The 72,089-nt window shown below is 49.0% G+C and overlaps 1 protein-coding gene across 1 annotated transcript; it reads left to right on the forward strand.

The window, feature by feature from the left end:
- Positions 1 to 23,600: 23,600 nt before the first annotated feature.
- LOC141173645 (uncharacterized) lies at positions 23,601 to 48,073 on the forward strand. Its single transcript, XM_073657946.1, has 2 exons — positions 23,601 to 24,123; positions 42,999 to 48,073. The coding sequence occupies exon 2, from the start codon at positions 46,643 to 46,645 to the stop codon at positions 48,071 to 48,073; it is 1,431 nt and encodes a 476-aa protein (XP_073514047.1). The 5' UTR covers positions 23,601 to 24,123; positions 42,999 to 46,642.
- Positions 48,074 to 72,089: the final 24,016 nt, after the last annotated feature.

Genomic DNA, 72,089 nt, shown 5'->3' on the forward strand with positions numbered 1-72,089 from the left:
TTGTAATATGCTGTACTGCATGGCTCTTGTAAGGGGCATTGCAAGTTGCTCCATCCTAATTTTTGGCAGCTTTTGCTTGGAAAGCATAAGCAAATACTATGGGACACCCACTCCCCAATAATGGGACTTATGTTTGTAATATGCTGTACTTCATGGCTCTTGTAAGGGCAATTGCAAGTTGCTCCGTCCTAATTTTTGGCAGCTTTTGCTGGGAAAGCATAAGAAAATACTATGGGACACCCACTCCCCAATAATGGGACTTATGTTTGTAATATGCTGTACTGCATGGCTCTTGTAAGGGGCATTGCAAGTTGCTCCGTCCTAATTTTTGGCAACTTTTGCTTGGAAAGCATAAGCAAATACCATGGGACACCCACTCCCCAATAATGGGACTTATGTTTGTAATATGCTGTACTGCATGTGACGCGCCCCCTGGGCCGTGTGTACACGTGTGTGGGATACCCGGTGCTGGGTCTCTGGGGTCTGTAGTCTCCGTGGCGGTGACCCGGTCCCGTGGCTCAGGCTGGTCAAACCAGTGGCAGTCTTTCTTAGGTTTTGAGGTTAATTGTCCGACTGCGCCTCCCCGTCAGGGAGTACCACCGCTGCGAGGCAGACCGCTGAGGCTGGTGTTGTGTGCGCAGCATAGAATGGGATTACTCCCCTCGGGAGGAGTATAGCCTCAGGGCAGTGAGTGTGGATGATGGGGGTGATGGTGCACGAGCGCAGCAGGAATGACTCAGAGTCTTTGCAGTGCAGTTCAGGGTCTTTACTGATGATTATAAGGTAGAGCCTCCCGGGAGTACTGGCTAGCATAAGAGGCTTGGTCAGTCTGTGAGCAAGCAGGAGTTCCCCTGGCCAGGTGGAGTTGTAGGCCTCCCCATCTGTCTGCACTCTTCCTGGCTACCTTGCTGTAAGCGGGTAGAAGTAGCCCACGTCCCTGAGTGTACCGTGTAGTGCTCACCCGTATGGCTGGTGACTTGGGGCCTTCTGTTAGCCTCCGCTCCACGACGGCGGTGCTGGTCCCTTGCTTGTGACTGAGCCTCCGGGCTTCTATGGCCAGAGGATCTGAAATCCCCTGCCGGCTGGTTTCTGCTGCTGGATATATAAGTCCTCACAGCTTCGGACTCCTGTGTCCGGTTCCTATTGTCTTCTGCCAGGGCGAGCTCTGCTCAGCTTCCAGCCCCTGGTCTTTAGCTCCTAGCTCCTACAGAGCTCCTTGCTGTTACTTTCCCTTGCTCTCACTCTGACTCTGACTGTTCTCTGACTCACTCAACCCCGCCCCAGATCCAGTTTATAAGGGCAGAATTCTCCCCTCCCAGGATTGGGGCAGGAGGATGTTGCATGTTTAAGGGATCCTGACCAGGAAACCTCCCACTTGCTCTCCGACGTAATATCTCTATTAGTGTGGTGACCAGACCCCTGGGGTGCCACACATGGCTCTTGTAAGGGGCATTGCAGTTCCTCATAATTTTTGGAAAGCCTTCCATTCACTGCTTAGGCCAACAGTGCACGGGAGACCCAGTTGCTATAAATGGAAAAAAAGGTTTAGTTAGCGCCCTCTGACCTCCATGTCATTTCCAAGGGGCATTGGAGTGGCTCGAAATTTTTGGTAGGCATTGCACTCACTGTATGCCCTATAACTGTGTAGCCGAACCGCTCCTTTTGTTACAGAAACATATCCTACAAGACATATCTGGTTGACTGGCCTGATATTGATGTGAATGGTCCCTGTTCCTCCTGCTCTTTCTCCTTTGCCACTACCTCATCCATCATTTATCACCTGAAGCTTTGTTTTAACGGGAGTCATAGAACTTGGATAGTAGCAGGTAAACATCCAGCAATCCTCGGAGGAGGTAGGATATGCGCCAAAACGCTGACCACCTCAGGCCTAGCCGCTACTACATACATGCGCTTGCATTACAACAAAACAAAGCAGATGCTAACTTCTATCATCCTCATCATGCTCCTCACCTTGGCACTCTCAACTCCCCTGAAGGAGAAGCCAGGGCCCACCGGAGGAGTCTGATAGTCCGGTGGGCTCGGCCAATGCTGCCCTAAAGCAGGCCAGGCTAAGAAAAGTGTGGGAAAGGTTACCGGGACAAATAGGGGTGGCTGGGGACCGAGTATGGACACCCGGCCACCCCCTGGAGGCTGGGGAGCAAGCGGGGACACCCGGCCACCAGGCGGCTGGGGACTGAGTATGGATACCAGGCCGCCGACACAGCCATGGCGTGGTGGCCAGATTCCGCCTCCACATGCCTAAAAGGCCCAATTTAAAGTGCAAGCAAGCAAGCAGTATGGTATTGCAGCCTGGGGGTGGGTGGGTGGCAGGCAGCATACTTGAGCTTGTATTGCAAGGAATGGGGGAGGTACAATTGAACACTGCCCTGGGACTAGAACTTGCATGGGGATAGTTGCAAGTCTGCATCTTCTGATGCGGTAAGGATCACTTATGATGGGCACACTTTTAGACAGTAACCTGGGAGTCAGAGATGCTTCCAGGGATCTTCCCCATGCTGTTCCCTTGTCTTTTCAGCACTTTATGCATGTGTCACACAGCACATGGCCAGATAAGGTTGTAAAATGTTAAAATGACATTTCACGGTGAATGCATTTGTCATAGTTGAAAGCAATACAAAAGTGCAAAAACGCATAAAAAATGCTACTTGTGAACATAGCCGAAGGTGTGGAGGAGTATTTTTGTTTTTGGTTATTTATTTTAACTTATACACAAGTCTTTTCCCTGGAAAGGATGTTCCTTAACTAGTGTTGAGCATTCCGATACTGAAATATCGGGTATCGGCCGATATTCGCGGTATCGGAATACCGATACTTAATTCCGATACTTTTACAATATCGAATACCGGAATCGGAAGTTCCCATAATGCCTGCGCTCTGCAGTGTCTCTGAAGTATGACAAGCTGGATGGCAGCGCTCAGCTGAGATCCAGCCTGTCATCAGAATGCCATCCCAGCGTGGGAGAATTCTCCTGATCGTTTAAAAGCCGGCGGGTGGTAAAAAGCCGCCGGCTTTTAAACAATCACACAGCCCCATACTGCTTCCCCGCAGCCTCCCACCCCGATCCTCCGCTCCCCTCGCCACCTCCCATCCCGATCGTAAGTTAGGACCGGGCGGGGAGCGCAGCACCAAGGAGTGGGGAGCGAAGGACCCGGTCGGGGGAAGCCGTCAGTGAAGAGACTTCACCGCCGGCTTTCCCGTTCTGTGCTGCGCTTTCCCGCCGGTTATTTCAAATGAACAGCTGAGGTATCAGGTGATGCTGATCAGCTGTTCATTTGAAGTAGCTGCGGTGCCCTCAGAGGGTTCACGTGAGTTCATGCTTGACTGCATTGCATGAACTCACATGAACTTTCCCACGGCCGCACAGGTCAGCCTCACCTCCCAAACGATCAGCCCGTCATGATTGGTGTGTGTGGGTGTCTGTGCGTGTGTCTGCGAGTGTGTGCGGGGTGTCTGTGCGATGTCTGCGGGTGTGTGCGGTGTCTGTGCGATGTGTGTGGGTGTGTGCGGGTGTGCGCGGTGTCTGTGCGATGTCTGCGGTGTCTGTGCGATGTCTGCGAGTGTGTGCGGTGTCTGTGCGATGTCTGCGGGTGTGTGCGGTGTTTGTGCGATGTCTGCGAGTGTGTGCGGTGTCTGTGCGATGTCTGCGAGTGTGTGCGTGCAGGCAGACATAGGCCGATGTGACACTACTACTCCCATCGTCCTATGTCTGTCCCCCGTCCACTCGTGCCAGCAGGATCAGCTCGATGGGAGCAGTAGTTCCCATCAGCCTGATCCTGCTATTTAAATTGCCCTACTGTGTCCCCAATAAATTTTAAATACATGTCATTGGTGGCCAGTGGTTGCCTACAATAAATTAGTTCATACATTACCTGTCCCCGCCGATCGCCACCTAAAATAAAGTAAAAAATAAAAAACTACACCTATACTCACCTAGACACCTAATTCCCCGAAGCCATCGATCTCCTGTAATAAAATATAAAATAATAAACCACAACCTTATCCTTACCCCTCCGTAGTAGTCCACGAGTGTCCCACGAAGATCTCCAGTTTAGAGCAGCCACATAGAATGTGACCGCTCTGAACCGCTGCCGCCGCTAGAATGATGGGGCCCTAAAGCAGCCCCGTCATTGCATAAGCGGGTTCGCCGGAGTTCAGGCAGCGCTGCTCCGGTTAGCTCCTTTACGGCCCTGCTGTATCGTGAGAAATTCCCACGGTACAGCAGTGCCGTAAAGGAGGTCTCCGGAGCTGCGCTGCATGAATGCACTCCGGTGACCTCAGTCAGTGGCTCCCGCTGCCGGGAGCGGACGTGTTCCCGGCAGTGTGAGCTTACAGCAGCCATGCACAGCTGTCACCATCCATCTCCAGATGTGACAGCTGTGCATGGGAGATCAGCGCAGGAATGTGGACAGGTAACTATTTTTTTTAGTAAACTAAGAACTAAATAAAATTGTGTGTTTTATTTCAAATAAATTATTTTTTTCTGGGTGTAGTGTGTTTTTTCTTTTTAACACTTTGTAGGTTAGTAATGGGGGTGTCTTATAGACGCCCATCATTACTAACCTGGGCTTCATGGCAGCTGGCGCTGACATGAACCCCAACCCTATTACCCCCTGCCACCGCACCAGGGCAGCGTGGAAGAGCGAGGCTAAGTGCCAGAATTGGCGCATCCTATGGATGCGCCATTTTTGGGGCGGCTGACGGCTGGTGTTTCTAGCCTGGGAGGGGGCCAATATTCATGGCACCCTTCCTGGGCTATTAATATCAGCCCCCAGCTGTCTGCCTAGCCTTCGCTAGCTATTAAATAGGGGGTACCCCACGTCATTATTTGGTGGGGAGTCCCCCATTTTAATAGCTAGTAAAGGCTAGGTATTCAGCTGGGGGCTGATATTAGTAGTCTGGGAAGCTCCGTGGGTATTACCCACTTCCCAGGCTTCAAACATCTGCCCCAGCCGTCTGCTTAACCTCCGCTAGAGCCTAAAATTATGGGGGATCCCACGCCAATTTTTTTTAAAATAAATCCTTTATTTTAACACTAAATGACATTTGAGGAGTTAATAAAGAATGCAGTCCCTAAATTATTATTTATTTTTTAATTAATTTTTCCCAAAAATTTTGACGTGGGCTTTGCCATATTTTTGTATGCCAGCCAGGTACAGCATCCAGCTTCTATGAACGTGCCATTTTCCGGGGTGGCTGCGGACTGCAATTTGCACCGGGGGGGGGGGGGGGGGCAGAAAGCTTGGGCCTCCCTGCGCTGCAGATTCCATCCCCCAGCTGCCTAGTTGTACCTGGCTGGACACACATATAGGGAGAAGCCCCACGTTTTTTTTTTTTAATTATTTCATGAAATTCATGAAATAGTAAAGAAAAAAAGGGCTTCCCTATAATGTTGTGTCCGGCCAGGTACAAATAGGCAGCTGGTGGTTGGGGGCAGCCCGTTCCTGCCTGCTGTACCTGGCTGGACTCAAATATAGTGCAAAGCCCCACATCAATTTTTTTTAAATTATTTCAGGAAATTCATGAAATAATTAAAAAAAAATTGATGTGGGGCTTCGCCCTATATTTGTGTCCAGCCAGGTACAGCAGGCAGGAACGGGCTGCGCCCAACCACCAGCTGCCTATTTGTACCTGGCCGGACACAACAATATCGGGAAGCCCTTTTTTTTTTTAATTATTTCATGAAATAATTAAAAAAAAATTTACGTGGGGCTTCGCACTATATTTGTGTCCAGCCAGGTACAGCAGGCAGGAACGGGCTGCCCCCAACCACCAGCTGCCTATTTGTACCTGGTTGGACACAACAATATAGGGAATCCCTTTTTTTCTTAATTATTTCATGAATTTCATGAAATAATTTAAAAAAAAAATACGTGGGGCTTCGCCCTATTTTTGTGTCCTGCCAGGTACAACTAGGCAGCTGGGGGCTGGAATCCGCAGCGCAGGGAGACCCAAGCTTTCTGCCCCCCCCCCCCCCCCCCCGCTGCAAATTGCAGTCCGCAGCCACCCCAGAAAATGGCGCGTTCATAGAAGTGCCATCTTCTGGCGCTGTACCCAACTCATCCAGGGCCCTGGTGCGGTGGCTCACTGGGTAATAAAGGGGTTAAGGCCAGCTTGGCATTATCAGCTGGCCCTAAGCCTGAAATTCATGGGGTCAAGCCAATATTAGACATGACCACCATGAATTTCTAGTAAAGTATTTAAAAAAAACACAACACCCAGAAAAAAGTCCTTTAATTGAAATAAACACACAATTCTTTATTGTTCTAAATTAAACTATACTTACCATCACGCCCATTCCAGCTGAAGCCAACGATCTCCTGCAATAAAAGAAAAATAATAAAGCAACCTCATCCTTACCTTTCCATGGTTCCCACGACAGCTTCAGCTCTGCTACATCGAGATGACAGGCTGGACCGCAGCAGAACGCTGCCATCCAGCCTGTCATCCCGCGGACACTGAGAAGCGCAGGCATGCTTGCGCTCCTCAGTGTCTCTCTGTGACGGCATAAAGATGAGCCGAGGTCATGTCCAATGAACTCAGCTCACCTCATGCACGTCACTGACAGCGTGGGAAAATTCTCACGCTGAAGCGCTGAGTGCAGGAGAATTTTCCCACGCTGTCAGCGATGTGCATGAGGTGAGCTGAGTTCATTGGACATGAACTCGGCTCATCTGGATGCCGTCACAGCCAGACACTGAGGAGCGCAAGCATGCCTGCGCTTCTCAGTGTCTGCGGGATGACAGGCTGGATGGCAGCTTTCTGCTGTGGTCCAGCCTGTCGTCTCGATGTAGCAGAGCTGAAGCTGTCCTGGGAACCATGGAAAGGTAAGGATGATGTTGCTTTATTATTTTTCTTTTATTGCAGGAGATCGTTGGCTTCAGCTGGAATGGGCGTGATGGTAAGTATGGTTTAATTTAGAACAATAAAGAATTGTGTGTTTATTTCAATTAAAGGACTTTATTCTGGGTGTTTGTGGGTTTTTTTTTAACTTTGACTATGGGGTTAGTAATGGGGGTGTCTTATAGACGCCTCTCCATTACTATCCTGGGCTTGATGTCAGCTGGCATTATAAGCTGACATCAACCCCAGCCCTATTACCCCCTGCCACCACTACAGGGCAGTGGGAAGAGTGAGGCTAAGTGCCAGAATTGGCGCATCCTATGGATGCGCCATTTCTGGGGCGGCTGACGGCTGGTGTTTCTAGCCTGGGAGGGGGCCAATATTCATGGCACCCTTCCTGGGCTATTAATATCAGCCCCCAGCTGTCTGCCTAGCCTTTGCTAGCTATTAAATTAGGGGGGACCCCATGTCATTTTTTTGAGGGGGTCCCCCATTTTAATAGCTAGTAAAGGCTAGGTATTCAGCTGGGGGCTCATATTAGTAGCCTGGGAAGCTCCGTGGGTATTACCCCCTTCCCAGGCTTCAAACATCTGCCCCAGCCGTCTGCTTAACCTCCGCTAGAGACTAAAATTAAGGGGAACCCCACGCCAATTTTTTTTAAAATAAATCTTTTATTTTAACACTAAATGACAAGTACAGTAATCGACACTGTCACTGTACTTCATATATATGTGACTGACATGTTTCTATCTATCTAATCTATGTATGATTCTCTATTCCTTCTATTCTAAATTGTCGGGTACAGATGCTGAATTGCCGGCCGGCTTTTTTAAAGAGACGGTGCATGAAAACACTATTATTTTTTTTAATAAATCCTTTACACTAAATGACAAGTACAGTAAGCAACACTGTCACTGTACTTCATATATATGTGACTGACATGTTTCTATCTATCTAATCTATGTGTGAAGCTCTATTCTGTCTGTTATAAATTGTCGGGTACCGGTGTATGCCGCTGATGAATTGCCGGCTTTTCGTGTAATACATTCTACATTATTCTTAGTTGTTTTACTTCATGTAGAATTAACCTACAAGGAAAGAAAGGGTTTATTTTCATTCCGATATTTGTGTCCCATTGACTTGCATTGGTTTCCGGTATTGGAATAGGCGATATCCAATACTTTTTGGGTATCGGTCCGATCCAATCCGATACGATATTTCCTGATATCGGAAGGTATCGCTCAACACTATCCTTAACATATTTCACAGGAAAGCAGTTTCAGTTTCGTTTTTGAACGTTTTATTGTGAGCCTGTAAAAGTGGCTTAATACCTCTGACCACGTTGTTGACAGCAGTGACCTGGGGGTCAGAAATGCTTCCTGGGGCGATCCCCATGCTGTCCCCATGTCATTTGAGCACTGTCACTATCGTTTTGGGCACTTGTTAGGCTTTTAAAAGACTGCCGGGGGTGCCAACGCAAAAATGCTCGAGTCTCCCATAGACTAACATTGGGCTCGTTGCTCGGGTCGAGCACCCGAGTATCACGGCGAGCTCGGCCCGAGCTTTGAGCACCCGAGCATTTTAGTGCTCGCTCAACACTAATTACAACCTGTGTGTAAATGTTTGTGTAATCCGATCTGTGTGTAACGCATCAGCACTACATAGTCTAAGTTGGTGAAGTGAGAAAAATGTAGGCATAAATTTAATTTATGCGATCAAATAATTAATAATTTTCATGTGCATATGTATTCACCCCTTTTGCGATGAAGCCCCTAAAAATTTCTGGTGCAAGCAATTCCCTTCATAAGGCCCCAATATCAGTATTTGGTCACTATTCGGTCAGTATTTTTTCTCAGGTGTAGGAGCCAAAACCAGGAGTGGGTGATAAATGCAGAATTGGTGACTTGTTTATATTATACCTTTTCTCTGATTGTTCCTCACCTGGTTTTGACTCCCACTCCTGAGAAAAAATACTGACCGAATACTGATAGTGGGGCCGTGGCCTAAGTCACATGCTTAGTGACAGGACGTCCACCTGTGTGCAATCTAAGTGCCACATCTCTGTCAGTATATCCACTTTACCGTTTCTGAAAGGCTACAGAGGCTGCAACACCATTACGCAAGAGGCACCACTAACCAAACACCATGAAGACCAAGGAGATCTCCAAACAAGTCAGGGACAAAGTTGTCAGGGTTGGGTCATAATAAAATATCCCAATCTCTGATGATCCCCGGAGTACCATCAAATCTATTATGATCAAAAGGAAAGAACATGGTACCACAACAAACCTGCCAAGATAGGGCTACCCACCAAAACTTACAGCCCAGGCAAGGAGGGCATTAATCAGAGAGGCAACACAGAGAGGCAAGGTTAATATGAAGGAGCTGCAGAGTTCCCACAATAAGCCATACACTCCATTGAGGTGGCCTTTATGGAAGAGTGGGCAGAAAAAAGCCTTTACTTACACATAAAAATTGTAAGTCTCCTTTTGATTTTGAAATAAGACATGTGGAAGACTCCCCAAATGTATAGAGGAAGGTGATGTAGCCAGATGAGACCAAAATTGAACTTTTTGGCCACCAAGGTAAACACTATGTTTGGCACCAAACGAACACAGCTCATCACCCCAAGAACACCATCCCCACAGTGAAATATGGTGGTGGTGGCAGCATCATGCTGTGGGGATCTTTTTCAGCAGCAGAGACAAGGAAAATGGTCCAAGTCAAGGGGAAGATGGATGGTGCAAAATTCAGGTATATTCTTGAGCAAAATCTATTTCAGTTGGTCAGTGATTTGAGACTGGGAAGCAGATTCACCTTCCAACAAGACAATGACCCAAAGCATACTGCTAAAGCAACACTCGAGTGGTTTCAGGGAAAATGTGTAAATGTTTTGTAGTGGCCAAGTCAAAGCCCAGATCTTTGGGGATTTGTTAACTCTTCCTAAGTGCCGTGAGATTTCCTCTTTTTTCTGGAGCCTTCCAAGACATTATGGGAGAGATGGCAGGTATGAAATATTAGATCCCGTCACTGACTTCTATAGGTCATACAGATTGGAGATAGCAGTGTGCATACTTTGCCTGATCTGTTATATGGGTATGACTGGTTTTGGACCCTATTGGGCCAGTATTCTTCCTCTTTTCTGCAGTGCCGTATGACAATTTATTTGGAGTTGATCCAAACATTGATCCAGTGTAAAAAACAATTTTACTTTTCTATTGCAGGTGTAGCAAAGCCAGGTAAGACTGAGTTAAATCTTAGCACTGGAGGTCTTGATTAGATGCACCTGACTAGCTTTGAAAAAGAACCAGGACCTGTGTTCACTATGTGTTTTAGTTTGATGGATGTTGAGCAGAGTGGCGTGTGCTGCTGGTGAGTGACCAACCAAATGTGAGCTGTAGATGAGAGAGATGTGCCCGAGTCTCTCTCTGAATGGAGACTGCTCGGGTCAGCTAGGAAAGCTGAGCAGTCTGTGTGTTCGAGCTGCAGAGTAGCATGTGAAAGCTGTAGCCTGTTCAATGTGATCTGTGCATGGAGTTGAACATTTCTGTTTGTCACTGGAAGCTGCTGGAGCTCAGGCTGATGAAGATATTGAGACTGGACCTGCACCTGTTTGAAACAAACCTCATTGCCTGTGTAAACGCTACCTAATGCCTACCTGCCCTACACAGGTTAGACATCATATGAAGAGAGAAATCACTGGAAAATGACATCATGGTTGGAAAAATAGAAGGAACAAGGTGAAGAGGAAGACCAGCAACCCGATGGCTTGATACTATCAAGATAATGGTGGAGAAGACCCTGGTGGACCTATATAGACTTGACAAGATCGATCATCCTGCAGAGAGTTCATCCATCAAGTCGCCATGGCTCGAGATCAAGCCAAAAGCCATTAAATAATAATAATGTAACAGGTTAGTAAATAGGACAAGAGCTTGGATGGTCTATCACCTACAACATCTCCACTTTTCTGCCCTGGGATTTTTGGATGAAGGCCACTGAATTTTCTTTATTGTTACTGACGCGCCCCCTGGGCCTGTGCGCTGCTGCTGTGCAGGGGGAATACCCAGAGCCGGATCGCTGGGGGTTGTAGTTCTCCGTGGCGGTGACCCGGTCCGTGCCCAGGGCGGTCAAACCAGTGGCAGTCTAAATGTTGTAATAAGTGTCCGACTACGCCACCCGTGGATTGCGGTCAGTGGGGACCGCCGCTGCGCTGCCGACCGCTGAGGCTGATGTTGGTTGCGCAGCCGAGTATGGGATAACTCCCCACGGGAGGAGTAATTGCCTCAGGGCAGCTAATGTGAGAGATGATGGGAGTGATGGTGTGAGGGTCCCAGTGCTGATGGTGCTGGTGCGACAAGGAATCACAGAGACGTGTGGTGCAGTTCAGGGTCTTTACTGATGGTACAAGGCAGACCCTCCCGGGAGTACTGGCTAGTATAAGGGGCCTGGTCAGTCTGCGAGCAAGCAGCAGTTCCCCTGGCCAGGTGGAGTTGTAGGCCTCCCCGTTAATCTGCACTCTTCCTGGCTACCTTGCTGTCAGCGGTTACAAGTAGCCCACGTCCCTGAGTATACCGTGTGGTGCTCACCCGTATGGCTGGTGACCTGGGGCCTTCTGTTAGCCTCCGCTCCTGGATGGCGGCGCTGGTCCCTTCTCTGTGACTGAGCCTCCAGGCTTCTATGGCCAGAGGACCTGGAATCCCCTGCCGGCTGGTTTCTGCTGCTGGGTGTAGATCAGTCCCCACAGCCTCGGACTCCTGTGTCCGGTTTTAGTGTCCTTGTCCAGGGCGAGCTCTGCTCAGCTCCAGCCCCTGGACTTCTGCTACTGCTCCTACAGAGCTCCTAGTTCTTCCTTTTCCTGTGTCTGGAACTGAACTCCAGGCTCTGACTGCCCTGCTTGTTCTGCAGGCTCTGTCTCTGTCTGCTCTAATCCCGCCCCAGACCCAGTTTATAAGGGCAGATTCCTCCCCTCCCAGGTCTGGGTGGGCAGTGTTGCATGCTTAGGGCTCCTGACCAGAGAAACCTCCCACTTGCTCTCAGATATAATATCTCTATTACTGTGGCAACCAGACCCCTGGGGTGTCACATTCCCCCCTAGTAAATTTTAGTACTCCGGGACTAAACACAATAAAATAAAAATAACAATAATACAATAACATATTTACAAGAAACTTTAGTCTGTAGAGGTCACGGCGTTTCCGTGACCGGGTGTCCATATCACCCAAGGTGAAGTTTATGAAACAAAGGGGGTGTCCATGTCACCCAACAAGGCGAAGTCTTGGCACAGAATAGGGGACCTGTCCAAAGCAAACCCCTTGCGTTGTCCTTGGGCGTGGCTGCAAGGGTAGACTAACTACTTTGGGCCGCAAGGAGGCCACGCCAGACAGGTTTTCTCTTCCGCGGCCGTCTTCACAAGAGGCACCAAGGTGCAACTATCTACAAAACTGTTCCGGTTATCCAGTGTCCATAACCTGTTAGTCCAAATAAATCTGCAGGGTAACTGAGAAACATAATTAGTAACAGGCAACACACATAAACCATAAACATTTTTCAATAAACAGTCAAATTTACAGTGCATTGGTTTAGATTCTCCAGCGAGCGGGCATCTGACCTCTAGTGACTCTAGTGGACCTACGGAGCTCACTAACTGGTTCTGCACTACAGGGTGTAGGAGGTGTTATGGGCAAGCTGGGCAGCTTTCTGCGCACTCTTTGGCTCACTAGGGGCACAGCAGGCTCACTACTAGCAGAGGGTTGATCCTCCTGTACTGCTGGTGTGGACTCTTCTGCCCCTTGGGCCGGCTGCTCTTCCAGCTCTACCGGTTCCTCTGTAGGCACTTGCGGGGCTAGCTGGAAAAAGGTGAGGACGGGTACCACGACAGCGCCGTTTACTTGTGTCCAAGACCGGGGGAAGTCTCCGCGTACGGTACTGATCATTTCTTCCCTTTCCTCTGCGGGTTGAGGGTTTTCTTGATCTTCTTCAGGGCTTTGCAGCTGCTCGGGACACTTCTTCAGGTGGTCTCTGGAGACAATGGCTGTGGTTTCTCCTCCATCCTTACTGATTACGCAGATTTTTGGGTTCTCATGGCTTGATGGCAGTACGGTGTACGGGTCCTTCTCCCACTGGTCATTCAACTTGTGGAGCCGCCTCTTCCTCTTCAAGATCTGCTCTCCAGATACCAGGGGAACAGCGGGAGCATACTGATTATAAGCCTTCTCTTGCCTTTCTCTTGCTTGAGACAGACTTCGCTCGACGCTCTCCTGTACTTTCCGATACTGCTGCTGCCGTTCTGTATCCCAGTCTGCCTCTGGCGAGGTGTCCTCAGGCGTCAGGACTCCCATATCCAGGTCAATAGGCAGCTTACCAGGTCTTGCTCTCATTAGGTAAGCCGGGGTACAGTTGGTGGAACCTACAGGGATGTGGTTATACAGGTCCACCAGATCGGGCAGTTTCTCAGGCCACAGACTGCGTTCTTCCAGGGGCAATGTTTTTAGCAGATCTATCACCACTTGGTTCATCTTCTCGCAGAGTCCATTGGTTTGAGGTTGATAGGGCGTTGTTCTTATCTTCTTGCAGCCATACAGGTTGCAGAACTCCTGGAAGACCTCCGCTTCAAAGGCTGGTCCTTGGTCTGTCAGCACTTGGTCCGGGTACCCGTGTGGACGGCAGAAGTGCTGCTGGAAGGCTCTAGCTGCTGTTTGAGCCGTTAAGTCCTTGACCGGGACCACCACCAGGAACCGGGAGTAATGATCCACGATTGTGAGGGCGTAGACATACCCAGATCTGCTTGGAGCCAGTTTCACATGGTCCAGGGCTACCAGTTCCAGTGGCTGTCTGGTGATGATGGGCTGCAAGGGAGTCTTCTGGCTGGCACGGTCCTTTCTTCTCAGGTGGCACGGGCCACAGTCTCTGCACCACCTCTCGATGGCTCCTCTCATGCCTACCCAGTAGAACCGTTCACGCAACAAGAACTCCAGCTTCTTCCATCCGAAATGCCCTGCTCCGTTGTGGTATGCCTCCAGAACCATAGCCGCGTCTCGTCTTGGGACCACTACCTGCCAGGTCAACTCATGTGTTCGAGAGTTAACCATTCTCCGGCACAGCTTCTCCCTGTAGAGGAACAGCTTACTTTTCTCCTTCCACAGTTGCTTGGTCTCCTCCGGAGCATCTGGGTCAAGACGGGCATCGGCCTGGGTCAGCATTTCCTTCACCAAATGGACTGCGGGATCACTGTCTTGCGTCTCCGCCCAGTTGTAGTGGGGCAAGGGATTGAACGTCACGGAGCGCCTGTCCTTCACACGGTGGGACTACAGGGTAATCCCATGACGGTGGAATGCAGGGAGCTCAACTTCTTCCAGATCTTCTGGATCTTCCCCTACGTCCGGTAAGTTCGGCATTCTAGACAGGGCATCCGCGTTGGCATTTGAGCGTCCTGCCCGGTATTTGATGGTGAATTCAAAGTTGGACAGGCGGGCCATCCATCTCTGTTCCAGGGCACCGAGCCTTGCAGTGTCCAGGTGTGTCAACGGGTTGTTATCCGTGTACACGGTGAATTTGGAGGAGGCAAGGTAATGCTTGAAACGTTCGGTCACTGCCCACACTACTGCCAGGAACTCCAGCTTGAATGAGCTATAATTCTCAGGGTTCCTCTCCGTGGGCCGTAGCTTTCGGCTGGCGTAAGCGATTACCCGTTCCTTCCCTTGCTGGATCTGGGACAGTACGGCTCCTAGCCCGATGTTGCTTGCGTCCGTGTGGAGGATAAAGGGCTGGCTGTAGTCTGGATATGCCAGGATTTCATCCCCCGTGAGGGCCATCTTCAGCTGGCAGAAGGACTCCTCTTCCAGCTTTTCCCACCTGAAGGGCGGCTTCTGGTTCTTGGCTTTCCGAGATTGACCTATCAGGAGGTCCTGCATAGGGGCTGCCATTTTGGTGAAACCGGGAATGAATCTTCGGTAGTAGCCTACCAACCCGAGGAACTGCCGCACTTCCTTTATGCTGGAGGGTCTTGGCCAGTCCTTAATTACGGTGATCTTATCAGGGTCGGGAGCCACTCCGTCAGCACCCACCACGTGTCCCAGGTACTGCACCTTTGGTTTCAGGAGGTGACACTTGGAGGGTTTCACCTTTAGTCCGTAGTTTGCCAGAGCTTCGAACACTTCTGCCAGGTGTTTCAGGTGGTCCTCGTAGGTCTTGGAATAGACGATGACATCGTCCAGGTATAACAGGACCGTCTCGAAGTTCCGGTGTCCCAGACAGCATTCCATCAACCGTTGGAAGGTTCCTGGTACGTTGCAGAGCCCGAACGGCATACAGTTAAATTCACTGAGACCCATCGGGGTGGTGAATGCGGTCTTCTCCCGGTCCGCCTCTGCTACAGGAACCTGCCAGTACCCGCTAGTGAGATCCAAAGTAGAGAAGAAGTTAGCAGATTTTAATGCAGCTAAGGACTCTTCTATCCTTGGTAACGGGTACGCATCTTTGTGTGTGATACGGTTGACCTTCCTGTAGTCTACACACATCCTCATGGTGTTGTCTTTCTTTTTCACTAAGACTAGTGGAGCTGCCCAGGGGCTACAGCTGTCCCTGATTACCCCAGCCTCCTTCATGTCTCTAAGCATCCCCTTGGCGTGTTGGTAGTGTGCCGGGGGTACGGGTCGGTATCTCTCCTTTATGGGACGATGGTCTCCCGTGGGGATGTGGTGTTCTACCCCCTTTACTCGCCCGAAGTCTAGCGGGTGTTTACTAAACACTCTCTCGTACTCTCGAACCACCCGATAGACTCCCTGTTTCTGGTGTGAGGGAATGGAGTCAGTACCCAAATGCAGTTGCTGACACCAGTCCTCCATTGGTTTCTTAGAGCCGTTACCTTCCTCTGGTTGAGATGGAGGCAAGGGTTCCACGGCCTGTACAGAATTCTGGTTTATGGTGAACAATTTGGTCCAGCGTGGCATACCGGGGCAGGTATACTTCTCTCTCCCCGATATTTATGATGCGAACGGGCACCCTCCCATGGCGTACATCGACCACCCCCCGTGCTGTCAAAATGGTGGGCCTACTGTCTGAGTAGACGGGTTCTACCATTGCTTGGTAGTCTCTACCTCTTAGACCAATAGCTGCCCGGCACCAAATCATCATCTCACTTTTTGGGGGCATGGCAATAGGGAACGGGTCACACATTCTCACGCTACCTATCTCACCACCAGATAGTTCCACTTGTTGCCGCTTCATCAGTGCCCGGATCTCTTTTTGGAGCACACGCTGCTGGCCGGAACTGGCGTTCTTGGCAGCCTGCTGTAAAATGAGAATCACCTCTGCAAGACAATTTTCAATCACATTAGTTCCCAAGGTTATTCTAGGGTGACTCTCATGACGGTCTATGTCCACTATTATCAGTCCTTGTGCCGCCAGTTCGACTTTACCGATCTTAATGGTCATCTCTTTGAATCCCACCTGCGGCACGGGCTGACCATTGCTGGCGATGATACTCAGGTCGTCATCTGGGTAGCGGGTTATGTCCGAGTCATTCCAGTACTGCTTGAAGAGCACGTACGGGATGGTGGTGACCTGTGACCCGGTGTCTAGTAGGGCACTCATAGGAATGCCATCCAGTACCACAGGCAAGATTGGACGTCCCCCTACGTATTTATCACGCCAGTTTGATGGGCCTGATGGTCTTATGCCTGGGGGTTGGCCCTCTACCCCAGGTTGTGCCCGTTTAAATGACAGTACCTTGCCACATGTCCGGGTTGATTGCAGCGGCGGCAGATGGGTCGTCCGTCCTCGTTGTATCTGTCGCTGGGTCTTCCTCTGGCCGGTGGGGTCCTCCTCAGTCGGCGCCACGGGACGTCCTCCGGTCCGGAGGCCAGCTGGATCTTTCCTGGAGAAGAGACCTCAAAAAAATTAGCTTAATGAAGCAAAAATATTAAATGTTTATGTGTCAATTACAAATCTAAACCTAAAAATAGACACATCAACCAATGAATAATAAATGATTAAATTTTATTAAATAGTTGAATTAAAAATCACAATGACAGAACGGGAAAGGGAATAAAATAAGATCCGAAAGAGACATACGCAAGGGGAAAATAATGACTGACTCCATCCATATGGATTATAATAACATTAAAAGGATGGCAGTGGATATAGATGACAAATGTAGGTGGGATAAAATCTATATAAATAAATAAATAAATAAGTAAAGTGCACAATACAAATATACTGATAATATATATGACCATAAATTATTAATGATATGAATAAATGAATATACAAAATATATTTCAATATAATAAATACAAAACAATAAATGGTATAATATATTAAATAAGTGAAGTATACAAAAAGTTATATAAGGTGCATACTAGTATATTAATCCATTCAAAGAATAGCCAACTACATATGAATACCACTAGTAATCACTCAGTGGGTGAAAAACAGTCAAGAGGGTGCATATGAAATCATGTAAGCACATGTACTAACCCGAGCTATGTCTCACATCCGACGCGCGTTTCGCTGTTGCTTTCTCAAGGATATAATGAGACTGAATGAATCAGGACATATATATATATGTAGAGCAAGTAGCTCATTATTATGGACCGGTGGTACATGAGGAGGAGCTGTGCAGATCATGCATGATCGTGTCGGCGCGGCCTCCCCCCAGAGAGACGCGTCTCCATAGAGCGCGGCTGTCCAGGATGAGGCGGCGCCGGCGTGCGTGTCAGCTTGGAGCGCAAGAGAAGAGGAACCGGAAATGACGTTGAACAAGGTAACGCTATGATAGGACGAGGCAGCGCCAACGTGCGTGTCAGCTTGGAACGCAAAAGAGGAGGAACCGGAAGTGACATTAGACAGTGTAACGCTATGAATGAGAGGAATCCCAATCGTATTACTAGGAGGAAAACAGTGAAAAAATAAGTGTGGGCAAATGTGAAAAGTGGAGAGAGTGAAGCAAAGGTACAAATAAATCAGTCCATAAGTACATAAATACATAAGCATGAAGCTAAAAAAAATATATATATATATATATATAGATAAATATAGAAATATATAAAAATATATATAATGTACATATAAAACATGTAGTGAACATATAATAAGTCATGTGACTGAAGTAATACATAGGTGTAAAATGTAAAGAGTATGTGTAGAAAGCGGTTCCATCATCACAGAAGCTTAGAGAGCGTTGGTCCGGTGTTTTCACTAAAAATCACACAATGATCACGAACCACCAAGAAAAACCTTCGGATAGAACAAGGAAACTAGAAAAAAATATACAAAAAGGGGGGAATTAAGAACAAATAAAACATAAATAAATATATATAAGATCACAGTTGTGAAATTTTTTAAAATGACGAGGAATGGTCTTTAACTCTTCAGGATTTTCATTATCACTGGCTGCCCTTATGTCTAGGACATGTTCATGTGTCCTTCAACGTAATTCCCTCGTAGTCATTCCAATGTAGATCTTATTACACGGGCATCTGGCGCTATATATAACGCCTACTGTATTACATGTCACCGTATGAGTAATTTTAAAAGTCCTAGAATTGTCAGCATTCGTGAAAATCTTTGTTGAGTCAATATTAGGGCAGGCTACGCACCCACCACAGGGGCAACAGCCCCATTGTGGGCCCTTAGAGTCAAAGAGATATTTGTTATTGGTTGTCAAATGACTATGAACAAGCATATCTCGTAGATTTCGAGATCTTCGATAAGTGATCGTAGGATTTTTTGAAATATAAGGTGCTAGTGATGGATCAAGTTCCAGAATCCGCCAATGTTTTTAAAAAATTTCACAACTGTGATCCGACAACTTTAAAGGTAAGTGGGATTGATCGGGTCTATCCGGGGATTCGGGGTGGAAAATGGAAAAAGCTTTTGGCACAAAAAGAGGTAAAATGGATCACCGTTTTAGAATCTATGTCTCCCCGTGGTCTTAATGAGTCTTATAATTTTGCTCCTTTTCTTTGATCAACTTGTGTGCGCTTCATTTATTGGTTCTTATATATATTTATTTATGTTTTATTTGTTCTTAATGCCCCCCTTTTTGTATATTTTTTTCTAGTTTCCTTGTTCTATCCGAAGGTTTTTCTTGGTGGTTCGTGATCATTGTGTGATTTTTAGTGAAAACACCGGACCAACGCTCTCTAAGCTTCTGTGATGATGGAACCGCTTTCTACACATACTCTTTACATTTTACACCTATGTATTACTTCAGTCACATGACTTATTATATGTTCACTACATGTTTTATATGTACATTATATATATTTTTATATATTTCTATATTTATCTATATATATATATATATATATATATATTTTTTTTTTTAGCTTCATGCTTATGTATTTATGTACTTATGGACTAATTTATTTGTACCTTTGCTTCACTCTCTCCACTTTTCACATTTGCCCACACTTATTTTTTCACTGTTTTCCTCCTAGTAATACGATTGGGATTCCTCTCATTCATAGCGTTACACTGTCTAATGTCACTTCCGGTTCCTCCTCTTTTGCGTTCCAAGCTGACACGCACGTTGGCGCTGCCTCGTCCTATCATAGCGTTACCTTGTTCAACGTCATTTCCGGTTCCTCTTCTCTTGCGCTCCAAGCTGACACGCACGCCGGCGCCGCCTCATCCTGGACAGCCGCGCTCTATGGAGACGCGTCTCTCTGGGGGGAGGCCGCGCCGACACGATCATGCATGATCTGCACAGCTCCTCCTCATGTACCACCGGTCCATAATAATGAGCTACTTGCTCTACATATATATATATGTCCTGATTCATTCAGTCTCATTATATCCTTGAGAAAGCAACAGCGAAACGCGCGTCGGATGTGAGACATAGCTCGGGTTAGTACATGTGCTTACATGATTTCATATGCACCCTCTTGACTGTTTTTCACCCACTGAGTGATTACTAGTGGTATTCATATGTAGTTGGCTATTCTTTGAATGGATTAATATACTAGTATGCACCTTATATAACTTTTTGTATACTTCACTTATTTAATATATTATACCATTTATTGTTTTGTATTTATTATATTGAAATATATTTTGTATATTCATTTATTCATATCATTAATAATTTATGGTCATATATATTATCAGTATATTTGTATTGTGCACTTTACTTATTTATTTATTTATTTATATAGATTTTATCCCACCTACATTTGTCATCTATATCCACTGCCATCCTTTTAATGTTATTATAATCCATATGGATGGAGTCAGTCATTATTTTCCCCTTGCGTATGTCTCTTTCGCATCTTATTTTATTCCCTTTCCCGTTCTGTCATTGTGATTTTTAATTCAACTATTTAATAAAATGTAATCATTTATTATTCATTGGTTGATGTGTCTATTTCTGGAGAAGAGACCTGTAAAGACTGCACAGTTCTGGTTAGCGCGGCAACGCTCTTAGTCAGCTCTTGGACCTGATGGTGCAGGTCTGTAGCCGGGTCACTGTTTAAAACCTGCGCATCAGCTCCCACAGGCCCTGCAGACAAGGGCGCCGTCTCCTGTTGGTAAGTGATAGCAGGGCGCCTGTGGGTCACAGCGCCACCTGGTGCCGGTTCTCGGAGCACCCGGATGGCTCTGTCCTTGAACTGTGCAAAGTCCAGGTCAGGGTCCTGTAAGGCCATTGCCCGCAACTGGTTCGATGGGCATTGCACACTAGACCCTCAATAAATTGTTCAGTCAACAGCTTATCTTCATTTCCCACGCTGTCAGGGTCTGCCTGCTTAATGGCTCTCAGAGCCTCTTATAGGTTTAGCGCATAGTCTCTTATACTCTCATGTGCCCGTTGTTTGCACCCATAAAATCTTAGTTTTATTTCGGCTGAGGTGCTGGTGTCAAATGTGTCTTTCAGCCGGGTTAGTATGTCTCTGACAGTCCTCTTCCTCCCAGGTGGCCAGGACTTTACCTCCCTTTGGGCTGCCCCGATTAATTGGGCCACCAGGATGCTCACTTTTTGCTCTTCTGTGAGGGGGTACACCTGGAAGAGGCTATCCAGTCTTTCTCTAAAGTCATTTAGGGTATGTGACTCCCCTGAGTACTGGGGTAGCCAGGCTGCCCCCGGAATATAGGGCATGGTGAATGGCATGACTGCTGCAGCAGTTGCGCTGGCGGTGGCTGTGGCAATGGAGCTCCCCTCGGTATCCGGCATCCTCCTCCCCCCTAGTGGACCGTGGCCTACCTTGCGATGCTCTTCTTCCGTAGGCCGCGGCTCCGCAGTCGATCGTCGGGGTTGAGGACCTGGCGTCGCGCTCCGATGACGTCAGCGTCGCTCTTCTTCCCTTCCAGGACCTTGCGCAGCGTCAGAGCGTGGGGCGGAGCTTCGGATCTCGCGCGCTTTCGGCGTCCACGCCCCTCTTCTTCCCGTGCGGCGTCCCGAAGATGGCGTCCGAAGGCGGGAAGCAGCTGCGGATGGCGGGAAGAAGGCAGAAGACGGCGGGAAACGATCCAAGATGGCGCCTGATGGCGGGAATCGGCTCCGGATGGCGGGAAACGACTCCGGACGGCGGGAAACTTCACCACAGGTATGTATAAAAGTCTCTTTTTCAGGCGCGCAGTACTCGGTGGTTGCGGGCACGAAATCCTGCCGACTACGCCAAAGTTGACGCGCCCCCTGGGCCTGTGTTGTGCAGGGGAACCCGGAACCGGATCGCTGAGATGCTGGGGGTTGTAGTCTCCGTGTGGCGGTGACCCGGTCCGTGCCCAGGGTGGTCAAACCAGTGGCAGTCTAAATGTTGTAATAAGTGTCCGACTACGCCACCCGTGGATTGCGGTCAGTGGGGACCGCCGCTGCGCTGCCGACCGCTGAGGCTGATGTTGGTTGCGCAGCTGAGTATGGGATAACTCCCCACGGGAGGAGTAATTGCCTCAGGGCAGCTAATGTGAGAGATGATGGGAGTGATGGTGTGAGGGTCCCAGTGCTGATGGTGCTGGTGCGACAAGGAATCACAGAGACGTGTGGTGCAGTTCAGGGTCTTTACTGATGGTACAAGGCAGACCCTCCCGGGAGTACTGGCTAGTATAAGGGGCCCGGTCAGTCTGCGACCCAGCAGCAATTCCCCGGGCCAGGTGGAGTTGTAGGCCTCCCCGTTAATCTGCACTCTTCCTGGCTACCTTGCTGTCAGCGGTTACAAGTAGCCCACGTCCCTGAGTATACCGTGTGGTGCTCACCCGTATGGCTGGTGACTTGGGGCCTTCTGTTAGCCTCCGCTCCTGGATGGCGGCGCTGGTCCCTTCTCTGTGACTGAGCCTCCGGGCTTCTATGGCCAGAGGACCTGGAATCCCCTGCCGGCTGGTTTCTGCTGCTGGGTGTAGATCAGTCCCCACAGCCTCGGACTCCTGTGTCCAGTTTTAGTGTCCTTGTCCAGGGCGAGCTCTGCTCAGCTCCAGCCCCTGGACTTCTGCTACTGCTCCTACAGAGCTCCTAGTTCTTCCTTTTCCTGTGTCTGGAACTGAACTCCAGGCTCTGCCTGCTCTGCTTGTTCTGCAGGCTCTGTCTCTGTCTGCTCTAATCCCGCCCCAGACCCAGTTTATAAGGGCAGATTCCTCCCCTCCCAGGTCTGGGTGGGCCGTGTTGCATGCTTAGGGCTCCTGACCAGAGAAACCTCCCACTTGCTCTCAGACATAATATCTCTATTACTGTGGCAACAAGACCCCTGGGGTGTCACATTACCATAGTTTATGCATACAGTAATAATATAGATTTATAAGTCATATATTCAAGGCATGTCAGACGTCTTCCATGTTTTAAGGTTCTGGTGGATGAGCGCATCAGTTTAATTATGGGAGCAGAAATGCAGTATTATGAAATCGTTCATAAATCTTTCATTCCTCAGATCCGGTCCAGGAGAATCATATTGGATTTTGCTTTCTTCGGCTTTTCCAAAACAGCTGAATGTTGTAGGATTATTTATGACACAGAGATAATCAGGTCACTGCTACCTCCAGAACTTACACCAACTCTCAGACGATGGTATTCCCCTATGGCAGCGAAAGGGATGGACTGCATAACATTAGGTTCTGGGGTATTGGGTTCAATGCCAAGTACTGAAAGAAGTGGTGTAGCAATGCTGGGATCATGGCTGTAGCTTCTATATAGGATGAAAGTAAATGTGCGGTAGGATTTTAACTCTTAGATTTTCATATTTGTCTGATCTGTTGAAAAGCTTAAAGCAAACGTTCATAGAAAGTTAAATACATTACATAACTTTCATGTAAGTTACATTATACTGCAGAGCTGCACTCACTATTCAGCTGCTGCAGTCACTGTGTACGTACATTACATTACTGATCCTGTACAGATCCTGAGTTACATCCTGTAATATACTCCAGAGCTGCACTCACTATTCTGCTGGTGCAGTCACTGTGTACATGTAGCACCCTGAGGATTCGGCTGCTACAGGGGTATTGAACCTCAACCCAGAGGTGTGATATTCCACTCCCGGGTAAGGATGGAGTGTGGAACTGAGCTCGGTAGGCTGCATGCACTACACACATCCCATTTCCGAGGAACAGGCCGACGGTACTCCCACTTAGAAATGTGCAGGTACGACCGAGTCTGTTCCTGGCTGGAGTGGGAGGGGGGTGGTACATCCCATGTAGTGTAGGGGCAGATAGGGGGAGCAGCCTGGGTAAAGTTAGGAGCTCATTGGGTGCTGGTCACCTGAGCTCACACATAGAGGGTGTATATAAGGTGGGCACCAACTAAGATCAGGGTCAGATGCAGAGAACAAGTCAGTTGGAGACAGCAAGACAGCTGCAGAGGAGCAGACAGCAAGCAGAGAGGAAGTCAGCCTGCAGCAAGAGAGAGACCCTGAGTGAGAGAGGAGCAGAGAAGGAGTACCCAGAGGGGAAAACAGAGAGGACCCAAGAACCCAAATTAAAGCACTGGGTGAGGAGTCGGCACAGGGTACCGGATCCCAAGCTGGTGGGGGCAGAAAACACACCCCAGCCAGAGACCGGAGACCGTGGGCAGCGTTTGTCACGGTCACCCATCACATCCACCCCGAAGGCACACCACATGAAGGGTCAGGGAACCCAAGGCCAAGGGTGTCCCAACAGAAGGCCCGAGGGAGCTGGACCTAGGTGGATCACTGGTGGGGACGGCCAGAGAACGGGACAGAAAGAGAGCTCAGGGCCACGCTCCGGACTTGTTTGGGGGTTGGCTGGATCCAGGACCTGGTGGACGCAGCACGGCTCGGGTGGTCACTAGCAGCTGGAGTGACCAGTACAACATCTGCAGTAAGTAAACACCCTTAACTGCACAACCCGACTCTATCTTCATTGCCGTCTGCACTGCACCACCACAACCCCCATCCTCTGCACCTGTCCTCCCTGAGGCTATACCCCTCCCGTTGGGGGTTATCCCACCAAGCTGCGCACCCACCATCAGCCTCAGCGGACCCTGCTGCAGCGGCGGCCACAGTGACCGCATCACAACGGGTGGCGTAGTCGACACAAAAGAACTCTTAATAACATCTGTAGGACTGCCACATAACACTGAGCTTGACGCCCTGGGCACGGGGCCGGGTCACAGCCGCTCGGAGACTACAACCCCCCATCTGATCCGGTGCCGGGTATTCCCCTCAAAAAGGAATATGTCCCAGGGGGCGCGTCATACATACATTGCATTACTGATCCTGAGTTACATCCTGTATTATACTGCAGAGCTGCACTCACTACTCTGCTGCTGCAGTCACTGTGTACATACATTACATTACTGATCCTGTACTAATCCTGAGTTACCTCCTGTATTATACCCCAGAGCTGCACTCACTATTCTGCTGGTGCAGTCACTGTGTACATACATTACATTACTGATCCTGAGTTACATCCTGTATTATACTCCAGAGCTGCACTCACTATTCTGCTGGTGCAGTCGCTGTGTACATACATTACATTACTGATCCTGAGTTACGTCCTGTATTATACTCCAGAGCTGTACTCACTATTCTGCTGCTGCAGTCACTGTGTACGAACATTACATTACTGATCCAGTACTAATCCTGAGTTACATCCTGTATTATACTCCAGAGCTGCACTCACTATTCTGCTGGTGGAGTCACAGTGTACATACATTGCATTACTGATCCTGAGTTACATCCTGTATTATACTCCAGAGCTGCACTCACTATTCTGCTGGTGCAGTCACTGTGTACATACATTACATTACTGATCCTGAGTTACATCCGGTATTATACTCCAGAGCTGCACTCACTATTCTGCTGGTGCAGTCACTGTGTACATACATTACATTACTGATCCTGAGTTACATCCAGTATTATACTCCAGAGCTGCACTCACTATTCTGCTGGTGCAGTCACTGTGTACATACATTACATTACTGATCCTGAGTTACATCCTGTATTATACTCCAGAGCTGCACTCACTATTCTGCTGGTGCAGTCACTGTGTACATACATTACATTACTGATCCTGTACTGATCATGAGTTACATCATGTATTATACCCCAGAGCTGCACTCACTATTCTGCTGGTGCAGTCACTGTGTACATACATTACATTACTGATCCTGTACTAATCCTGAGTTACCTCCGGTATTATACTCCAGAGCTGCACTCACTATTCTGCTGGAGCAGTCACTGTGTACATACATTACATTACTGATCCTGTACTGATCATGAGTTACATCATGTATTATACCCCAGAGCTGCACTCACTATTCTGCTGGTGCAGTCACTGTGTACATACATTACATTACTGATCCTGTACTGATCATGAGTTACATCCTGTATTATACTCCAGAGCTGCACTCACTATTCTGCTGGTGCAGTCAATGTGTACATACATTACATTACTGATCCTGAGTTATATCCTGTATTATACCCCAGAGCTGCACTCACTATTCTCCTGGTGGAGTCACTGTGTACATATATTACATTACTGATCCTGAGTTACATCCTGTATTATACTCCAGAGCTGCACTCACTATTCTGCTGGTGCAGTCACTGTGTACATACATTACATTACTGATCCTGAGTTACATCCTGTATTATACTCCAGAGCTGCACTCACTATTCTGCTGGTGCAGTCACTGTGTACATACATTACATTACTGATCCTGAGTTACATCCGGTATTATACTCCAGAGCTGCACTCACTATTCTGCTGGTGCAGTCACTGTGTACATACATTACATTACTGATCCTGAGTTACATCCAGTATTATACTCCAGAGCTGCACTCACTATTCTGCTGGTGCAGTCACTGTGTACATACATTACATTACTGATCCTGAGTTACATCCTGTATTATACTCCAGAGCTGCACTCACTATTCTGCTGGTGCAGTCACTGTGTACATACATTACATTACTGATCCTGTACTGATCATGAGTTACATCATGTATTATACCCCAGAGCTGCACTCACTATTCTGCTGGTGTAGTCACTGTGTACATACATTACATTACTGATCCTGTACTGATCATGAGTTACATCCTGTATTATACTCCAGAGCTGCACTCACTATTCTGCTGGTGCAGTCTCTGTGCACATACATTACATTACTGATCCTGTTCTGATCCTGAGTTACATCCTGTATTGTACTCCAGAGCTGCACTCACTGTTCTGCTGGTGCAGTTACTGTGTTCATACATTACATTACTGATCCTGAGTTACATCCTGTATTATACTCCAGAGCTGCACTCACTATTCTGCTGGTGCAGTCACTGTGTACATACATTACATTTCTGATCCTGTACTGATCCTGAGTTACATCCAGCATTATACTCCAGAGCTGCACTCACTATTCTGCTGGTGGAGTCACTGTGTACATACTTTACATTACTGATCCTGTACTGATCCTGAGTTACATCCTGTATTAAACTCCAGAGCTGCACTCACTTTTCTGCTGGTGCAGTCACTGTGTACATACATTACTTATCCTGTACTTATACTGAGTTATATCCTGTAGATCTTTTATTATAAAAATGAAAAACATAACAATAATAATAACCAGAAAATAAACAATGTAATGAACTGGTCCAGCCGCTCCCTCTCTCCTCACACACATATTATACATATATACACAATAATAACTACCTACACCATGACATCTGGTCCGGTTACCTAACAAATAATAACAATATAATAAACAATAACCGACAAATTATATACATACTAATATATACATTCTTTTTTTTTTTTTTTTTTTTTTTTAAATAAATAAAATAAAATAAATACTAACTATACAAATATATACAAGACAAAACAAAACACCCCACACTCAAGCCCACCAGTCCCTCCCCGGCACTGACCTGAGAGCTGGTCCTGCGCCTCACACAGTCCATGTCCAACGTCCATAGGCCAGATCAGGCAGTGCCAGTTTTTCACCCAAATAACCAGTGTCCCACAAGATGAACCCACCTCCCCCCTTTTCCCTCCACCCAACCTAACACCTACACCCAAACCCATATATACAATATATACAGAAACAAACAATACAATAACCACAACTGACAAAGCCCAAGTTCGGCGCCTGCAGCCCTACATCACTGTCTACTGATCAATAAAACAAAAATCTATGGTGTCAGCAGCAGCCCACCACCAAGAGAGGAGATGACCAGACTAGGGCACACTAAAAGAAAAGCCCCTCCAGAGGAGAGCGGCCCTCTGTGTACCCAGTCTCTCATACTCCAGAGAACGCACCTTCACCAGGTCACAGAGTATGGTCCTAAACACATCGTCCACTGGGAGGATTTTCCGCTGCGTCGATACTAAGCACCGTGCGTTCCACGTGTGATACCTAACCACTGCGCTAACTAGAAATAAGGTGCAGCGGTCCCGACCACCCAGGTCCCCGAATGCTCCATAGGCCCATTCCGGATAAGAGAGACCGGCCAGCCGGGGCCAGCCAATGGAGGCGCCCACCCTGTTGTACACCTCTGTGTTAAAGGGACAACGAAGCAGGAAGTGGTCCATGCTTTCAAGCATGGTACCACAATGCTCCCGAGGACAGTTCCTGTCCTCAGAGCTCCTACACTTCAGATTGTCCCTCACACACAGTTTCCCATGGAAGCAGCGCCAAGCCAAGTCCCAAACCTTCGAGGGGATCCTGATAGAATTCAAAAGAGGCCTCTGAAAATGGGTCAACAGAACCCTTTTGTCAAGGAGCTTCCTTGGCAGAGTCCTGACCTCCCACATTCCCAGACCCCACCGGCGAATTACCTTCAGAACCACGGTAGCGTAAGCCGGGAGATGTCCATGCGGTGTGCGGAGATCCTTCACTTGCCCTCCTGTCTCCCATTCCTGGAAGAAAGGCTGAAACCATCCCTTACAGGAGAATACCCACGGAGGAGCCCTCTCTTTCCAGAGGTTTGCAATATTGATCTTAATGAAGGTATTCACAAGGAATACCACAGGGTTGACCATACCCAACCCTCCTAGTCTCCTCGTACGGTAAGTAACCTCCCTCTTGACCAGGTTCAGTCTATTCCCCCATAACAGTTGGAAGAACAAACTGTAGACCCGAGTCCAGAGAGGCTCTGGCAAGATGCACACACTGCCCAGATAGATCAGCAAAGGGAGCAGGTAAGTTTTGATCAGGTTTACCCTTTCCCTTAGGGTCAAAGACCAACCCTTCCATTGGTTCACCTTCTGAGTGGCGATCTCTAGCCTGCTGTCCCAATTTTGTTTGGGGTAATCCCCCTGGCCAAATTCGATGCCAAGAACTTTTGCAGAGACTTTGGGTTCTGGAAGGGTGTCCGGGAGATCAAAACCAGGATCTCCTCCTCCCAGCCAGAGACTCTCACACTTATCCCGGTTGATCTTAGACCCGGATGCCTCCGAGTAGCAATTTACCTCTGACATCAGCCATTCTGCCTCCCCATCAGAGGAAACAAAAACGGTGACGTCATCGGCATACGCCACCACTCTCAGAGTGGCTTCCGGTGCTGCCCGGTCCATCCCGATCCCAGCCAACGGTCCACGCTCCACCCTCCTAAGAAGTGGGTCAATCGCAAACACGTACAGTAGCGGGCTCAAGGGACAACCCTGGCGAACACCACACCCAACCTCAAAAGAGCTGCCAATCCAACCGTTCACAAGCGGGAAACGCTCTGCCCCAGCATACAAGGTCTTAAGCCAATCAACAAAGCCCCCCGGCAGGCCATATCTCAGAAGGACAGACCAGAGGTACTTATGATTAACCCGATCAAACGCTTTTGCCTGGTCCAATGACAGCATGTACCCCTTCCAGTGACCAGCCCTACCCTGCTCCACCGCCTCTCGGACACAGAGTACAGCACTAATTGTACTGCGGCCCGGAACAGAGCAATGCTGGGCCCCCGAAAGGAGCTGGGGTGCAAATTTCACCAGCCGATTAAACAGCACCTTTGCCAAAACCTTCCTGTCTGCATTGAGAAGCGCTATGGGACGCCAATTCTCAATGCATGATGGGTCCTTACCCTTTGACAAGATGATCAGGGCAGACCTCCTCATTGACTTTGGCAGAGTGCCCGAGGAAAGACACTCATTGAATACCTCAGTCAAGAGGGGAACCAAGGCGTCCTTAAAGGTCTTATAGAATTCAGATGTTAAGCCATCTGGACCGGGAGATTTCTTTAGGGCAAGCCCTTCAATCGCCAACTTAACTTCCTCTTCCCTGATCATCTCTGTCAAAACACCAAGAGAGGGGTCTACCCCTGGTTCGGGGACAGCTTCAGCCAGAAAAGCAGACATCTCATCCCAATCCAGATCCCTCTTCCCCAAGAGGTGCGAGTAGAAGGATCTGACGACCTCCAGGATCCCTGATCTGGATATTTTCAGGGACCCCGCAGTGTCAACCAGTCCTGTAACAACTTTACTATTCACTGACATCTTGCAGTTTCTGTAAGGGTCGGGCGAGCGGTACTTCCCGTAATCCCTCTCAAAAACCAAAGATGCGTGTCTATCATACTGACACCTCATTAGCAAAGATTTCACTCTGGAGATCTCCTCTCGGCTACCTCCAGTTGAGACAAGATGCTCGAGTTTCCTCCTCAGGCCCTGATACAGGCGATACCTGTCCAGGCTCCTGAGGCTCGAGAGCTGGCGGAAGAATCTCACCACCCTTTTCTTAAACATCTCCCACCACTCTGACTTACTACTACAAAGATCCAGTAAGGGTACCTGTCTCTGAAGAAAATCCTCAAAGGACTGTCTTATCTCCGCTTCTTCCAAGAGAGACGAATTGAGCCTCCAAAAGTCTCTTCCCATCCGGGGGGGGTCTCTGTAACATTCAGGGAAAACAAAATCAAACAGTGATCGGAGAACTCCACCTCAACAACAGATACTGCTGAAGAGACGACTTCCTCCTTTAAATAAAACCTGTCTATCCTGGACCTACAGTTACCTCTATGATAGGTGAACCCCTCGTGGCCTGGGGTGTGCCGGATGTGGACATCCACCAGGCGAGCCTCACTAGCTATACTATTAAGGGCGACGCTATCATAAGTCAGCTTGTCTCTGGAACCTCCTCTATCCCGGGGCCTCGTAACAGTGTTGAAGTCCCCTCCAAAGACGACCTGCCGACTCGTAAAAAGGTAGGGCTTGATCCTCGTAAAGAGACACTTCCGGTCCCACTTAGATTGGGAGCCATAAATGTTAATGAGCCGAAGCTCCTGTCCCTTCATGAGGACATCTAAAATCAGGCACCTCCCCATTTCTAGCTCAATAACCCGTCGGCATTCTACTGGTGCGGTAAAAAGGACCGCCACTCCGCTATACGGCTCGGCCGCAAGAGACCAATAGGAGGGCCCGAGTCTCCACTCCCTCTTAGCTATAAACACCTCTGCCATACTTGGCAGCCTGTTTTTTTGCAAAAAGAAAAAGTCAGCTTCAACCCGGCTGAGAAAATCAAAGGCCGCAAATCTAGCCATATTTGACTTAATGCTGGCGAAATTAATGGACGCCAGCGTCAATGGAGTGGGTACCGCCATCATTGGTGATTGAGTTAGATGGCTTTCTTCTTCCCACTCCCCTTATCCTCTGCCTCAGAGGAGGAATCCTTCCCCCTCTTTAATGACACAGAGGTGTCCATTCCCACATTTTTCCTTCTTTTTTCGTCCTCGTCTCCGGACTCTGGGCCAGTCCCTCCCCCCAAGGACCTTGCATGCCCAGGAGAAGGAGACTCGGCGCCCCCTGTAAGCTCCGCTGAAGCCGGAACCTCACCCTCAGCCTCCTCCTCAGAGGAAGAGATGTTATCAAGGGCTTGGAACCGGTTAGAAAGACCAACTAGAGGGGAGTCGGTTTTACCTTCCTTAGGTACCTTGGTCAGAGCGGGAGAAGATGTTTTATCTCCCTTCTTTCTCTTCTTTTTGGTGCCGAGCTTACGCTTGTGCTCTAGCCACCGCTTATTATCCTCATCCATACTTTCATAATGGGAGGATTCTGAAGCAGAGGCAGTTTCCTCCCTGTGGATCCTCCTGACCTCCTCATCCAACTCATCATCCCTCGGGGCCTCAGCAGCAACACTGGCATCCAGGACAGGGGCTGCCCCGGTTGTCTGGGGCTCGCCCCGCTCCCTCTCCTGTCTGCGCTTGTCTAGATGCCTCAGCTGGGCAGGCGTCTTTTTATTGCTTTTCTTCCCTGGCCCCTCAGCTCCCCCACCCCTGCTAGTCCCCTCCCCAGCAGAATCGACCTCACGGCTTACTCCCACCGGGGTCTCGACTGCATTAGCAAAGGAGCGAGGACAACGGCTGAATGGGTGACCTAACTCACCACACAGGTGGCACCTAATCTCCACACAAGAGGCGGCAAGATGGCCGACACCCCCACACAACGCGCATTTCTGCACGGTGCAGTTTGCACTGAAGTGTGTGGGGTCGCCGCACCTGTGACAGAGCTTCGGTTGCCCCTGGTAGAAGACCAGGATACGATCCCTACCCAGGAAGGCAGACGATGGAATGTGGGCAACCGTACCACCTGAACGCTTAAGTTTTAATAAACGTCCAGGCCCCTGACCAGATACCAAACTCGTCGCGGTTTTTCTTTGGCATCTCCACCACCTCTCCATACCGACCAAGCCACGTCATGATGTCATAGCAAGAAAGCGACTCCTTACGAGTCATCACGGTCACTTTCTTGATCTGGTTTTGGCGAGACACTGCCTGAACGGCAATGTCTCGCCAGCCGGGCTCATTTTTTGCCAACTCATAATTCGCCCAGAAGAGCTCAAGCCCCTCCGGCCGAACAAAGCTGACATCAAACTCAGGCGTGGAATAGGGATGTATCAAGGCGTAGATGTCAATCGCCTTGAAGCCCATCCTCAGCAGGAGCTCCACAACTTTAGACCTTGGCGGACATGCATCACTGCCCCTCCACCGAAGACGGACCACATTCCTACGCACACTGCCTGGCCCGGCTGTTGGGAGGGACCACACTGTATCTCCCCCTTTTTGCTCTCGGAAGGCCCCGAGGCCATGCCTCTCTATCCAGAAGGATAGATCAACCTCTCGACCCTCTACCATTAGTGATCTCTCCCCCTTCTTTAGAGCCTCCAGAAGGCGCCGTTGCAACATGCCGTCCCCAAAGCCCGGAGACGAGGAGGATGCCCTATTTGCCCCGGAGGTGACACTGGCATAACTCTGGACAGGTGTTGCCACCCCCGGGGGGGCAACCGGACCTGTGACCACATCAGCCCCAACAGTATCACCATTACCCACCTCCATCTCACCCTCCACCAAACCAGCAACCACACCACTAGACAATGAATTATCCTCATTCACCTCCACCACCACATTCATTCCTGCTGGACCAGTAACAATGGTGGATGACCTTTTGACCTCCGCATCAGGCACAAGGGGCTCAGTCACCTCCATAGAACTGGAGGCGACCTCACCCCCGGTCTTATGTGTGCCCTCCACATCATCGGTCGGTAATTTCCGCTGTTTGGCATTTGGTATAATGTGCCGCTGATCTCTAGCTGTGGTTAGGCGCCGCTGATCTTTAGCATCAGGATCTTCCGGACCAGCGACGCCAACACAAAATAGCACTTTCGTGGGAGGACCGGAACGCTCAGCCCCAACTGCCCCCTCACACTGCCGCCACTTCTCAACTAAGTGATCAGCGGCAACAGCATTCAGAGGGGGGCATATACGTATCTTACCGCTTCCTGCAGCTTTGGCTTGGTCTTCTTTGCCTTTTTGTGGCCCCCCGGTGCCTCTTCTGGTAGATCGTCACCAAGATGGAAGTTTTGGAGGCACACTGGGGACTCCAGGAGCTTAATCTCCGCCATTAGCGCCCCTCCCTGGCCGCTGCTGTCACTGTCCTCCCCAGAGCCGGCAGAACTCCGACCGGATGTCACTGTCGCCTGTCCTTCAGGGAGCTCGCTGCACGTGGCCTGCGGGTGACTTTGCAGGCTGCCAGGTGGGGCTTCCTGCTGGACACCATCACTCTCATCATCCACCTGGCTCTCAGGCTGCAGCCCTATCTGCCTTTGCTCTCTGGTATCAGCCATTTCTCTAAAGCGGTCTTCATTTATAAGTTTTTCTTTGAAAGGACCACTCTGCTCTCTGATGGTGGCTTTCCTAAGTTCCAGGAGTTGAATTTCACTGCTCAGTCTTTTTACCTCGGCTTGGAGTTTTGCCTTCCTTGGTTTGGAGCCCCCCGCAGCTTTGGCGCTTGTGCAGCGCAGCTCCTCCAGGAGCCTCCTGATGAGCTTACTGGCATCTTCATACTCACGGAGGTGGATCATGACCCGGGAGGCATAGGTGGACACAGACTCCCGGGGTCCCTGCAGCGCCAACCCCCCCTCAGGGAGGTCGGCCTCACCTCCGTGAGCACTCAGCTTTCCTCCGGAAGGAGCGCCATCTTGCACGCCGCTGTCAGGCTTTTCCTCCATGCTGGAAGCCTTGCGGCTTCTGGGGGTCTCCACAATCCCGGGGGGAGTAGGAGCCACATTGCTGCGACTCCTGGTGCAGCGTCTCACCCCCGAGTCCTCTGATGTGCAGGCCGGTTGCTGGTTTCTTCTGCCCCCCGCCGGCCTGGTTCGGGAAGCAGAAGCCTGGGGCTTGGCTCCATCACTCATCCCAGAAACCCGCTCCCTCCCTGGGAAAGAGAGAAAGCAGGTCCCCAGGTGGAGAGGTGTTGGTTTCTCAGAGATCAGGAGCTCACAGCAGGATCTGCAACCACCACACCCGCAATCACCACACTGACTAGCAGCTGATCAGAGCTGCACCCAGTATGCTGCTGGTGGAGTCACTGTGTACATACATTACATTACTGATCCTGAGTTACATCCTGTATTATACTCCAGAGCAGCACTCACTATTCTGCTGGTGCAGTCACTGTGTACATACATTACATTACTGATCCTGAGTTACATCCTGTATTATACTCCAGAGCAGCACTCACTATTCCGCTGGTGCAGTCACTGTGTACATACATTACATTACTGATCCTGAGTTACATCCTGTATTGTACCCCAGAGCTGCACTCACTATTCTCCTGGTAGAGACACTGTGTACATACATTACATTACTGATCCTGAGTTACATCCTGTAATATACTCCAGAGCTGCACTCATTATTCTGCTGGTGCAGTCACTGTGTATATACATTACATTACTGTTCCTGAGTTATATCCTGTATTATACTCCAGAGCTGCACTCACTATTCTGCTGGTGCAGTCACTGTGTACATACATTACCTTACTGATCCTGAGTTACATCCTGCATTATACTCCAGAGCTGCACTCACTATTCTGCTGGTGCAGTCACTGTGTACATACATTACATTACTGATCCTGAGTTGCATCCTGTATTATACTTCAGAGCTGCACTCACTATTCTGCTGGTGCAGTCACTGTGTACATACATTACATTACTGATCCTGTACTGATCCTGAGTTACGTCCTGTATTTTACTCCAGAGCTGCACTCACTATTCTGCTGGTGCAGTCACTGTGTACATACATTACATTACTGATCCTGAGTTACATCCTGTATTATACCCCAGAGCAGCACTCACTATTCTCCTGGTAGAGTCACTGTGTACATACATTACATTACTGATCCTGAGTTACATCCTGTATTATACTCCAGAGCTGCACTCACTATTCTGCTGGTGCAGTCACTGTGTACATACATTCCATTACTGATCCTGAGTTACATCCTGTATTATACCCCAGAGCTGCACTCACTATTCTCCTGGTAGAGTCACTGTGTACATACATTACATTACTGATCCTGAGTTACATCCTGTAATATACTCCAGAGCTGCACTCACTATTCTGCTGGTGCAGTCACTGTGTATATACATTACATTACTGTTCCTGAGTTATATCCTGTATTATACTCCAGAGCTGCACTCACTATTCTGCTGGTGCAGTCACTGTGTACATACATTACATTACTGATCCTGAGTTACATCCTGTATTATACTCCAGAGCTGCACTCACTATTCTGCTGGTGCAGTCACTGTGTACCTACATTACATTACTGATCGTGTACTGATCCTGAGTTACATCCTGTATTATACTCCAGAGCTGCACTCACTATTCTGCTGGTGCAGTCACTGTGTACATACATTACATTACTGATCCTGAGTTACATCCTGTATTATACTCCAGAGCTGCACTCACTATTCTGCTGGTGCAGTCACTGTGTACATACATTACATTACTGATCCTGAGTTACATCCTGTATTATACCCCAGAGCTGCACTCACTATTCTCCTGGTAGAGTCACTGTGTACATACATTACATTACTGATCCTGAGTTACAACTTGTAATATACGCCAGAGCTGCACTCACTATTCTGCTGGTGCAGTCACTGTGTATATACATTACATTACTGTTCCTGAGTTATATCCTGTGTTATACTCCAGAGCTGCACTCACTATTCTGCTGGTGCAGTCACTGTGTACATACATTACATTACTGATCCTGAGTTACATCCTGTATTATACCCCAGAGCTGCACTCACTATTCTCTTGGTGGACTCACTGTGTACATACATTACATTACTGATCCTGAGTTACATCCTGTATTAAACTCCAGAGCTGCACTCACTATTCTGCTGGTGCAGTCACTGTGTACATACATTACATTACTGATCCTTTACTGATCCTGAGTTACATCCTGTATTATACTCCAGAGCTGCACTCACTATTTTGCTGATGCAGTCACTGTGTATATACATTACATTACTGATCCTGTACTGATCCTGAGTTACATCCTGTATTATACTCCACAGCTGCACTCACTATTCTGCTGGTGCAGTCACTGTGTACATACATTACATTACTGATCCTGAGTTACATCCTGTATTATACTCCAGAGCTGCACTCACTATTTTGCTGGTGCAGTCACTGTGTACATACATTACATTACTGATCCTGTACTGATCCTGAGTTACATCCTGTATTATACTCCAGAGCTGCACTCACTATTCTGCTGGTGCAGTCACTGTGTACATACATTACATTACTGATCCTGAGTTACATCCTGTATTATACCCCAGAGCTGCACTCACTATTCTGCTGGTGCAGTCACTGTGTACATACATTACATTACTGATCCTGTACTGATCCTGAGTTACATCCTGTATTATACTCCAGAGCTGCACTCACTATTCTGCTGGTGCAGTCACTGTGCACATACATTACATTACTTATCCTGTACTGATCCAGAGTTACATCCTGTATTATATTCCAGAGCTGCACTCACTATTCTGCTGGTGCAGTCACTGTGTACATACAGTTATATGAAAAAGTTTGGGCACCCCTATTAATCTTAAGCTTATTGTTTTATAAAAATTGGTGTTTTTGCAACAGCTATTTCAGTTTGATATATGTATTAACTGTTGGACACAGTAATGTTTCTGCCTTGAAATGAGGTTTGTTGTACTAACAGAAAATGTGCAATCTGTATTCAAACAAAATTTGACAGGTGCATAAGTATAGGCACCCTTATCATTTTCTTGTTTTAAATACTCCTACCTACTTTTTACTGACTTACTAAAGCACTTTTTTTTGTTTTGTAACCTCATTGAGCTTTGAACTTCATAGCCAGGTGTATGCAATCATGAGAAAAGCTACTTAAAGTGGCCACTTGCAAGTTGTTCTCCTGTTTGAATCTCCTCTGAAGAGTGGCATCATGGGCTCCTCAAAACAACTGTCAAATGATCTGAAAACAAAGATTATTCAACATAGTTGTTCAGGGGAAGGATACAAAAAGCTGTCTCAGAGATTTAACCTGTCAGTGTCCACTGTGAGGAACATAGTAAGGAAATGGAAGAACACAGGGACAGTTCTTGTTAAGGCCAGAAGTGGTAGGCCAAGAAAAACATCAGAAAGGCAGAGAAGAAGAATGGTGAGATCAGTCAAGGACAATCCTCAGACCACCTCCAGAGAGCTGCAGCATCAACTTGCTGCAGATGGTGTCACTGTGCATCGGTCAACTATACAACGCACTTTGCACAAGGAGAAGCTGTATGGGAGAGTGAGGCGAAAGAAGCCCTTTCTGCAAGCACGCCACAAACAGAGTCGGCTGAAGTATGCAAAAGCACATTTGGAGAAGTCAATTTCTTTTTGGAAGAAGGTCCTGTGGACTGATGAAACCAAGATTGAGTTGTTTGATCATACAAAAAGGAGTTATGCATGGTGGCAAAAAAACACAGCATTCCAAGAAAAACACTTGCTACCCACAGTATAATTTGGTGGAGGTTCCATCATGCTTTGGGGCTGTGTGGCCAATGCCGGCACCGGGAATCTTGTTAAAGTTGAGGGACGCATGGATTCCACTCAGTATCAGCAGATTCTTGACAATAATGTTCAAGAATCAGTGACAAAGTTGAAGTTACGCAGGGGATGGATCTTTCAGCAAGACAATGATCCAAAACACCGCTCCAAATCTACTCAGGCATTCATGCAGAGGAACAATTACAATGTTCTGGAATGGCCATCCCCGTCCCCAGACCTGAATATCATTGAACATCTGTGGGATCATTTGAAGAGGGCTGTCCATGCTCGGCGACCATCAAACTTAACTGAACTGGAATTGTTTTGTAAAGAGGAATGGTCAAAAATACCTTCATCCAGGATCCAGGAAATCATTAAAAGCTACAGGAAGCGACTAGAGGCTGTTATTTTTGCAAAACGAGGATCTACTAAATATTAATGCCACTTTTCTGGTGAGGTGCCCATACTTATGGACCTGTCAAATTTTGTTTGAATGCAGATTGCAAATTTTCTGTTAGTACAATAAACCTCATTTCAAGGCAGAAACATTACTGTGTCCAACAGTTATTACATATATCAAACTGAAATAGCTGTTGCAAAAACACCAATTTTTATAAAACATTAAGCTTAAGATTAATAGGGGTGCCCAAAGTTTTTCATATAACTGTACATTACATTACTGATCTGTACTGATCCTGAGTTACATCCTGTATTATACTCCAGAGCTGCACTCACTATTCTGCTGGTGGATTCACTGTGTACATACATTACATTACTGATCCCGTACTTATCCTGAGTTACATCCTGTATTATACTCCAGAGCTGCACTCACTATTCTGCTGGTGCAGTCACTGTGCACATACATTACATTACTGATCCTGTACTGATCCTGAGTTACATCCTGTATTATACTCCAGAGCTGCACTCACTATTCTGCTGGTGGAGTCACTGTGTACATACATTACATTACTGATCTTGTTCTGATCCTGAGTTACATCCTGTATTATACTCCAGAGCTGCACTCACTATTCCGCTGGTGCAGTCACTGTGTACATACATTACATTACTGATCCTGAGTTACATCCTGTATTATCCTCCATAGCTGCACTCACTATTCCGCTGGTGCAGTCACTGTGTGCATACATTACATTACTGATCCTGTACTGATCCTGAGTTACATCCTGTATTATACTCCAGAGCTACACTCACTATTCTGCTGGTGCAGTCACTGTGTACATACATTACATTACTGATCCTGTACTGATCCTGAGTTACATCCTGTATTATACTCCAGAGCTGCACTCACTATTTTGCTGGTGCAGTCACTGTGTACATACATTATATTACTGATCCTGTACTGATCTTGAGTTACATCCTGTATTATACTCCAGAGCTGCACTCACTATTCTGCTGGTGCAGTCACTGTGTACATACATTACATTACTGATCCTGAGTTACATCCTGTATTATACTCCAGAGTTGCACTCACTATTCTGCTGGTGCAGTCACTGTGAACATACATTATATTACTGATCCTGAGTTACATCCTGCATTATACTCCAGAGCTGCACTGACTATTCTGCTGGTGCAATTGCTGTGTACATACATTACATTACTGATCCTGTACTGATCCTGAGTTACATCCTGTATTATACTCCAGAGCTGCACTCACTATTCTGCTGGTGCAGTCACTGTGCACATACATTACATTACTGATCCTGTACTGATCCTGAGTTACCTCCTGTATTATACTCCAGAGCTGCACTCACTATTTTGCTGGTGCAGTCACTGTGTACATACATTATCTTACTGATCTTGAGTTACATCCTGTATTATACTCCAGAGCTGCACTCACTATTCTGCTGGTGCAGTCACTGTGTACATACATTACATTACTGATCCTGAGTTACATCCTGTATTATACTTCAGAGCTGCACTCACTATTCTGCTGGTGCAGTCACTGTGTACATACATTACATTACTGATCCTGAGTTATATCCTGTATTATACTCCAGAGCTGCACTCACTATTCTGCTGGTGCAGTCACTGTGTACATACATTACATTACTGATCCTGTACTTATACTGAGTTACATCCTGTATTATACTCCAGAGCCACTATTCTGCTGGTGCAGTCACTGTGTACATACATTACATTACTGATCCTGTACTGATCTTGAGTTACATCCTGTATTATACTCCAGAGCTGCACTCACTATTTTGCTGGTGCAGTCACTGTGTACATACATTATCTTACTGATCTTGAGTTACATCCTGTATTATACTCCAGAGCTGCACTCACTATTCTGCTGGTGCAGTCACTGTGTACATACATTACATTACTGATCCTGAGTTATATCCTGTATTATACTCCAGAGCTGCACTCACTATTCTGCTGGTGCAGTCACTGTGTACATACATTACATTACTGATCCTGTACTTATACTGAGTTACATCCTGTATTATACTCCAGAGCCACTATTCTGCTGGTGCAGTCACTGTGTTCATACATTACATTACTGATCCTGTACTTATACTGAGTTACCTCCTGTATTATACTCCAGAGCTGCACTCACTATTCTGCTGGTGCAGTCACTGTGTACATACATTACATTACTGATCCCGAGTTACATCCTGTATTATACTCCAGAGCTGCACTCACTATTCTGCTGGTGCAGTCACTGTGTACATACATTACATTACTGATCCTGTACTTATACTGAGTTACCTCCTGTATTATACTCCAGAGCTGCACTCACTATTCTGCTGGTGCAGTCACTGTGTACATACATTACATTACTGATCCCGAGTTACATCCTGTATTATACTCCAGAGCTGCACTCACTATTCTGCTGGTGCAGTCACTGTGTACATACATTACATTACTGATCCTGAGTTACATTCTGTATTATACTCCAGAGCTGCACTCACTATTCTGCTGGTGAAGCCACTGTGTACATATTCAACATTTAATCTATATATTTATGAATAGTAAAAGGAGTTTTTTTTATTTTAGAATGAATCATCCATCAAGTCTGATCTCATTAATAGGATCATTGTAGACATTAACCATACACACAGACATGCCCAACAACTACAGGCTATTGATCCATAGAAGAATCTGCTTTAGGTCATTAGTCAGAACGGAAGTTATTTTTCCCCTATTTATGGCAAGTAATTGACAAATGCTTCACCGAGGTTTATTTGCTTTCCCGGGATCCAAACAGCAAAGCGCATAACATCATAACCAGATATTAATAATTGATATCTCTGCTTATTACATTTCACCATAGATTAAACATGACATTTTTCTTTTCTATCCTCTGCTTTTAGTAAGTTCCCGTAATGGAAAATGTTACCTGGGTTGAAAAATCCGGTTAAAAAAAAACAACTGATTTAATGGACTCGTGAACTTAAAGTTAACGTCCAGGTATTTTGGATCTCGGAAGCTAAATAAGTCCAACATTGTATTGATTAATGATATAGAAGCTCTGAGTCCCTTGAAAAAGAGTTAAAGGCATATTTTTGTCTCCATAAATGACAAGTAGATGCAGGTTCCACCTATGGGATGCGCACCTATATCAAGAATAAGGCCCTACTTTGCACCGCTCTGGTCTTTCGTACACAACTCCCTCCATTCACTTCTATGGTTGTACCAAAAGTAGCGAAGCAAACCACCTCTTCTTGACCAAATTCCATTGCCCGGTCATAAATATAGTAGGTGCAGTGGTTGCAGTCATGTCCAATGCTCGGGAGCCTTGGTGAGCCCAAAAGGTCCCTTTGGTCTACAGAAGTAGACCAATACTGTTAAAGACTCGTGATAGTTTGGTTCCAAGTTGCGCTCTTGCCCCGTGGACAGTATTTTTCGGTGCCGTGGCATTTTTCAAAAACAGCTTCTCTGTTAGAGGAACTGGCAAATCCTTTCTACCGCTAGTCACCATCGGGCCATGAATTAGGCAAAGAGACACGAGGAGGAGACACAACTGCAGTAATTTACCACCAGCTGAAGTGCCCAGTGTCTCTCATATCCACATTGGAGAGATAAATAACAAGAAGCCTAAGAAAGAGTAGGTTTTACTGCGAAACACATTGCAATAATTTGAACGTTTTTACCACCTGGATTAACCACCCGGGATCAACGCCACTCCTCTCTCCTTTACTCATATCCACTTTGGGAACGAAGAGGCGCCACTATATGCCAGGCCGGACAGATGTCAAGCCAACCTCTTCATACTCAGGGCTGGCTCCAGGCTTATGCAGGCTTTTGGGCAACAGAGTCCCAATGGGTCCCAACTATACTTTAAATTTTTCTTTCTCACCTTCCAAGAGCTATAATTTTTTTTTTATTTGTCTGTCCATATTTACTTGTCTGGCCTTTGACGGCGCCTTTCCACCTTTGATATAGAAATGTAAGGCACTGCATAACCCCTTTAAAGGAGAGATACTTGACAAAACATAGATAGTTGCTTCAGCAGATACGGAAAGGAAGGCGCCCCATGATCCCGTTAACCAAAAGGCACTTGAAAACTATAATCCTATCCAAGTCATGTATGGCATATCCACAAAATATTCAAATAAATATCTAGTGTAACCACATATCCTCCTTAAATATCATATAGGTGGAAGTTACATCTCTAAGACCCCCATATTTTGGTACAATGAGGTACACCTATCCAGTGTTGGCACTCTGTAGAGTGAATGGTAGTTTTTGAGATGTTTGGCTTTTTTGGGTTGGAGTCTCACAAGTGGAACCATCTATGAGACATTTCTATCAGCCCTCTATATATCACAAATGTCTCGTATACCCTTTATAAGTTTATTGCAGCCCTTAAAAGTGACCCTATGCCGAGAAAAAGTTGAGCCCCTTTGTTTCAGAGGAAGAGTCATACCTAGATAATGATAAAATCACACATGGGAAGTCATTTAGCCAACTCTCTCTCAAAAAAAAAAGAAGAATCATCCTTGTTCCCAGATACAACGAGCATTAGTATTCATTATCTGGAAGAGCATTATTTGTTTCAAGCAATCTTACACCAGGCGATAGCTCGAGATTTTTTTTTTTCTTCTTTCCTATGCGTATAAATTAAGCAACGCGTTTCGAGACACCTAACAGCAAAAGCTACAAATTCGGCTCAGAAATCCAGTGATAATCATGATTAATTGCGCTTTCATCCTGCAAATGAAAGTCTGTGTTTTGGTTCTCGTCCTGATATTTCTGACAGATCTTCCTTGTTCGAGTTTTTTTCTAATTAGGAACAGGCACAGGGAAATAGTACAAAATGCCGCAGCTTATGGGATGTGGTGGCAGATCTGAGTTTGCGGAGCTTTCTTTTTTTTTTTCCTTCTGATATTTCCAGTCTGGCAATGTGTCGTCTACTTGTCATATACTAATGTCCAGAACTGTAAACTAGATTTTCACTCCTGTTATTTATTTTGCAGACGTGAAGGAGACACGACGCCTTTGATCAAAGGGAAAAGTGTTTTCAGCATCAAAGCCAAGCATTCTCCACAAACATATTAGACGCGGCTCTGGGCGAAGAATTGGGGATTCCTTCATTTCAAACAACTTAAGGCTTCTATCATAGAGACGTAATCCTTCTATTGAACGTTGCTGGCGAGATGTAACGTATCTGCGAGACTGTTTTAGGTATATTAAAGATGTATCATGACCTTCAAAGGGCTAAAAAAAAACGATTATTGCAACCCCCGTGTTTCAACTCAAAGTTTTCGGGATGTTTTAGTGAGAAGCTCTCAGCATGAGAAGACAGACCCTATGGGTAAAGTACTGGATAATTGATTTCAACCTGTTTATTTTGATCCTTCCACTTCTCGCACAGTTTTGTAGTAAGTTGTAGACTAAATTATTAAAAGTCTTTCCTCTCTCACCAATGAGGGACCTGGGGGGGATGTTGGAAATATAATGAGACCATAGAACAACTACCACTCTTGAAGACATAGCAAGTGGGTCAAGGGTGTAAGTAAAAATTTAGTTGGCCCCAATGCAAGTCTTTCTCTATAATTGTCAGAAAGACCTTTGGGCCACTAAGGTACCATGGCTCTGGTGCCATCGCAGAAGGATAATGTAGTTGACCATGGTAATGACAGTCTCCATGGCTATCAATTGAAATCAGAGGTTCAAATATTGGTCTTGGCCCATGAACAGCTTAGGTTGGACTAGTGTTGATGCGGTGTCACCAGTAGGAGAAGTAAAGAGTAGATGAAAGAGAAGTTTGACATCAGTATATGAAGTTTCAGCTAACCTTTGGTGCCTGCTAGAGCTGCAGTTGGCTCGTGAGCAAGCAAGGCCTGATTTCTGTTTCCCCTGGGAGGATTATGATGTGTTAGAAGCCAATTTTGGCTTGTCGGAAAGAGAAGATTGGCGCAATTGGCCTGCCGAGGGTACTCATGTATAGAGCATGATCACGGAGTCACCAGGCATATTTGGACAAGTTTTGGCTGCTTCACTAAGTAAGGCCTGGATATCTTGGAGCAGTACTAGAACAAGATGTCGTGACTGCTTGTACAAACTGCAAGCTATGTAAGGCTGACCAAGGGATTTTCAATGTTCTCTGAAGGCCGCTACTGAAGTGGGCAGGCTTAGCGTACTGTCAGCCTGGTTGGAAAATAAGTCGGAAAACCAAGAAGAGGTGAGCAGTGCTGGGCTCAAACCTGTAGCTGGGTCCAATCAAGACTATAAGACAATCCATTTCTAGAGAGTAGCAGTAGTTGAGGCCTACTTGACTGGAGGCCTCAGGAGTGGCTTAGTGGTTCAATTGCTTTGTCTGATAGCCTGAACGGAGTTGTTACTGTAAGGACTACTTGTGTTGGGGCTCTAGAAGTGTTGAGGACCTTGACATTCAAGGTTTACAGAAAAAGCAATTAGTCTCTAGGTAGAGACACACAGGATACTTGGGATCACTGTCAGGATAAAGATAAGTGGGTCTCTTGGGAGTAGAGCCTGAGTAACATTTAGCAAGGACTCTCAGGAGCATGTAAAGGTGATAGTAACTTGGAACCAATGGTATTGGTGAGAAGAAAATGGTTGTGGAAAGTTCTGAACAGAAACAGGACTCAGGAGGATAGGTCCTTGATGGTGTGAAGAGCAACCACTTGATATAAAGTGTCTGCAAACGAAGGGCCTTCAGTTAGATTATACAACTGTTCTAGTGTTTTATGAGTTTATCTAATTCCGTAACGTTAAGTAACTGTGCCACCTTGGGTGTATTGAAACCCCCAAGATTCTGTGCCTCATCCTGGTGTTAAAATCATGAACAGGAACCTGTCCCTTTGTACATGTATGCCGGGCTATGAGCAGGAATCCATCACTTTTCCTCCTCTGTTTCCGACACTGCCCAGTTCCCCCCAACCTCTACTTCCACCTCTCGCGTAATAGCTACATGTGACTGTTGCAGCCAATGACTAGAAACGCAACGGAAACTAATATTTTGACAAAATCTAGAAAATCATGTGTACATAGAAAGATGATGTAAGATATCAAGACTAAAAGACTAAAAATGAGAAATACTAAGGGGCCGAATAGTTGAGAAGTAGCAGTAGGCTTTCTCTTTGATGCTGAATGCATGCATTGATTGAATAAAAAAAGGGTGGTTACTGTATATCAAAAGCCACTGGAAGATCAAGGTGGATCAAGATCAAGAGTCAAGGAAATTACGAAGCAGGAATGTTAGTCTCTTTAGTGGGAGCAGATCGGCACTAAGTCTGGAGCGGGGAGGGAAAAAAAATGCAATAGATGAAAGAGGTTATTTGAACTAAAGGAAACTGACCCTACACAATAATGCAGCATCTCTAAGAGGTTTGGAAATAGTGGAAAAGATAAGAGTCTCACGTAAAGACAGGATGGTGGGAAAAATAAATATAGTGCTTAGAAAGTGAGAAATTATTTGTCTGAATTAGGACTGATCTTTCATATAGAAAAAATCAATCACACTTATAACTTGTTCTCTGCATAAATTAATGCTCTGTGCAATATGTATAGACCTGCCAATTTTTCAAAATTGTTTCTTGGAAAATTGGGGATTGTAGCAAGAATGGCTAGACCTTCTTTATTGACGCCAGGCTTCAGGGGTGTGCTACTTCCTAGGAGACCTCTACTGTGCCAGTGAGCACCGTGCATTGACTGCTACGGTGACTGTGAGAAATCCAGTTTTCTCATAAAAACCTCAAATTTCTATGTTCTCGCTCATGGTGACTATAGGCTGAATTTCTTTTTATTGCTTCTTAATTTCCTTGACGTGAAATTAAGCAACAGTCCTTAAAAAATCCAAACCATTTTGTCAATGCAGTGTGTGTGTGTAAATATGAGACAAATCCTGGTCCTGATGGATCCCTCTTCTCTTTCCTTCCCTTCTCCTAGCATTAGAGATAGTAGCACGCAAGACAAGAGATCAGAGAGGGGAGAAAGCATTCAAGGGATTAGGGAGGGTTGCACACTTAGGCTGTAGATAGGGAGGAAAGCACATGATCCTGTAGAAGGTGAAATCACTCTAGGAATGAAGCTGTGCTGTGCATACCAGGGATATACATCCAGCCTGTATTACTGAGAGTGACATTTCTACAAAATAAAAGTCTAAAACTAGAAACAAGTTGCAACCTGCATATCGGGGAGGAAAGGAAAAGAAAAATAATTGGATTAGGAAGGGTTGCTCACTCAGGCTGTAGATAAGGAGGAAAGCACTCGATCCTGTGGAAATTGAAATCACTCTAGGAATGAAGCTGTGCTGTGTATCTCAGTGATATATATCCAGCCAGTATTACTGAGAGGGACAGTTCTACAAAATAAAAGTCTAAAACTAGAAACAAGTTGCAAACTGCATATCGGGGAGGAAAGGAAAATAAAAATGATTAATATTGATGATAGTAAGTTAGTGCAACTATTTAACTAAAGGTCACCACTAATATGTTGTTTATGCAACACAGATCAATGGCATGAATCGCAGAAAAGGCGTTTGTGACAGGCATGCAGTCCTGTGGGGTTAAGTGAATGGAAGACTTAACCAGTAGGAAGATAAAATATGGAAGAAAAAAGATAGAAGGTAGAAAATCTGATCGGAGGAGGGGAAAGTATGGGAAGGGCTAAGAAGCTGATCGGAGGAGGGAAAAGTACAGTAAGGGCTAAGGAGCTGATCGGAGGAGGGAAAAGTATGGTAAGGGCTAAGGAGCTGATCGGAGGAGGGAACAGTACAGAGAGGGCTAAGGAGCTGATCAGAGGAGGGAACAGTACTGACAGAGCTAAGGAGCTGATCGGAGGAGGGAACAGTACGGAGAGGGCTAAGGAGCTGATCGGAGGAGGGAACAGTACAGAGAGGGCTATGGAGCTGATCGGAGGAGGGAACAGTACGGAGAGGGCTAAGGAGCTGATCGGAGGAGGGAACAGTACGGAGAGGGCTAAGGAGCTGATCGGAGGAGGGAACAATAAGGACAGGGCTAAGGAGCTGATCGGAGGAGGGAACAGTACGGAGAGGGCTAAGGAGCTGATTGGAGGAGGGAACAGTACAGACAGGGCTAAGGAGCTGATCGGAGGAGGGAACAATACGGACAGGGCTAAGGAGCTGATCGGAGGAGGGAACAGTATGGAGAGGGCTAAGGAGCTGTTCGGAGGAGGGAACAATACGGACAGGGCTAAGGAGCTGATCGGAGGAGGGAACAGTACAGAGAGGGCTAAGGAGCTGTTCGGAGGAGGGAACAATACGGACAGGGCTAAGGAGGTGATCGGAGGAGGGAACAGTACAGAGAGTTCTAAGGAGCTGTTCGGAGGAGGGAACAATACGGACAGGGCTAAGGAGGTGATCGGAGGAGGGAACAGTACAGACAGGGCTAAGGAACTGATCGGAGGAGGGAAGAGTACGGAGAGGGCGAAGGAGCTGTTCGGAGGAGGGAACAATACAGACAGGGCTAAGGAGCTGATTGGAGGAGGGAACAATACGGACAGGGCTAAGGAGGTGATCGGAGGAGGGAACTGTACAGAGAGGGCTAAGGAGCTGTTCGGAGGAGGGAACAGTACGGACAGGGCTAAGGAGGTGATCGGAGGAGGGAACAGTACAGACAGGGCTAAGGAGCTGATTGGAGGAGGGAAGAGTACGGAGAGGGCGAAGGAGCTGTTCGGAGGAGGGAACAATACAGACAGGGCTAAGGAGCTGATTGGAGGAGGGAACAATACGGACAGGGCTAAGCAGCTGATTGGAGGAGGGAACAGTACGGAGAGGACTAAGGAGTTGATCGGAGGAGGGAACAGTACGGAGAGGGCTAAGGAGCTGATTGGAGGAGGGAAAAGTACGGGGAGGTTCAAGGAGCAGATCAGAGGAGGGAACGGTTCGGAGAGGGCTAAGGGGCTGATCGGAGGAGGGAACAGTACGGAGAGGGCTAAGAAGCTGATCAAAGGAGGGAAAAATACGGGGAGGTCTAAGGAGCTGATCGGAGGGGGGAAAAGTACGGAGAGGGCTAAGGAGCTTATCAGAGGAGGAAAAAGTACGGGGAGGACTAAGGAGCTGATATGAGGAGGGAACAATACGGAAAGAACTAAGGAGAGGAAAGTACTTATTATGTTTTTTTAACCCCTTTTTGGCTGATGGAATTTGAATTTATTCGATGTGAATCGAATTTCTCCCACTGAATTAGGTCAATATGACCAAACTAAATTTCAGGAGATTCGATTAACTCTACCACACATTCATCCAGGCACTTATATGCTGAATATATATCTTACAACTCCAAAAAAAGGCAGCCAGCCCCCGTCATATTTTGTGGCTGTAAATTCTGCAGTATCATCACTTGAGAAATCTTGGCACCAAGTGAGATTTCCATTCACAAAAGCCGGACATTCACGCCATTGATGACATCTCGTCTCCTAGCAACTGAATCGCAGCGAAGAACTCTGTCCAAATCGGAGATGTATGAGGTAAATGAACGCGGCATATGATAAATACACAAACTGACATGATCTCAGTTGACTCTTTAAATGCTCCAGAGCTCGAGGGCTCCTCAATGCTTCTCAGATTAATGTTCTGCATTTCATCGCAGCACCTAGGCAACAAAATGGCACGGATGGAAGAAGGTTCACGAAGACGAGGAAGGAGATATGGTAATTATTGAGAGTGATTAAGAAGGAGAGACTTTATCAGCATTGGTCAACGACTGAAGGACTGCGGATAATTAACATAATGCATTAATAAGGACAAAAGTCTCCAGGGTTCCAAAAATTAGCAAAAACTTTCATTCATGCATGAGTAAACTTTTTTCCCTGTTGAACAGAAAACCAAAAAGAAGGGAACATAAAGGGATGCAACCTCACACTTCAGATCTGTATAGCACTCATGATATGTAAAAAGCTGAGTGATCGCCCCTTGGTCGGGGTCAGTGGCGGAGCAAGGTTTACCATCAGAACAAAAATTCAATTTGCCCTGTATCTAAATACCCCAGCCAAAGCTTGTTGACCCTGTACCAAGGGCATCAACACACCATTGTTGAAGAATGTGACCAGGTACCTTTAATTCAGGCGGAATTAAATTTTAAGGGGTTTTTTTTGTTTCATTAATGGGTAAAATTGCAAATTTCTTGTAAAAATAAGCAACTTTGCTCTTTACCCCTTGTTAAAAATGTTCTCCGTTCTCCAGAAAACAAACAGTTTTTTAATTCTATTGTATATGGCTCGCTGTTTAAGTTACCAGCTACCCTTTAGTCTGAGAGTGAGCCACTACCCCTCACACGCTTATGCTTTAGAGCCTGCATGTGCCCCTTTGTAGCTGTCCAAATCCAGCTTCAGTGCCCCTACCCTTCCCCCATACTGCAGAGGCGGCGTTACCTCTGCAAGCGACATCAAAGAGCTTACAGTTTGGACCAGCAGCTCGAAAATGCTGAGAGTACAAATTGTCAACGTTCAGAAGCACACAGACACAGGAAGCCAAGCGTGGTGCACTCTTGGAGAAAGAAGATGAGATAACCCTTTAGAATAATTTCCAAAATTGCACTGGATCCCCAGTGATTGGTTGAGGAGAAATCCATCATCAAGTGTTCAGTTCCCCTACTGCGCCACCACAGGAGAAATGAAACATTACATGAAATCAATGGGTTGTTTGTGTAATGTAACCCATTCTGGGTCCTCTACAGAGAGAGGCGCTCTTTATAACTGTGTTCCACTCCACAGTAGTTAAAAGTTGAGGGTATTGAAAATGGGGACCCCCCCACTAATAAGGTATGTTGTAATGGTCAACATCCAATCTGATGTGCAGTCAGAATTTATTGAGGTATTCAAAAATACACAAGTTTTTCAAGCGCAAAACTGTTTCAGGAAACATTCCTTCTTTTAACTACAGTATGTTCACATAAAGTTATTTTTTTTCAATGCAAACTGAGTGGAAACTCTTCAAATCCTCCTCCAAAATCTCAAAATACCTCAAAAACATTTTTGTTCCAAAAACTCAGCAAACAAAAGTAGTTTTCACCTAGATTTTTGAAGTTTTTGTTTTCTTGAGTTTTTAAGGATTTTGGAGATGTTGTATCATGAAGAGATTTTTTGCAGCCTTTTAATTGGAAAATGACTAATTTTTGGAGAGGATTCCATCAGGATCCTTTTAAAAGAAGTGATGTGAACTTTCTTTTTCCACCAGATGTCTTTCAAAGCCTCTTCAGGAAAAAAAAACCTCCTGATATGAACAGCAAAGTGGGTTTTCCATAGAAATGAATATGAAGAAATTTCCAAGAAGTTCTAAAGTGGATTTTGGAGAATATTCGCTAAAAAAAACCTCAATAAACTCTGTGTGAACATAGCCTTGTAGAGGAGGGGAAGCTGAGCAGAATTATATATGTTAATGTGGGAAAACATTCAGTATATCTTGTATCTTTTTTATCTTTGCTCATTCAAGGCTTAGGAGTCTAGTGGGCGGACTCTGGACTCTTAATCTTTGAAAGTGCAAGTGTAGCACCCTGAGGATTCGGCTGCTACAGGGGTATTACACCTCAAGCCAGAGGTGTGGTATTCCACTCCCGGGTAAGGATGGAGTGTGGAACTGAGCTCAGTAGGCTGCATACACTACATACATCCCATTTCCGGGGGACAGATCGACGGTACTCCCACCAGTTTATGTGCAGGTACGATAGTGTCTGTCCCTGGCTGGAGTGGGAGGGGGGTGGAACATCCCAGTAGTGTAGGGGCAGATAGGGGGAGCAGTCTGGGTAATGCTAGGAGCTCATTGGGTGCTGGTCACCTGAGCTCACACATAGAGGGAGTATATAAGGTGGGAACCATCTTAGATCAGGGTCAGACAGGCAGACAGCTACTAGTCAGTCTGTTGTAGAGGGTCAAGCAGTCCTGGAAGAAGAGAGAGAGGAGTCAGAAGGACCCAGAGGGGAAGAAGAGGGAACCCCAAGAGCCCAAATACAAGCAACAGGGTGAAGGGTTGGCACAAGGGTACCGGATCCCAAGCTGGTGGAGGGCACTAATCCTCAGCCAGAGACCGGAGGTTGTGGGCAGGATCTGCCACGACCCCCCACTAAATCCACCAGGAAGGCAGACCAAGTATAGGGTCAGGGAACCCAGAGGAGGTGTACCCACCAAGAGACCCGAGGGAGCCGGACATAGGTGGATCCCTGGTGGGGAAGGCCAGAGAAAAGGAACGTCAGAGAGGGAGCTCAGGATCACGCTCCAGAATTACCTGGGGGTTGGCCGAGTCCAGGACCTGGTGGACGCAGCACGGCTCTGGCGGTCACTCAAGGCCGGAGTGACCAGAACAACAGCAGTAAGTAAACACCTTGAACTGCACAGCCCGACTCTGAGTCTTAATACCACCCTCACTGCACCACCACAACCACCACCCTTTACAACTGACCCCCTGAGGCTATACCCCTCCCGTTGGGGGTTATACTATCAGAAGCTGCACACACACCATCAGCCTCAGCGGACCCTGCTGCAGCGGCGGCCGTATTGACCGCAAATCAACGGGTGGCGTAGTCGACACTAAAGAACATCCAGCAACATCTGTAGGACTGCCACTCACTGAGCTTGACACCCTGGGCACGGACCGGGTCACCGCCACTCGGAGACTACAACCCCCATCTGATCCGGCTCCGGGTATCCCCCAAACAACACTGGCCCAGGGGGCGCGTCACAAGTAAAAAATTTACAAGTTATACTTAATCCTCCCCCACAAAATTATATATTAATCCGCTCAGATTTTCCGGCTCTATACCATGATACTGATAGATTGAATAACATTTTCATGGTAATAGGTTCTGTTACGCACATATGTGGCGCCCCTGAGGGTTCAGTCGCCACAGAGGTACTGCACCTCACCTGAGGTGTGGCATCTCCTTCTCTCAAGTAAGGAGGGAGTGCTGCCCGGAACCCCAACACCCGCATTCAACACTACACTACTCCAGGCCGGCTGGAAGGACATTATGCACTTCTTCTGCTGCCCTGTCCCTGGCTAGATTGAGGGAAACCAAATAGAGGGGGAACCAGTAGTGGGTGTGGGTGGAGGACGCAGAACAGGGGAGCACTTGAATAGGAGGAATATATAAAGGGAAGCCATCTTAGGGTAGCAGTGCAGTGCTGTGCAGTGAAGTGAGCAGTAAGCAGAGGAGGGGAGCAGAGTCTCTTAAGGAGCTCTGCTCCAGAGAGGGGACTAGTAAGATGGAGGCCCAGGAGTGTGAGGGGAGTCAGGGAGGAAGGCTCCGGTAACAGAAGGGATCCCAGGGGGTACGGTGAGTGCAGGACGGCACCCGTACGCCCGAATCTGCCAGGTGTCAGAGGGATCAGGCCGCAGGAAGGGAACCGGTCCCTGGACCAGCCGTGTTACTCCAGGTCTCGGCTGGAAAAACGGGAGGCTTCTGCAATTCCATGGTGCAGTTGCCACAGCCTCACCCTAGTCGCCGTGAGTGGCATCAAGCAGGTCCGGGAACTCCAGGTTGCCCAGAGGGACTTCAGAGCACCCAATCGGGACAGTGTGTGAGGAGCGCAGGGCAGGAGGGAGAGACCCAGCGCGGGAAGTCGGCCGAGGAAGGAACATAAAGACATGGGGTCCCGTAAAGTGCTTCTGATACACCTGAAGGAGTGCTGAACCCCCTACCTGGCAAACGCAGCGCGACATGGGAGTCTGACACCTGGACAGTGTACCCGAGGAACCTGAAAAGAACTGTGAGTAAACTCGGATGACTGCACTCCACTGTCTCTGTCGGTTATTTCCATCACCCCACCGCGCCTGCACTACAACGCCCAGCATCACCAACTGCACCTACACTGCCCCGGGGGCCCGCTCCGCCTGTGGGGAGCAGAAACATCCCAGCTGCCATCCCATCACCCCCGGAGGTCTGCAGCAGCGCCGGTGACCAATACCGGAAACCACAGGTGGCGTCACGAGACAAACTAAAAACACTAAAACACCCCCCTTTTAAAGAGTGACCCCAGGGTATGGGCCCGGGAGCCGACCGCCGTGATACCCTGCAAAGAAGGTAAAGGCCCGGGTACCGAGTTTCCCCCCCCATATCCCCCTGGGAGAGTCACATACCCCAGTCCATTAGATTTTCTTATGTTCCACGTCAGGCTTTGCAAGTAGCCCTGTGTGCTCCCATGTGTTGTAATTCCTATCCCTATATAAGGCCTCCCAAGATACACACCTGTGTCTCGGTGTTGTATTAAGATTTTCTAGTAACTCTTTTAGTTTTTCTCTGCTCAGTTCCTGTCCACAGGCTCCAGGCCGTCTGTTGGTCGCTTATGGTTCCCCATCTCAGAGTTACTTGTCTGTGACTCGCCCCCTGGGCCGTGGGGCACTCGGAGCCGGGCAATAGGGAGACGATGGGGGTAATGCTGGCGACCCGGTTCCGTGGCTCCGGGTGGTCAGACCAATGGTAATCTGCTAGGTGCTATTGATATTGTCCGACTATGCCACCCGTGGTTTGCGGTCAGGGTTAACCGCCGCTGCAGTGCAGACCGCTGGGGCTGATAGTGGGTGCAGCTGAGACTGTATAACTCCCCACGGGAGGAGTGTAACCCCAGGGCAGTGCAATCAATGGTGGGAGTGATGGTGAAGAGAGTCCCGGTACCGTTAGTGCTGGAGGAGCAAGAAACACACAAACGATGTACTGCAGTCCAATGCCTTTTACTCACAGTTCGTATATTCTCAGTCACTTCTGCCAGCAATGACCGCCCGAGCCGTGCTGCGTCCACCAGGTGAGGGGCTCGGTCAACCCCCAGGCAGTTCAGGAATATGGCACAGGACCCCCTTCTTTCCTTTCTCTGGCCTGCCTCACCAGTGACCCACTTTTGTCCAGCTGCCACGGATCTGCGCGGGTAAATGTGGGCCCCGTTCCCCACTGTCCTATATGGTGCCTTCCTAGCAGGTTTAATGAGGTGTCGCACCAATAAATGATCACGACCTCCGGTCTTTGGCTGAGGGTTGTTTCTCCTCCACCAACTTGGGATCCGGTACCCTTAATCTGCCTGACCCTTCACCCTGTATTCTCATGGGTTCTTAGGGTCCCTTCCACCTTCTTGTTCCTGAGCCCTTCTAAACTTCTCTTTCTGTTTCTGTTCCTTGCTGTTCCTTTCTGTTCCTTTCTCCTACTCCGGCCTTCACTCTAGACCTGTCTCATGGAGCTGGGCCGAGGCTGGGCCACAGCTCCCTGTCACATCTCCACTCCGCTTCTTCTCTGACTGAACTGACCCAGAACTAAGATGGTGCCCACCTTTTATACCCTTCCCTAGTGTGTGAGCTCAGGTGACCAGCAACCAATGAGCTCCTTCCTATGCTCAGAAACCAACCCCTATCTGCTCCTACATTACTGGGTATTCCTCCCCCCTCCCCACTCCAGCCAGGGACATGGTCTGTCGTGCCTGCATTTCTGTCTAATGGGAGCACGGTTGAACTGTCCCTCGGAAATGGGGTGAGTGTGCTGTATGCAGCTAACTGAGCCCTGGTCCATACTCCATCCTTACCCGGGAGTGGAATACTACACCTCTGGCAGAGGTGCAATACCCCTGTAGCGCCTCGGGGCGCTACATTCCCCCCCGGTAAACCACAGCACGTCCTCGGGCTGGAAGAGAGCAAAGACAATTAATTTACAAGACATGCAAAACTTTTCAAAACTTTTCACATTTGGAAAACGGACGACACAGTTCAATTCCCTTCATGGGAAACACTTCTCTTTTCTTGTTACACTATTATAAAACACGTTACTAATACTTCTGGAACTCTTTTGACATATAAACATTATAGAAAACATTCACAGTACTATTTAGCAGCATATAAAAACTTTTTCATATAAAACATTTGCAAGAAAACATTTTCAAAACACATTCTTGGTTCCTGGCTGCGGTGCAACTTGCGACCAGGTGTGCACTCCTCCTTTAAATGCAAGAACTTCAGCAAACTTGTAAACGTGAGGGACTCTCTGTCCCGAGGTAGACATGGCAGTCTTTTTATAAAACCAGTAGGGGGCGCTTTAGGAAGCGCAACTATTTACAGGGGATTGGCCGTTCCCAGTCCTCGGCCGGTTGGAAAAGGGAATGGCTGCTCTCAGTCCTCAGCCAGGTAGGGGATGTAGGGAGTAACGTTCACACAGTCAACAGTTTCACAACAGCTCTTGTACCCTGACGGGTAACTATTTACACAGATGCTTTGCTACTCACTAGTAGCGATGTCCTCCAGATGCTCCTTCTTCCTCCTCATACTGTTCTTCAGACCCGTCCGGGTCCTCTTGGCTTTCCTCATAGCCATAGTGCTGCAGTTCCTCCTCTGTAAGCCGATGGACATGGAGGGCGTACGGTCCTTTTGCGCCCTCGTGTCAGGTGAAGGTGACAATGTCACCAGGGTAGAGGTCAAGTCCACGGTGTCCCTCCTGTAGGTGGCTTTCAACGTCTCTGCGGGTCACAAAGACGTCACCTGCCGTTTCCGGACCCCTGATGAAGCCCCAGCCATTCTCCATGTGAAACTTGATTACGGTCCCGGTGATTCGGGGACCGCGGGCGGCGCGGGGGTCTTGACGGGCTTTGCGCTTTTGCTCAGCGCTCTGGGCCTGGAGCCGCTCCTCTCTGACGCGTCTCTCTCGCCGTTCCCGCTCGAAGGTCACCAGCTGCTGTTGGCAAGCCTCTAGACGACGGACAGCGTCCGCCCGGGTCTCCTGAGTGAACCCCATTAAGTTCTCACCAGCGGGGTCCCACTCAAATTGGGCGTCTTCTAGTGGGAGCGGGGTGACTCTTACAGGCTGCGGAGCAGATATCAGGGGCTCGCGCGGGGGCTGGATCTTCCATGGCTGACCGCTGGTCAGTTCGGCCGGCCACCCCAGCGGCAGTCCATCCGGACCGGTGTGCTGGGGAAACAGGTCCGCACCCAGCGGTGGTATAGCGGAGGGCCTCGATTTGGGAGCAGCACCCAGGGGCACTCGGCCTTGCGACCAGGCCGGGGGTCTCTTGGTTGTGTCCGGTGGCGGCCCAGTCCGGGAAGGGGGCGCTGGTTGGGTAACGGCGCCCGTGTTAACTAGGCCTTGCGACCAGGCCGATGACGCTTCCTTCTTTAAGGCGCCCGGGGTCAAGGGGCGTGGCGCCGGGCGGGGCGTGGCGGGGGTGCTCGCCTCTTGAGGCCTAGCAGGGAGCAGTGGCGGCGCGGCAACAGGTGCGGCGAGTGGGGCTTCGGGTTCTGCTACGGGAGGCTGGGGCAGGCTTGCAGCTGCTGGGCCTGGGGTGTTAACGTCCCCTGTACTTGCCTCGGTCCTCGTGGCTCCCTCCGCGACGCCGTCTCCGGCCCTCACTCATCCTTCACCGTCCTCAGAGGCAGGCGGACTCCGGGGTGCAGGCGATGCCTGCCGCTGGCGGGTTCCAGCCTGCCGGGCCAGTTCTTCTCTCCACCCGGCAAGCGCATCCCACTGCGCCCGGATCATCCTCCGATCCAGGTCCTCCAGCGCAGCTTGCGCATGCTCCGGATCTCTAGGGAGCTGCGCCAGGATCTCCGCTAGGCTGCATGGCGGTTCAGCCTGCAGCAGGCTCTGGGCCAAGGTATGGGTGCGGTTGAATCTTTCCTCCATTCCCGGGTACGGTCCATCCAGACTGATCCAGACTGCGCCCTGCCCCACAGTTTTCTTCTCTTCCCACCCCCATTGGGGGTGGTCCCGGGGCAACTTGGTGACAATCACTTTCAGGGGCAGCCCCCCCCACGTTGATGGACATCTCCACTAGAGATGAGCGTTGTTCTACTCGAACTGTTCGCCAATCTCAAATTCGAGCTGTTTTGGGCGGTGTTCGAGCCGGTCGGCGAACACGAACAATTTGAGAAAAATTCGGCTGTTCGAAGTTATGTTCGATAACTGTTCGTGCACCAAAATCATAACTGGATTTTTTCTCAGTAATGATGAAAATTAATGTTAATACGCAGTTTGAGTGTACAGCGGGGCGGGGGGAGGGGCAGGGGATGGATCTCTGCAGGAACAATGAAGATCTCCATTTTTTTTTCTCTTTCCCGCATTTGCAGTGGGGAGGTGCAATCTGTCAGCCTATCAGCAGCGCACACACGGAGCGAAGTGCTTTTTTTCACACAAGCAAGGGCATGTGTGATTGGCAGTGTATGTCACATGTCCTTGCCCTATAAGACCAAGCCATTTTCCCCGTCGCCACCATTTTCTCACTGCTGCAGCTGCGTGTTAGACGGCACCGCTGTTGCTGTGTGCGCTATACCTTGTTAATTTCAAGCCAATTTTCGCACAAATATACAGATAGCTTGGGAGTAGGGAATAGTTGTGATTGCAGTCCTTTTAAGGACTAGGTTACAGCATTTCCTACGACTTTTATCAGGCAGGTCTGTGCTCTTAAATAGATAGATTGTGGGAGTAAAGACTAATTGTAATTGGAGTCCTTTTCAGGACTAGGTTACATGAGTTCCTATCAGTTTTTGCCAGGCAGGTCTGTGCCAGTGCTGTGCAAGTTTTTTTCACAGCATTTGGCTGAATCTAGCAAAGCTAATCCTTTTTGGCCTATTGCAGAGTGTGTTAGTCAGTGGAGTAGCCTATCTGTGTTGCAAGATATACCACCTGTGTATAGAATACCAATTTTTTTACTGCACCTAGTGAAGTAAAATCTTTTGGGCATAGCATCATTCTATTAGTCCATCTATACTGACCTCCATCAGGTTGCAAACTGAATATAATTTTTTTCTGCATCTAGCTCTGAAAAAATATTTGGGCTTCTAGCGGTGTGTGGGACTTGGTCTATTAGTCCATCTATACTGACCTCCATCAGGTTGCAAATTAAAAATAATTTTTTTCTGCATCTAGCTCTGAAAAAATATTTGGGCTTCTAGCAGTGTGTGGGACTTGGTCTATTTGTCCATCTATACTGACCTCCATCAGGTTGCAAATTAAAAATAATTTTTTTCTGCATCTAGCTCTGAAAAAATATTTGGGCTTCTAGCAGTGTGTGGGACTTGGTCTATTAGTCCATCTATACTGACCTCCATCAGGTTGCAAATTAAAAATAATTTTTTTCTGCATCTAGCTCTGAAAAAATATTTGGGCTTCTAGCAGTGTGTGGGACTTGGTCTATTAGTCCATCTATACTGACCTCCATCAGGTTGCAAATTGAATAAAAAAATTTTCTGCATCTAGCTCTGAAAAAATATTTGGGCTTCTAGCGGTGTGTGGGACTTGGTCTATTAGTCCATCTATACTGACCTCCATCAGGTTGCAAATTAAAAATAATTTTTTTCTGCATCTAACCCAGCCAATAGTTTTGGCCTAATACCACAGTTTGGCCACTCAGCTCTGCTCGGTTACCATCCATTGTTTTTTTGTGCAAACAACTCCAGAGTTGTGAATTAGTTAACCACCAAAATGAGTGGAAAAAGGCCTGCTGCTGGTGGAAAGGGGAATAGGCGTGTTGGGAAGGGGAAAAAAGGTTGTGTCCGTGGGGTAGGTGCAGAAGAAAGACCATCTTCCAGCCAAACTAAAATGTCTACTTCTTTTAGCGGACAATGTGATAAGATCCCTTTCTTACGGCCACGCCAATCGCTACAAATTCCAGATGAGGCACAAAAACAGCAGGTGCTTCAACGGATATCAAGTGCTCCTTTAAGTGGGCTCTCCTCCACATCAACTTCAACATCACAAATACTCCAGTCCTCAAAGGTGTCACCCAAATCGCACTTGCTTCCTCACAGCTCCCAAATCTCCAGCTGCCCGTCTGAGTATGAGGTAGAACAGATGGTTGAGTCTGCAGAGCTGTTTACTCATACTATAGCCTGGGAATCAGAGGTCGACTCCAGCGCTTCTGTGAATCCAGACGAGGAAATGATCTGCACTGATGCCCAGAATCTTTATGAGTCGGATCCAGGACCAGACGCAGAAGGTTCTGACCATAATGTAGACCCTCATTCCCAAACTGTAACTCCTGTTGGTGGAGACAATGAGGAAGACGATGATAAGACTCAAATACCTGATTGGAGCGACAACTTTAGTTTTTTGTCAGGGCAGGAACAGGTTGGCTCTGAGGACGACGGGTGTGATAACGCACAGGGTGATGATGATGAGGTCGGAGATCCCACTTACTGTCAACCCACAGTCAGCCAAGAGATGAGGTCAGCAGAGGAGGTGGAGGAAGATGCTAGTGACGACGAGGTCAGGTTGCGCCTTCCTGGACAGAGACGTAGTACTGGAAGCACGTCAACAACTGCATCCTCAAACACAACTCTGCCTCTCACCACAAGTCGTGGTGGCTCTTCAGGTCGCATGGGTGCTAAGCCTTGCATAGCCTGGGCATTTTTTCAGATCGATAAAGATGACCCAACTCGTGTTATCTGTAACATTTGTCAGCAAAAGCTAAGTAGAGGCCAAAAAATACATAGTTTGAGTACTTCATGCATGAACCGGCACATGGACATGAAGCATAAGTTGCAGTGGGAAGCTCAGTGTGCTACAATGCGGTCTAGCCGGCCGGGCCAACCACCGTCTGCCATATCTTGTGCATCCGCGGCCTCTTCATCCTCTGTGACTGGGGGGACAGCAGTTACACCTGTTTTGGGGCGCAGACCTGCCACCTCTTTACCCGCAACAGCCAGCGTGATTGGCAGGTCATCATTTTCTTTGGAGGTGGTAACACCAGCTGGTCTTGAGCGCTGTCCGACATCGATAGCACCACCTTTGGATCAAGGCAACCTAACATGTCCGCCTGCATCTTCCTCACAGACCGGCAGTTTGCCGGGGACACCCTTATCAACCCCGTCTAAGCACAATAGCCAGCCCTCGGTCCCTCAGATGTGGACAAGTAAAAGACCATTTCCTCCTAGCCATGAGAAAGCTAAGAGGTTGAATTTCACCATCTGCAAGCTCTTGGCTACAGAAATGCTGCCTTTCCGCCTGGTGGACACAGAGGATTTTCGAGACCTTATGTCCGTCGCAGTGCCCCAGTACCAGATGCCCAGTCGGCACTACTTCTCAAAGAAAGGTGTGCCTGCGCTCCACCAGCATGTCGCACACAACATCACCGCTTCTTTGAGAAACTCTGTGTGTGACAGGGTGCATTTCACCACAGACACTTGGACGAGTAGGCATGGACAGGGGCGTTACATGTCGCTGACTGGGCACTGGGTAACTATGGTGACAGCAGGACAAGGGGCTGCTGTCCAAGTCTTGCCGTCCCCACGAGTTGTGCGTCAATCCTCTTTATGTCATTTTTCCTCCACTGCTTCTGCCTCCTCAACCTCCTCTCGGTCTTCCACCTGCACCCAAAGCCTGTCTGGTCATGCCACAAGCTTTCTAACTGCGCAGAAGGGATCCTGCACACCTCCTTACTATGCTGGCAGTAGGGCTCAACGTCATCAGGCGGTTTTTACATTGAAATGTCTGGGAAATGTGAGTCACACAGCTGAGGAGTTGTGGTCAGCTCTGGAGAACCAATTTCATGAATGGTTGTCTCCACTGGACCTGAAACCAGGGAAGGCCGTGTGCGACAATGCTGAAAACCTGGGTGCGGCCCTTCGCCGGGGCAATGTCACACACGTGCCTTGTATGGCTCACGTGTTGAACCTGGTTGTCCAGCAATTTTTAGCCCACTATCCCAGACTAGATGGCCTTCTGCAGAGGGCACGGTCGCTGTGTGCTCACTTCCGCCGTTCGCATCCCGCAGCTCAGCGACTTACATCTCTACAGAAGTCGTTGGGCCTGCCACTTCACCGGCTAAAATGCGATGAGCCTACCCGGTGGAATTCAACTCTGCACATGTTGCAGCGACTGTGGCAGCACCGACAAGCCCTGGTGCAATACGTTCTGACGTATAGCCTGGGCCAACGAGATTCAGAGGTGGGGCAAATCACGCTGGAGGAGTGGTCTCAGATCAGGGACCTATGCACCCTTCTGCACAGTTTTGAAATGGCGACGAAGATGTTTAGTGCTGACGATGCCATTATCAGCATGACTATTCCGGTGATTTACATGCTGGAGCACATGTTAAACAGAATTCGGAGTCAGGTGGTGGCACAAGAGGAGGTGGAGGAAGTAGAGGAGGAGGAGTTGTATGCGGAAGGGCTAACATCTGCAAGGTCCAGACGGTCGGCAGCACCAGGGCGGCAGGCATGTGAGGGTGGGGGAGATGATTTTACCAGGGCGCATGGTAGCAGCCAAACTAGTGAGGAAGGTGCAGGAGCCCAGGAAGAAGTGGAGGACGAACTGATGGAAGACTCATCAGATGAGGGAGACCTTGATCACATTTCTGTTGTGCGAGGTTGGGGGGAGAGGACAGAGGAAGGAAGCATGATTGTTACCTCGCCACCAACACAACAGGGACTTGGTGCTCCTGGATGCGCAACACACGAGTGCCTTCTTGCTGCACTACCTGCAACATGACCCTCGAATTGTGAGAATTAGAAATAATCCTGACTACTGGGTTGCCACACTGTTAGATCCCCGGTACAAAAGTAAATTTGCAGAAATTATTCCTGCCATAGAAAGGGATGCACGCATGCAGGAGTATCAGCAGAGACTGTTGCAGAATCTTACATGTGCTTTTCCACAAAATACCAGTGGTGCACGTAGTGAATCTCACAGTTCCAACTTGCCAACCGTGGTCTGTATGGAATTGTTCAATAAAGGGCCCAAAATTAAGATAACATAGATGGGAGAGGTCTCTATGAATAGGAATTCCTAAGTATTTGATACCCTGTGAGGGCCAGGCAAAGGGAAAGTTGGACTGGATGGAATCCTATATGGATTTAGGGAGGGAGACATCGAGGGCCTCAGACTTCGCTGCATTGATTTTAAAATTTTACCATGTAACAAAGTGATCTATTTCAGCCATAACAGCAGGGATGGATATATGTGATTGAGTGATATATACTAGGACATCATCAGCAAATAGAGAGCACTTGTACTCGGTGCCTCCCACCTCAATCCACCTAATATTGGGGTTATGGCGAATTGATGAGAGCAGGTGCTCCGTCACTAGGATGTATAAGAGAGGGGACAGAGGACATCCCTGCCTTGTCCCATTGGTGATTGTGAAAGGTGATGAAAATGTTCTGACGCACCCCCTGGGCCTTGGGACACCCGGAGCCGGACCCTTTTTGGTGGATGCTGGTGGTTGTAGTCTTCGTGGCGGCGATCCGGTTCCGTGGCTCAGGGCGGTCAAACCAGTGGCGGAACTATTTATGTGGTTTTGATGTTTAAATGTCCGACTACGCCACCCGTGGATTGCGGTCAGAGTGAACCGCCGCTACAGGGCAGACCGCTAAGGCTGGTGTTGTGGGTGCAGCAGAGCGTAGCATAACTCCCCACGGGAGGAGTATAGCCTCAGGGCAGTGTATGCGGAGGATGGGGGTGATGGTGCAGGGCAGCAGCAGTAACGACACGGAGTCAGTGATGCAGTTCAGGGCCTTTACTCACAGTTCTTATTATCCAGACCACGTCTGCAGGTAACGGCTGCCCACGTCGTACTGTGCTCACCAGGTGAGGGGCTCAGACAACTCCCAGATAACTTTGGAGCGCTTCACAGGACCCCCTTTGTGTGTCCTTTGTCTGGCCTTTCTTACCAACACTTCTGTCCGGCTGCCTCGGGCCTCCTCTTGGTAAATTTGGCGCCAGTTTCCCTGACCCTATGTGGTGCCTTCCTAGCGGGTGGAGCAAGGGGCTGCGCCACATAAAATGTCAGAGCCTCCGGTTTCTAGCTGAGGGTCGTTTCCTGCCTCCACTAGTTCGGGGACCGGTTTCCCCCTTTGGCCTGACCCCTCCACGCAGGTGGATTCGGGCGTGTGGTGGCGACTCGCCCGTCCGCACCCCTGGGATCCCTTCATTCCTCGTTCCTGGAGCCTTCTCTTCCTTCCTTCCTCTTCCTTCCTTCTCCCTCTTGCAGGCCTGGGCCTCTGTTACTATGCCCGCCTCCGGAGCAGAGCTCATGCAGAGCCCCTGCTCCCTGCCACTTCTGCTCAGACTTCTCTGCACTGAACTAAGATGGTGCCCACCTTTTATACTCCCTTCTCAATGCACCCAGGAACTGCTTCCTCCCTGCTCCTGCACTGCAGGGTTCCCCTTCCTCAGTGTTCCCTCCCCCCACTCCAGCCAGGGACAGGGACTGTCGTGCCCATCTCAGGGGCATATTGGTCGCCCTGCCCCACGGCAATGTGGTGTAATGCATGCAGGTGTCGGGTCCTGATCCACACTCCATCCTTATCTGAGAGTGAGATATCACACCTCTGGGTGAGGTGCAATACGTCTGTAGCAACCGAGCCCTCGGTGCTACAGTTCCATTTATCTTCAGCCTAGGTGACGTATTGTGATACAGGGCCGTGATTTTGGCTATAAAAGGGTCCCCTAGACCCCTACCCCAAGCTTTTTAAGAGAATCATATATGGCGTGCCAGGAGACTCTATGGAATGCTTTCTCAGCATCCAACGAGAGTATCTACTTACAAATTTTTAACTGCATCTAGCCCAGGAAATACTTTGTGCCTAGTAGCAGTGTCTGCTAGTCAGCGGATTATCCCGGCTGTTAAGCAAGCTACACCACCTGTAGTTTGGACACTTAATTTTTTCAAAGGAAATGCTTCGGGACCACGGGATAATTAGTGAAGAGCATCAGGAGGCACCCCAAGGCATAGGGGCTGGGACTGGCACTAGGATGCCTTGCGGTGGACAGCCGAGCTCGATCCTTATAAAAGCTTTTTAACTGCAGCAGCTTTAGTGGACGCTACTGGAGCTGGAATTACGCGGCTGCTGGCATGAGACTTGCCCTCCAATAGATCCTTGTAAATGGATTTAAAGTGTATTCATTCAAATTAGAGGGACAATTTAAATTAAAAAGCTTAGAGCTGCCTCCACCACAGGGGGGCTCTCTCGACCCACCAGCGGACAGGCACCAGTATTGGGAGAGGGGGGCTGGCCGTCAGGGTTCACCGCGGCTCTGGCACAAACCCGGCGACACGGAGGTGGCACGGGCAGGAGAGGACTGAACGTGTCGGCTTCTCACTTTTTGGATTTTAGAAGGGCATGACATGCCTATATCTGTGTCTCCCCCTCCTTTTACTCCTCCACCTCTTTTCTTTTCGCATGACTATATGTACTTGTCACTTTTCCATGTGTTAGTTGTGTCTTCTGAGCAGTTTGTCAGCTTTTGGACACCTTTGAAGGTGTTTTCTATGTGTTTCTATGTGTTTTTGTTTGCCTGCCATTGGTTTTAACGGTGTTCGAAGGTGTTCGACGAACAGTTCGACGAACAGTTCGGCGAACACACGGGTCTTCGACGAACCGAACCGAACTCGAACACTACGGGGGTGGCTCAACACTAATCTCCACAGCCACACTCATGGCTGTTGGGGGCGGGCTCCTTCTTTGGCGCCATTCTGGGACCTGGCCCACGATGGGAGGTGGCTTCCTGTGGTCTTTTGGCGCGCACATTATGGCGATCGTTCTTCTGGGGCGGGCGCCATCTTTAACACAGTGAAACAGTCTCTTTTCAGGCATGCAATACCCGTTTGTGGCGGGTTGGTAACGATCCTGCCGACTACGCCAAAGCTGACTCACCCCCTGGGCCGTGGGGCACTCGGAGCCGGGCAATAGGGAGACGATGGGGGTAGTGGTGGCGACCCGGTTCCGTGACTCAGGGTGGTCAGACCAATGGTAGTCTGCTATGTGCTATTGATATTGTCCGACTACGCCACCCGTGGTTTGCGGTCAGGGTTAACCGCCGCTGCAGTGCAGACCGCTGGGGCTGATAGTGGGTGCAGCTGAGACTGTATAACTCCCCACGGGAGGAGTGTAACCCCAGGGCAGTGCAATCAATGGTGGGAGTGATGGTGAAGAGAGTCCCGGTACCGTTAGTGCTGGAGGAGCAAGAAACACACAAACGATGTACTGCAGTCCAATGCCTTTTACTCACAGTTCGTATATTCTCAGTCACTTCTGCCAGCAATGACCGCCCGAGCCGTGCTGCGTCCACCAGGTGAGGGGCTCGGTCAACCCCCAGGCAGTTCAGGAATATGGCACAGGACCCCCTTCTTTCCTTTCTCTGGCCTGCCTCACCAGTGACCCACTTTTGTCCAGCTGCCACGGATCTGCGCGGGTAAACGTGGGCCCCGTTCCCCACTGTCCTATATGGTGCCTTCCTAGCAGGTTTAATGAGGTGTCTCACCAATAAATGATCATGACCTCCGGTCTTTGGCTGAGGGTTGTTTCTCCTCCACCAACTTGGGATACGGTACCCTTAATCTGCCTGACCCTTCACCCTGTATTCTCATGGGTTCTTAGGGTCCCTTCCACCTTCTTGTTCCTGAGCCCTTCTACACTTTGGATACTTCTCTTTCTGTTTCTGTTCCTTGCTGTTCCTTTCTGTTCCTTTCTGTTCCTTTCTCCTACTCCGGCCTTCACTCTAGGCCTGTCTCATGGAGCTGGGCCGAGGCTGAGCCACAGCTCCCTGTCACATCTCCACTCCGCTTCTTCTCTGACTGAACTGACCCAGAACTAAGATGGTGCCCACCTTTTATACCCTTCCCTAGTGTGTGAGCTCAGGTGACCAGCAACCAATGAGCTCCTTCCTATGCTCAGAAACCAACCCCTATCTGCTCCTACATCACTGGGTATTCCTCCCCCCTCCCCACTCCAGCCAGGGACATGGTCTGTCGTGCCTGCATTTCTGTCTAATGGGAGCACCGTTAAACTGTCCCTCGGAAATGGCGTGAGTGTGCTGTATGCAGCTAACTGAGCCCTGGTCCATACTCCATCCTTACCCGGGAGTGGAATACTACACCTCTGGCAGAGGTGCAATACTCCTGTAGCGACCGAACCCTCGGGGCGCTACATTCTTCCCCGGTAAACCACAGCACGTCCTCGGGCTGGAAGAGAGCAAAGACAATTAATTTACAAGACATGCAAAACTTTTCAAAACTTTTCACATTTGGAAAACGGACGACACAGTTCAATTCCCTTCATGGGAAACACTTCTCTTTTCTTGTTACACTATTATAAAACACGTTACTAATACTTCTGGAACTCTTTTGACATATAAACATTATAGAAAACATTCACAGTACTATTTAGCAGCATATAAAAACTTTTTCATATAAAACATTTGCAAGAAAACATTTTCAAAACACATTCTTGGTTCCTGGCTGCGGTGCAACTTGCGACCAGGTGTGCACTCCTCCTTTAAATGCAAGAACTTCAGCAAACTTGTAAACGTGAGGGACTCTCTGTCCCGAGGTAGACATGGCAGTCTTTTTATAAAACCAGTAGGGGGCGCTTTAGGAAGCGCAACTATTTACAGGGGATTGGCCGTTCCCAGTCCTCGGCCGGTTGGAAAAGGGGATGGCTGCTCTCAGTCCTCAGCCAGGTAGGGGATGTAGGGAGTAACGTTCACACAGTCAACAGTTTCACAACAGCTCTTGTACCCTGACGGGTAACTATTTACACAGATGCTTTGCTACTCACTAGTAGCGATGTCCTCCAGATGCTCCTTCTTCCTCCTCATACTGTTCTTCAGACCCGTCCGGGTCCTCTTGGCTTTCCTCATAGCCATAGTGCTGCAGTTCCTCCTCTGTAAGCCGATGGACATGGAGGGCGTACGGTCCTTTTGCGCCCTCGTGTCAGGTGAAGGTGACAATGTCACCAGGGTAGAGGTCAAGTCCACGGTGTCCCTCCTGTAGGTGGCTTTCAACGTCTCTGCGGGTCACAAAGACGTCATCTGCCGTTTCCGGACCCCTGATGAAGCCCCAGCCGTTCTCCATGTGAAACTTGATTACGGTCCCGGTGATTCGGGGACCGCGGGCGGCGCGGGGGTCTTGTCGGGCTTTGCGCTTTTGCTCAGCGCTCTGGGCCTGGAGCCGCTCCTCTCTGACGCGTCTCTCTCGCCTTTCCCGCTCGAAGGTCACCAGCTGCTGTTGGCAAGCCTCTAGACGACGGACCGCGTCCGCCCGGGTCTCCTGAGTGAACCCCATTAAGTTCTCACCAGCGGGGTCCCACTCAAATTGGGCGTCTTCTAGTGGGAGCGGGGTGACTCTTACAGGCTGCGGAGCAGGTATCAGGGGCTCGCGCGGGGGCTGGATCTTCCATGGCTGACCGCTGGTCAGTTCGGCCGGCCACTCCAGCGGCAGTCCATCCGGACCGGTGTGCTGGGGAAACAGGTCCACACCCAGCGGTGGTATAGCGGAGGGCCTCGATTTGGGAGCAGCACCCAGGGGCACTTGGCCTTGCGACCAGGCCGGGGGTCTCTTGGTTGTGTCCGGTGGCGGCCCAGTCCGGGAAGGGGGCGCTGGTTGGGTAACGGCGCCCGGGTTAACTAGGCCTTGCGACCAGGCCGATGACGCTTCCTTCTTTAAGGCGCCCGGGGTCAAGGGGCGTGGCGCCGGGCGGGGCGTGGCGGGGGTGCTCGCCGCTTGAGGCCTAGCAGGGAGAAGTGGCGGCGCGGCAACAGGTGCGGCGAGTGGGGCTTCGGGTTCTGCGACGGGAGGCTGGGGCAGGCTTGCAGCTGCTGGGCCTGGGGTGTTAACGTCCCCTGTACTTGCCTCGGTCCTCGTGGCTCCCTCCGCGACGCCGTCTCCAGCCCTCACTCATCCTTCACCGTCCTCAGAGGCAGGCGGACTCCGGGGTGCGGGCGATGCCTGCCGCTGGCGGGTTCCAGCCTGCCGGGCCAGTTCTTCTCTCCACCCGGCAAGCGCATCCCGCTGCGCCCGGATCATCCTCCGATCCAGGTCCTCCAGCGCAGCTTGCGCACGCTCCGGATCTCTAGGGAGCTGCGCCAGGATCTCCGCTAGGCTGCATGGCGGTTCAGCCTGCAGCAGGCTCTGGGCCAAGGTATGGGTGCGGTTGAATCTTTCCTCCATTCCCGGGTACGGTCCATCCAGACTGATCCAGACCGCGCCCTGCCCCACAGTTTTCTTCTCTTCCCACCCCCATTGGGGGTGGTCCCAGGGCAACTTGGTGACAATCACTTTCAGGGGCAGCCCCCCCCACGTTGATGGACATCTCCACAGCCACACTCATGGCTGTTGGGGGCGGGCTCCTTCTTTGGCGCCATTCTGGGACCTGGCCCACGATGGGAGGTGGCTTCCTGTGGTCTTTTGGCGCGCACATTATGGCGCTCATTCTTCTGGGGTGGGCGCCATCTTTAACACAGTGAAACAGTCTCTTTTCAGGCATGCAATACCCGTTTGTGGCGGGTTGGTAACGATCCTGCCGACTACGCCAAAGCTGACTCACCCCCTGGGCCGTGGGGCACTCGGAGCCGGGCAATAGGGAGACGATGGGGGTAGTGGTGGCGACCCGGTTCCGTGACTCAGGGTGGTCAGACCAATGGTAGTCTGCTATGTGCTATTGATATTGTCCGACTACGCCACCCGTGGTTTGCGGTCAGGGTTAACCGCCGCTGCAGTGCAGACCGCTGGGGCTGATAGTGGGTGCAGCTGAGACAGTATAACTCCCCACGGGAGGAGTGTAACCCCAGGGCAGTGCAATCAATGGTGGGAGTGATGGTGAAGAGAGTCCCGGTACCGTTAGTGCTGGAGGAGCAAGAAACACACAAACGATGTACTGCAGTCCAATGCCTTTTACTCACAGTTCGTATATTCTCAGTCACTTCTGCCAGCAATGACCGCCCGAGCCGTGCTGCGTCCACCAGGTGAGGGGCTCGGTCAACCCCCAGGCAGTTCAGGAATATGGCACAGGACCCCCTTCTTTCCTTTCTCTGGCCTGCCTCACCAGTGACCCACTTTTGTCCAGCTGCCACGGATCTGCGCGGGTAAACGTGGGCCCCGTTCCCCACTGTCCTATATGGTGCCTTCCTAGCAGGTTTAATGAGGTGTCTCACCAATAAATGATCACGACCTCCGGTCTTTGGCTGAGGGTTGTTTCTCCTCCACCAACTTGGGATCCGGTACCCTTAATCTGCCTGACCCTTCACCCTGTATTCTCATGGGTTCTTAGGGTCCCTTCCACCTTCTTGTTCCTGAGCCCTTCTACACTTTGGATACTTCTCTTTCTGTTTCTGTTCCTTGCTGTTCCTTTCTGTTCCTTTCTGTTCCTTTCTCCTACTCCGGCCTTCACTCTAGGCCTGTCTCATGGAGCTGGGCCGAGGCTGAGCCACAGCTCCCTGTCACATCTCCACTCCGCTTCTTCTCTGACTTTACTGACCCAGAACTAAGATGGTGCCCACCTTTTATACCCTTCCCTAGTGTGTGAGCTCAGGTGACCAGCAACCAATGAGCTCCTTCCTATGCTCAGAAACCAACCCCTATCTGCTCCTACATCACTGGGTATTCCTCCCCCCTCCCCACTCCAGCCAGGGACATGGTCTGTCGTGCCTGCATTTCTGTCTAATGGGAGCACCGTTAAACTGTCCCTCGGAAATGGCGTGAGTGTGCTGTATGCAGCTAACTGAGCCCTGGTCCATACTCCATCCTTACCCGGGAGTGGAATACTACACCTCTGGCAGAGGTGCAATACTCCTGTAGCGACCGAACCCTCGGGGCGCTACATTCTCCCCCGGTAAACCACAGCACGTCCTCGGGCTGGAAGAGAGCAAAGACAATTAATTTACAAGACATGCAAAACTTTTCAAAACTTTTCACATTTGGAAAACGGACGACACAGTTCAATTCCCTTCATGGGAAACACTTCTCTTTTCTTGTTACACTATTATAAAACACGTTACTAATACTTCTGGAACTCTTTTGACATATAAACATTATAGAAAACATTCACAGTACTATTTAGCAGCATATAAAAACTTTTTCATATAAAACATTTGCAAGAAAACATTTTCAAAACACATTCTTGGTTCCTGGCTGCGGTGCAACTTGCGACCAGGTGTGCAGTCCTTCTTTAAATGCAAGAACTTCAGCAAACTTGTAAACGTGAGGGACTCTCTGTCCCGAGGTAGACATGGCAGTCTTTTTATAAAACCAGTAGGGGGCGCTTTAGGAAGCGCAACTATTTACAGGGGATTGGCCGTTCCCAGTCCTCGGCCGGTTGGAAAAGGGGATGGCTGCTCTCAGTCCTCAGCCAGGTAGGGGATGTAGGGAGTAACGTTCACACAGTCAACAGTTTCACAACAGCTCTTGTACCCTGACGGGTAACTATTTACACAGATGCTTTGCTACTCACTAGTAGCGATGTCCTCCAGATGCTCCTTCTTCCTCCTCATACTGTTCTTCAGACCCGTCCGGGTCCTCTTGGCTTTCCTCATAGCCATAGTGCTGCAGTTCCTCCTCTGTAAGCCGATGGACATGGAGGGCGTACGGTCCTTTTGCGCCCTCGTGTCAGGTGAAGGTGACAATGTCACCAGGGTAGAGGTCAAGTCCACGGTGTCCCTCCTGTAGGTGGCTTTCAACGTCTCTGCGGGTCACAAAGACGTCACCTGCCGTTTCCGGACCCCTGATGAAGCCCCAGCCGTTCTCCATGTGAAACTTGATTACGGTCCCGGTGATTCGGGGACCGCGGGCGGCGCGGGGGTCTTGTCGGGCTTTGCGCTTTTGCTCAGCGCTCTGGGCCTGGAGCCACTCCTCTCTGACGCGTCTCTCTCGCCTTTCCCGCTCGAAGGTCACCAGCTGCTGTTGGCAAGCCTCTAGACGACGGACCGCGTCCGCCCGGGTCTCCTGAGTGAACTCCATTAAGTTCTCACCAGCGGGGTCCCACTCAAATTGGGCGTCTTCTAGTGGGAGCGGGGTGACTCTTACAGGCTGCAGAGCAGGTATCAGGGGCTCGCGCGGGGGCTGGATCTTCCATGGCTGACCGCTGGTCAGTTCGGCCGGCCACTCCAGCGGCAGTCCATCCGGACCGGTGTGCTGGGGAAACAGGTCCACACCCAGCGGTGGTATAGCGGAGGGCCTCGATTTGGGAGCAGCACCCAGGGGCACTTGGCCTTGCGACCAGGCCGGGGGTCTCTTGGTTGTGTCCGGTGGCGGCCCAGTCCGGGAGGAAGGGGGCGCTGGTTGGGTAACGGCGCCCGGGTTAACTAGGCCTTGCGACCAGGCCGATGACGCTTCCTTCTTTAAGGCGCCCGGGGTCAAGGGGCGTGGCGCCGGGCGGGGCGTGGCGGGGGTGCTCGCCGCTTGAGGCCTAGCAGGGAGCAGTGGCGGCGCGGCAACAGGTGCGGCGAGTGGGGCTTCGGGTTCTGCGACGGGAGGCTGGGGCAGGCTTGCAGCTGCTGGGCCTGGGGTGTTAACGTCCCCTGTACTTGCCTCGGTCCTCGTGGCTCCCTCCGCGACGCCGTCTCCAGCCCTCACTCATCCTTCACCGTCCTCAGAGGCAGGCGGACTCCGGGGTGCGGGCGATGCCTGCCGCTGGCGGGTTCCAGCCTGCCGGGCCAGTTCTTCTCTCCACCCGGCAAGCGCATCCCGCTGCGCCCGGATCATCCTCCGATCCAGGTCCTCCAGCGCAGCTTGCGCACGCTCCGGATCTCTAGGGAGCTGCGCCAGGATCTCCGCTAGGCTGCATGGCGGTTCAGCCTGCAGCAGGCTCTGGGCCAAGGTATGGGTGCGGTTGAATCTTTCCTCCATTCCCGGGTACGGTCCATCCAGACTGATCCAGACCGCGCCCTGCCCCACAGTTTTCTTCTCTTCCCACCCCCATTGGGGGTGGTCCCGGGGCAACTTGGTGACAATCACTTTCAGGGGCAGCCCCCCCCACGTTGATGGACATCTCCACAGCCACACTCATGGCTGTTGGGGGCGGGCTCCTTCTTTGGCGCCATTCTGGGACCTGGTCCACGATGGGAGGTGGCTTCCTGTGGTCTTTTGGCGCGCACATTATGGCGCTCGTTCTTCTGGGGCGGGCGCCATCTTTAACACAGTGAAACAGTCTCTTTTCAGGCATGCAATACCCGTTTGTGGCGGGTTGGTAACGATCCTGCCGACTACGCCAAAGCTGACTCACCCCCTGGGCCGTGGGGCACTCGGAGCCGGGCAATAGGGAGACGATGGGGGTAGTGGTGGCGACCCGGTTCCGTGACTCAGGGTGGTCAGACCAATGGTAGTCTGCTATGTGCTATTGATATTGTCCGACTACGCCACCCGTGGTTTGCGGTCAGGGTTAACCGCCGCTGCAGTGCAGACCGCTGGGGCTG

The sequence above is a fragment of the Phyllobates terribilis genome, unplaced genomic scaffold (assembly GCF_046119375.1).
Source record: "Phyllobates terribilis strain yellow unplaced genomic scaffold, ASM4611937v1 Scaffold_13__5_contigs__length_258822181, whole genome shotgun sequence".
Classification (NCBI taxonomy): domain Eukaryota; kingdom Metazoa; phylum Chordata; class Amphibia; order Anura; family Dendrobatidae; genus Phyllobates; species Phyllobates terribilis.

What these genes read in the sequence shown, in the direction of transcription:
- LOC141173645 (XM_073657946.1), top strand. Translation starts at nt 46,643, where the DNA reads ATGGGAAGGGCTAAGAAGCTGATCGGAGGAGGGAAAAGTACAGTAAGG.